This window comes from Dipodomys ordii, unplaced genomic scaffold (genome assembly GCF_000151885.1).
Source record: "Dipodomys ordii isolate 6190 unplaced genomic scaffold, Dord_2.0 Scaffold14, whole genome shotgun sequence".
NCBI classification, from domain to species: Eukaryota; Metazoa; Chordata; class Mammalia; order Rodentia; family Heteromyidae; genus Dipodomys; species Dipodomys ordii.
In genome coordinates, this window is record NW_012267230.1 from 6,398,382 (window position 1) to 6,454,584 (window position 56,203).

Genomic DNA, 56,203 nt, shown 5'->3' on the forward strand with positions numbered 1-56,203 from the left:
TTCTGGCTTATGTGGTGCTGAGGAATCAAACCCAGGGCCTCATGCATGCAAGGCAAGCCACCTTCCCAGCCCTCATCTCCAATTCTTATGAGATGGCTTGCAGTCAAAATCAAATGGGCATGATAAATAATACTGGACTCTAGGCATTCATACACGGTGAGACCAAAGAAAGATATTCTTAGGAGGGGAACACAAAGGCATAATGCCTATATGCATCTGATCAGATAAAATAATATTTATTGAAATGAACTCCGGGAAATGGAAATGAGGGATTTTCTTTCTTTTTTATTTTGGATTTTCTTTCTTTTTTTTCTTTTCTTTTGTCTTGTCTGTTTATCTGTCTTTGGGAGGGTTAGGGAGGACACAGAAATGGAGGGACAAAGGGTGAACAAATGCATCAGTGGTACTCACTAGACACTATGTTGAAAGTGAACTATACAACTTGTGAGAGGGGATGGGAAGGAAAAACCGAGAGAGAGAGCGAGGGAAGGGGCAGCATCCTTACATAACTGTAACCCCTCTGTATATCACCTTTATAACAACAATAAAAATGCACAAAGAAAGAAACAAATCCAACGGTGTGCCCTCATTTAGTTCTCTGCGACTGTGCTGCTCCCCATTTTCCAGAACTTCAATATATTCACCTATAGCTGAATCACTGTGACCTGAACTCCTATAGACGAAAGAACTCCCCATCCTCCTGCTTCAGCCTCCTACAGGCTAGGAGTACAGTTAGGTAGCAAGAATAATACACTGGGATGAAGAGAACTGGGTGAACGAGAGGTTTTGAGTGCTAATTGGGAGCATATGCTGTTAGTTTTGATAGGGAATAATAAAAGAGAAGAAGGAAAGGATGAGTCACATTTGGCTGCTTTAGCAAAATGCATGGTAGATCACAATTTATGTTATATAAAGAAAATGATGTGGAAGAGACTCTAGAACATTCCCAAGTCACAGAAGCAACATAAAGCAGGGACAGGATTTGAATCCGGGTTCTATTTGCTCATCTCCCCATAGCAAGTCATCTACCAAGAAAACTCACGACTCTGATGTTGGAATTAGTAGACTAGGGTAAGTATTCTATACCCACAATGATTATGTTTGAAGACCAAAGGAAAAAAAACTCTAATTAAACAAATAGTGACATGAAGCAGGGAAAAACAAAGGATTAATTGGGAATCATTAACTGAAAAAATCCATTGCCTTAAGTTAAAAATTAATTGAATGGACTTTTTATTTTATTTTTTTTTTTGCACATTGGACATGACCAAAGAAAGTCAGTGAACTTGAAATTACAGCAAAAGAGCCAAGAGTCAGAAGAACAGAGGGAACACATGGAAAAATAGTAAGGGAAACTCAGGTGAACAGTGAAACAGAAAGAACACAAAAAATGAGCAGACGTTTTCGAGAGTTTGGTGAAGAACATAAATTTACAGCTCTCAGAATATCAGAATCTTAGAATATCTTAGAATATCAGAAAGTCTCAAACAGGAGAAATACAAAAAAGAGAATCATAATAGTTAGGCATATCATAAACAAATTTGCTTAGGTCAAAAAAAATGAAGAGGAGCCGGGCGCTGGTGGCTCATGCCTGTAATCCTAGCTACTCAGGAGGCTGAGATCTAAGGATCGCGGTTCAAAGCCAGCCCAGGCAGGAGAGACTGTGAGACTTCTATCTCCAATAAACCACCAGAAGACCGGAAGTGGCACTGTAGCTCAAGTGGTAGAGCGCTCGCCTTGAGCTGAAGAGCTGAGGGACAGCGCCCAGGCCCAGAGTTCAAGCCCCACGACCGACAAAAAAAAGAAAAAAAGAAAAAAAATGAAGAGGAAATTGTGAAAGCAGACAGGTTAGAGCAGACATCTGAAAGACAAAGGGGGAGAGGAGTAAGTTTAGCAAGGTGACAGATTAGGTACTGCTCCGACTCTCTTTCCCTCACAACAACAATAATTTCTCAGCCACCCACAGACCACAGATCAAAAAATACTTTGTGGAAATCTTGGTATTCAAGAGGAGTTTATGAAACCCAGAGATCCTAAGATATTAGAGTTTTTTTTTTTTTGGGGTGTGTGTGTGTGTGTGTGTGTGTGTGTTGTGGGGCTTGAACTCAGGGCCTTGGTGCTGTTTTTTACTCAAGGCTAGTGTTCTACCACTTGAGCCACAGCTCCACTTTGACTTTTTTTGGTGTTTAATTGGAAAGAAGAGATAGGAGTTGCATGGAGTTTCTTGCCCCGGTTGGTTGTGGACCACTATCCTCAGATCTCAGCCTCCTGAGTAGTTAGGACTACAGGTGTGAGCCACCAGTGTCCTGTGGAAGGGTTGTTCTGAGAAAATGATCCTGTGCTCCAAGACCAGATTTCTTACCTATGACCCAGATTCCAGATCTAGAAAGAGCCAGATCCCCTTCTCCAAGAGGATCGGGCTGTCCCACCCATGAGTACTTTAGGAAACAAGGCTTACTCTTCTTGGTTTCAATCACAGACCCTCGAACTCACCTCCAGTCTATCTTACCCACAGGGCTGCATTAGTCATAGCTATACATAGACCCCCCCCCCCACCAAGAGAGGTTACCTGTCTCAATTCCTATGGCGGGGATGTCAACCTCAGCACCGTGGTAGATTCTGAAAGGCTCCTGGATTTCCTTCCCAGATTCAGAACAAAGCCTTCCTGTGCAGGGAATTGCTGGGAGACTGGCTTATTTGTGACTCGAAGACACATTCACAAAACTCAGTTGCACTGGAGATTATAAAGGCACCGCTGAAACTCAACTCCCAAACTATGGTTAGTCTGGGAGGAACATCCTGCTTATTTAGGGACAAGCTGAGAGAAATAGCCATCAAGAGTGTCCTCAGGGAAGAGTTGACAGCCTTGGTTGCACAAGGGAACTGGAACAGCCTTGAAGCTCAGCTTGACTCCCTGTCACCTGTGGGGAATGAGAAAGAGCTGCCTGGCCAGGGGCCCATAAGGAGACCTGGTACCACAGACAGGCCACTGCCTTAGGCATAGAAGCAACAACCCCTCGATTTGGTTCCAACCCCTGTCAGACTCAGATTGTGTCAATCCTCAGACAAAAATTCCTTCCCAGTGACCTAGAAGAAGGTGCATGCATCTGCAAATGAGGGAACAGACCTGCGCTCTGTGTGCCTCCAAGTGGGCCTTTATCCCACCCCCACCCCCTGCCCCTTCCATCCTGGCTTTGGTCTTAGGAATCAGATAGGACTCACCCCACTTGGAGCCCCTGGCCACAAGTTTATCAACTGTGATCCCCAGGTGGGTCTCAAAGCAGATCTAACGGATGACCTTAACCAGAAAAAAAAATCAGTTTGTACTAGTTCTGTCAAATCAGGCTAAGTAGACACCACCAACGACAATTAATGAGGCGCAAGCAAGCTAGCACTGAAGAATTGGAGACACATGAATCACCCGAAGGAGAATTTGAAGACTCATCTTCAGTGAGAAGTACGAAAACCCACCAGATGACATGGCCCGAAGCAAACAAGCTGTGAAAACTTCTTCTCTAGGACGGAAACAAAGATGCCTATTCTCATGGCTCCTGCTCAACAGAAGAGTGGAAATCCTAGCCAAAGTAAGAGACAGGTGGGGGAGGGGGTAGGGGGAGAGAGAGAGAACAATAAAAGGTGTCTAAAGTAAATTAGCTTTGCTTCCAGGTGACTTGATTGCTTTTATGGAAAACCTTAAAGACTTCAACACACATCCACACATACAGACAGACAGACAGACACACACACACATACACACACATACTCCTGTTAAAACTGATAAGACAAATTTAGTAAACTGTAGCTGCAGGATGCAAAACTAATCTATAAAAATCAGTAGCATTTCTATATACAATTAGCTACCAAAAAAAGAGAGATCCAGGAATGTATTCCCATACATAATAGTTAAAAACTAAAATCATACCAAAATGAATTCCAGGAAATGGAAACATGTTATTTTTTGTTGTTGTTGATGCTGTTGGAGTTTGTTTGTTTGTTTTTTTCTTTTTAGGGAAGTCAGTGGGGGGTGCGGAAAGGGAGGGAGTAGGGGTGAACAAATACAATCATGCTATTCAGTATACACTACGTAGAACACGAACCGTATAACTTGTGGGCAGTAACGGGAGGGCGGAACTGAGAGGAAATGAAGGAAGTAACATTGTCCAAAAAACAAACACACTCCTTACCTGACTTATGAAATGATAACCTTTCTGTACAACACTCTCATAACCATGAAATTATGCTAAAAATCAGATAAATTAGGAATACATTTAACTATAGAGGAGAAGAGATGTATAGCAAAAGCTATAAACCACTAATGAAAGACATGAAAGAAGACACAAGTGAATAGAAATGGTCACTTGATTCATGTATCCGAAGAATCAGTATAGTTAAACTTTTCATAATATACCCTTTTTTCCCCCTACCAATATTCTAGGATGCTTCTCTTTCTTTGCCCACTGCACAGGCTCTTCTAAGGCGACTCACCTCCCTGATTAACTATTTGTACTCCAGTCAGTGCATCCACCAGCTTGCATGCGTACCTGGTGAGTCGCAGATGGCTGCGGTGGTGGACACATGTGGGCCCCAGCACACAGTCTGAGTGGAGTGGACCCCTTAGGCTTTGAAAGTGGTAGAGACAGAGCTGAGTGAGAAGAGCTGCATGTGGCAGAGATCTCTGCTCCAGTCAGTCAAAGTCCATGATGGGAACAGAGAAAACCACAGCAACTCCTTCAAAGCCCCCGTCCCCCACCCTGCCCCCAGGAGACAAGAAAGAGACCCCTGAGTATGGCAGGATTTTACTACTGGTCACAGCTCCTTTCGGAAAGTCTCTGTGGTGTGAATCTAAATGGCACAGCCCATCTCACACCTGTGATCCTCATTACTCAGGAGGCTGAGATCTGAGGATCGAGGTTGAAGCCAGCCTGGGGAAGGAAAGTCTGTGAGACTCTTATCTCCAATCACTGAGAAAATAGTGCTGTGGCTCCAGTGGTAGAGCACAGAAGCTCAGGGATGTTGCTCAGGCCCTAAATTCAAGCCCCAGTGCCAGCACACACACACACACACACACACACACACACACAATGACACAAGCCAGAGGGATGCCAGCAGATTCAGAGCACAGCACAGTAGTTTCTAAACTGGGAACAGAAAGGCACCCGCATACATAACAAGGGACTGAGAGTGGACAAGATCCTGCGAGGGGGACACATGAGAAGTGGGTAGTTGTTGGGAACTGTGGAGTTCATTTACACTCTCTATAATTAGAATTTAAGTTGATATTCCTGTGAACCAGCCTGGGCTCCAAACTAGAAGAACCAGTTAAGATTTAGAGGGAGGGAGGAAGGGAGAGGGAGAGAAAGAATATATGAATAAATGTCTCCTGAGAGCAAATAAGTTACTTTTTCTTTTTGCCTTTGTCTTTTTTATCTTTTTTTGCATATATGTTTTAGGTATTTTTGTTCCTCTTGCTTTTTTATTTACTTGACACTTTTTCTTCTTTCCTTCTCCCCATTAGTATATGTGAGCCACAACAACCACTTTTCAACAATCGATCTTTAGGCTTTTCTTTTCCTCCCACACAGTTGTTTATTCTTTTTTTCCTCCATCTATAGTTTGACTTTGGCTTTCCTGCTATTGAGCTATGTGCCCTGGGGAGTTTCTTTCCTTATCTCCAGCCTCCTCATCTAGAACGTGGCAGAAGATTCTAAGATACCTCTTCTTCCGGTGAGCATTGAACTTGATGCTATATGTAAAAACACCAGTCACAAAGATGCCTATAATATAGCTCTATATGATGTTCTCTAACCTCAGGGCGGGTTGTAGCTAGCTACACAACACTTGCCTAGCATGCATGAGGCCTTGAGTTTGATTCTCAACAGTAAAAAACAAAACAAATAAAACAAAAAACTCGAGAAAAACAAAACAAAACAACAAAAACCAAATAAGTTGGGGCCTGTGGCTCACACCTATAAACCTAGCTGTTCAGGGGCCTGAGATCTGAGAATCCAGGTTTGAAGCCAGCCTGGGGAAGAAAAGTCTGTGAGACTCTTCAATTAACTACCAAAAAGTTGAAAGTGGAGCGGTGGCTTGAGTGATATAGTACCAGCTTTTGGTTTAAAAAAAAAAAGAGCTCAGGGACAGCACCCAGGCTCTGAGTTCAAACCCCAGGACTAACACATGAGCCCCCACCACATATATCACAAAACCAAAGCAAAACAACCCCCAAGCTTCTGTAGTACCTAGAGTCTTGGAGCCCCCCATAGACCACCAGAGACCTTGGACAATGCAAGCGGCAAAGAGTCGTTTATTAGCACGGACCTCATGCACACCGTTGTAGGGGTGTTAGCAAGAGGCCCTGAACAAAGGGTTACAGCACCTTTTATACATTTTAAGGTAGGGGCAGGGCCCCAGTAGACACTCACAGCAAATGCCTATGCCACGCGGGAAATTTTGTAACACTCTTTGTAAAATGATTGGCGCGGGGTGACTCAAGGGGGATGGTTGCTTTGGATGATAAGGGTTAGGGGGAATTCTCATAGGTGGTCATTATCTCGGGGTCCAGTTCCCGGAGGAGGATCCGGAATATGTGTTAGCCATTGTTCCAGACTCTGGGAATGTCTGGGGCTTGAGGTCAGCAGTTAGTTATCTATCACAGTGGTTACATTCTTTAGAGTTTGTTGACACAGACCTATCTTTATACTTTAACGTTAGCAAAAGCAAGTTACAGAAGCGAAGTCAGCAGTTAGTGACTGCAAAATGGTGAATATAATTCTCAGTTCTTCACCTCAAATCCCTGCTAAGCTCAAATGTTTATGCAGAGAGAAGCTAGTTCAACTTTGACCTAGTCCAAAGTATTTTTTTTCTTTTAAACTTAACAACTCAAACCCAAGTTGTTCATTTTGAGAGTAAATGAGTGAAGATTTAAAACAAGTGCCTGACACCTTGCCAGCCCTCAATCGCTGACATGAATAGTTTCAAATGGGAGAATGTCAGAGGGATCCTGACTCACACATGGGTGTGAAGCCCGGATAGACTAGGGAAAATGAGGTATGGGAAAACTTACAACAAATACAGAGGATATCCATTCATGCACTTCCCCTTAAGATTTAAGGGAACAAAGTCATTTAAGGGAAAATGAAACAGAATAACCTGAGGAAAATGAGGCCTGGTGAAGACAACTCAGAAATATGGTATTTAGAAACATAGGAGTGCCCGCTTGACTTTAAAGAAAGACAACAGGATACATTGCATCCTGAGGGATGTGTTCCTCACTCCGAGAATGAACACTTGTCTGACAGAATGTATGCATTCCCGAGGGGAAAGAAAACCATGCATCCCCAAACTTAAGCTACCTCTTCTTATCTCAAGGATAAGGATGTTTTGTGGCAGGGTGTATCCTTATCTGCAAACTCAGACAGTAACACCAGGTGTGACTCCAGCAAAGAAAGCACCTAACTATCTTTACCTAACTTTGAAGCCAGATCCCCCTGCCTTTACCCTATAAATACTCCAACAGCCCAAGGAGCGCTCTCTCTCTCTCCCCCTCCCTGTGAGACCAACCACCCACACTCTGCTAGAGTGTTCCCCTACCCTTCTGTGTGTTTGTCTGCTTTTCGTCTGTTCGTCTGTTTGCCTGCCTGCTTGCTTGTTTATTTAATAAAGCTCCGCCAAATTTTCTTATCATGGTGATTTGTCCAGAAATTCTCATTCTGAGATCAAAGTCAAGGACCCTAAGTGAAGAGTTCCTATTTGTAAAGGGGACCATGACTAAACCTCACCTCCATCTGGTGACAGGTGGGTGCAGGCCCAAGGCTCACGCTGACTTGTGGAGTGATTTCAAGGTTGCACAATGGAAGGAGGCTCGGGGAGAATCATTTGTCTTCTCAGAAATAGGGAGAAGAGGACAACCAGACCCACTTGGTCTGGGGCTTCTTCTAGAACAAACTCCAGAAGACAAGCTATGGAGCCTTACCCATTCAGGAAATGCCTGTCTTCAACCATCAAGTAGCCAAATAGGAGCACTTTCTTCTTGGAGAAGGATCAGGGGGGAATCCAGAAACACCATATACCCAGGGTGACCCCATGAGGACACATAACACTACCCCTGCCCCCCCACTTCCCCCCTACCTTCACCCTCCTCTTCTATTCCAAGCTGCTGGCTTCCAAGAAGCAAGGCAAAATAGGAGGGAATCTCTGACTCTCTAATCCATCCTCTCCCTCCCTCTTTCCCCATCCTCCCTTCCCTTCCCTTTCCCTTTCCCTGTTTCTCTTCCCCCTCTTCCTCCCCCTCCTCCTCCTCCTCTCCATCTCTCTCTTTTGGGGATGACTCAGGAATCTAGCTCCATTCATTCGAGATCACCTGCATCCCATTCCATTCCCTCTGGCTCCCCCTGCTGTTGGCTCTTTAGGCAAATCATCAAAACCTAAGTCTAACCTTTAAAAATAGAAAAAGAGAATTTGCCCAGCCCAAATGAAGGCTAGAAAGCTAAAGTGTATAAAGAAAAAGAAAAACAGCCACCACCACATTGCTTTGGTAGATGTGATTTTCCTAAAGGAATGTTTAAACATTCGGTTTATGGGTGGACAACATTTACCAGCAGGGCCATCCCGAGTTATTTGGGAGAAGGAGAGCGCGCAGCCACGCTGCGGGCTGCCCCGGTTGGATTCTGGGTGAGTCCCTAGCAGCATGAATTCCAGCTTTGAGGACCTATGTGTGAAGTTGAGGGCCCAGATACAGAGCGTGGCCTTGGCTGGTGCTACCAGAGGGTGAGCTGTTCTGAGACTGGTCTGTTCTGTCACCTCCAGAATCCAGACAATACACCCCTCTCTTTCAGCTAAACCCACTTTCCTTCAACCCAAGCTTACCAGAGACTTCTTATAGAGACATCTTCCCTGACACCCCAAGATCCTCTCAGACCCCCACAATCTTTCCTTTGTGGCATGTATCACATTCATTTCAATTTTCTTGTATTCTGTGATGAATAATATCCTTAATCTCTCTACTGGGTTAATTATGGTAGTAATTGTGTCACACCCTCACCATAAACCAAATGTTTATGTTGGAGGTGTGTGTGTGTGTGTGTGTGTGTGCACACGCGCCAGTGCTGGTCCGTGAACTCAGGACCTGAGTGCTATATCTTAGTTTTTTGGTTTTGTTTTTTTTTCAAGGTTGCTACTTGTACCACATCTCCACTTCCAGCCTTTTGGTGGTCAATTGTAGGTAAAAGTCTCCCAGACTTTCCTTCCCTGGGCTGGCTTTGGCCTGCAATCCTGAAATCTCAGCCTCTTGAGTAGCTAGGATTACAGGTGTGAGCTACCAGTGCCCAGCCATTTGTTGAAGTGTTGGATTCCAAGACCTCAGTGTAAGAATCAAACTAAAGCCGTTTTGTGACAGCTTCTAACAGTTAACTTGTGTCAATCCCTAATTCTTGTTCTGAGTTAATGTTGCAAAGGTTGCAAAAATGAGTTAAACAATAACATGTCTGTGCAAAAATTTTGGGAACTGTTAATTAAAGATTGCAGAACACCCCAGAACAGGATGGTTTCGAGACCCAGTCAGCAGAAGATTATCCACAGGAGATGTCAGCCTCGATGGTCAAGCAGACACCTGGTCCCTGATCAATTAGAATCGAACTTGTCCCTAAACCATAGCATTGCTGTAATTTTGTGGTTTTTGCCTTTATAAGCCCAGCTATATTGTTGCTCGGGGACCCCCTCCCTTCCTCTGCTGTTTGTGGGGGTACAGGACGAGAGGCCAGAGCCTTGGCTTGTTAAATAAACCTTGCATTTTGCAATTCGGGTTGCCTGGTCTCTCGGTGGTCAGGTGGTCATCGGAGGGTCTCTGGGACTTGGGTATAACACTCAGAATGTGGCTGCATTCACAGAGTGAGTCTTTAAAAAGGTGGTTGAGTTGAAGGTCCTGAGGGTGGGCCTTAACTCATTAGCACAAGACAGGTGTCCTTAAAGAAAAAAAGGAAAGAGCTGGTGTGAAGACAACAAGAGACAGCCATTTGCAGTGTAAAGGAGACTTGAGAATGGAACCAACCTGCCAACACCTTGACTACACAGACTTGAAGCCTCTGGAACTCCAAGGAAACAAACCTTTGTTGCTGGGGCCACCTGGTTGGTGATTCCGGGTCACTGCAGCCCCCCCTGGAACTCATACAGGTGGGGACTGGGTTGGTTTTGCTTAGTAGACCCAATACCAAGTAGCCACTCAATACTCGTTCGCTAGAAAGTGAGGGTTGGTGCTGGTGGTTGGGTAGTGTACTGGGTTGCTTTGGGTTTCTGTTAGCTTCTACCTGGCTCTTCTCAGACATCTTGAGCCTTGCCTTTTAGTTTCAAGGCCTGAGACCTGGCTCTAGGTCTTTGTGTCTTTTCAGCTTAATTCACAACCCACCAGCTTCTGAGGATGAAGTATGGGTCCAGGAATGGAGAGACAATCACAAAGTAGAGAGTGTGGTTTTGGAAGATTCTTTCTTTCAGATAACTTTTTCTTTTTTTAATTAGCATACTTTAATTGTACAAGAAAGTTTTGCTGCAGTATTTCCATGCATGCATAAATTGTGCTTTGATCAGAATAACTGAAAATTGATCTCCTGGCATTTCTTCCTTCCTCAATTCTCAGGAACATTACTACTAATAATTTAGTGTATTTCCTTCCTTTTGTTTTTCCAACACATCTTTTCCTTTATTTTTTCACAGTTCTGTGCAAATCATTTCATACTAGTTTTTGAGCATAAAAATAGCTTTTTTAAAAAAATTCTAAGACATGATAAACTTCCCTTACACATTTTTATAGCTGTATAATATGTAGGCTATTGAGTTAGTTCACTTGGTTAGTCTTTTTCTTATTGTGTTGACATTGATTTTTTAAAAAGAAATTTAAACAATGCTGCAGTGAATTTTTTTTCTAGTCCTGAGCTTGAACTCTGGGCCTGGGTGCTGCTTTTCAGCTCTTTTGCTCAAGGCTAGCACTCTGCCACTTGAACCACAGCACCATCTGGCTGTTTCTGTGATTAATTGGAGATTAGAGGCTCATGAACTTTCCTGCCTGGGCTGGCTTCGAACCCTGATCCTCAGATCTCAGCCTCCTGAGTAGCTAGGATTATAGGCATGAGCCACCAACATCTGGCTAATACAGTGAATGTTTTTGTGCGCCAGTTTTTACAGTTTGAATCATTTCTTTTTAGATGATTTTTCAGAGAGGGGATGTCTAAGCTAAAGAATATTGCCAATTTTACAGCCTGGATGGTATAACCCAGTGATTTCATTCCCAGGAGTCAAGCTTTGAATCGTCCAGTGCTAGTAAGGGGCACCAGGGCTATGGCGCCTTGTTTTTCTTAGAAACAGCTAAAAGCTCTTAATAGAACTCAAAGGAAGACACTGAGGACACCTCTAGACAGCATTTTCTAGACTGCAGTTGTCTGTGTGCCCTGGGTCCACCATGCTCTTCCAGAACTTTCCAGGGTCATCCTGTGACTCTGGAGATGTGAATTTGGAAGTGATGTCTGTGGGCTCCTCCTCTTAGACTCTTCAGGGCACGATGGAGCCTTCCTAGGGTTGTTCTTCATCTCCCCCATTCTTGGTTTCTCAGTTTACCCCTTTGGATCTTTCCAGAAACTGTCTTGGGCAGTTCTGAAATAAACTCCACCTAATGACCACAAAAGCAAAAACACTTAGAAACCATCATTTCCCAGAAAGACTTTTTCCTCCCTTCGGTCTTGACAGACTCACTACTTTGGCCCACTTAATTGGACAGTTTCCATGATTCTAGGGTTTTCCATAAGAGAAGACAAAAAAAAATCAAGACAGCCAGAGCCTGGAGCATGTGGTCCAACTACCTTTGCCCATCAACTCTCTGTCGCTTCTAACAGTCAGAACAAAATGAGCTATGGGGAAAACCTGGTGAAGAAACAGAAGACTTAAGCAACAATGGAGTGGGTAGGGTTGGTGTGGGTCTCCATCTCCCCAGGATCTGGCACAGAGCCTGGCCCTTTAGGAGGGCGTAGGTAGCATGTACCCAACTGTTTTCCTCAGGTTCTATGTCCCAGAATTCCAGATGTTTACCTTCCTGGGGTATTTGTATGGGGCAGTTGTCTTTTTCACATGCTCCTGGAGTTCCCTTGTCAGCGCCTCTGGTTCGTGTGAGCTATAGGCAGGAGTAAGGACAATAAACGCCTTCACCACCTGCAGAGAGAAAAGCCCAGAAAGGCTCAAACCTTTGGTAGCCATGCATTTATTTTCCTTTTAGCTAGCTCAGTGAGTAAGTGTTCACATCTATCTACCACTCTGTCATGAACATCTACCAGGTCCCTGGGTCTAATCGATGAAGTGGACAACATTAGTTTTTCTCTTGTCTGTCCAAGACCAACAACTGGAAACATTAGCCTCTTTCTCTCTCTCTTTCTCCCTCTCTCTGTCTCTCTCTTTCTCTCTGCACACACGCACACGCGCACATGCCAGTTGTGGGGCTTGAGCTCTGGGCTTGAGTGCTGACCCGGAGCCTTTGTGCTCAAGGCTAGTACTCTACCACTTAAGCCACATCTCCACTTTTGGCTTCTTTCGATAATTAATTGGACACAAGAATCTTGCAGACTTTCCTGCCTGGGGTTGATTTGAATTATGATCCTCATATCTCAGCCTCCTGAGTAGCTAGGATTATGGCTGTGAGCCACTGGTACCTGGCAAAACATTGGCTTTTTAATGGAATGTTTTAAGAGCCTGACCTATTTCCTACTCTATTCCCTATACCTGCTCTGTCACTTTTTTTTTGGTGGGGGAGGAAGTCAAAGTTGTTTGTCTTAACAAGCAAGCACATTGGAGAAAGGAGATTCACACACTTGGCCGACCATTTCCTTCTGTTTTTTCCAGATTGGGTATGGGTTCAGAGAGACAAGATTGAGGACAACACCGCCACTTCTGAGAGCAGCTGGGTCTTTCAAAGTAATGTTTGCAGTTAGCAAGCATCGTGTGGCTTTCTTCTGTCCTAGGCATCCTAGGGACATTCTGCACCTTTTCCTGCCTATGCTCCTTTTTCAGGCTGCCCCCTGCCTTGAAAGAAGAGTCCTAGACTCATTCTCAACAGAAGATACCTTCTGATAGATATCAAAAGTCGGCATGGAGGCACAAACCTACAATCCCAGCTTCTGAAGTGGGAAAAGGAGGATCACTGTTTGAGGCCAATTTGGATAAAGTTAGCAAGACTTGTATTTCAAAGGCAAGCCAGGGGTTGATTTGGTATTCAAACTCTGTGGGAGGTGGAGGTAGGAGAATCTTGTTTTGAGTCTAGTGAGTAGGAGACCCTATCTGAAAAAGCCAACTCAAGTTGAAAGGATTGGGGACATGGTTCAAGTGATAGAGCACTATGGGTCTAGTAATCTAGTAATCTGAGTTCAACCCCCAGTAGCACCAACACACAAGGGGCTTGTTTGGTTGTTGGTTCATGCTGACAGTAAAACTTGCCCACAAGATCTTGTTCAGGTGTAGTTCACTGTCCTTGTGTACTTTTTGGAAGTGGGAGGGTCACTATCTCACTGTGAGTTTGTGTTCACACGAATCTAGTTTTCAGGAAGCTCTTCCTTGACTGCGAAAATCCCCAGATGTTTATTGAGTACTCATTATGTGACAGGCTGTCTGCTTTAAGCAGAGAGCAGGTGGTCATGGCTCCAACTCTGGTTAATTCAGCTGCACTTTCCCCAGTGTGATTTCTCTAACACACAGATGAGCATCACACCACCTTGTTCTATCATAGTTCACTCAATTTTTACCACAGTAAAACCCCCTTCAGCAAGGGGCTGCTGGATAAGAGTTTAGTGCCCCTGGGTGCACCCTCATAATCTGGTCTGATTCAGCAGCTCTGACTTCAAGTCTATCAACCTACAATGTAGGCTGGTACAGCTAAGAACAGCCCAGGGACCAGATTCTGAGAATCTATGCATACAAAATGTATGTGGCCCTAACTTCCACAAGATAGCAACTTCATGTTTTTGGATTATGTTGTATGTACAGCCAGAGAAAAATGTAGAGGTCTCTCTAGTAGTAGAACTTCCTCTTGTGTCTCCTCCGCTGAAATATCTCCTATAAAAACTCAGCATATTACATTTGGTCCCTTTTTTCCCTGGCATTTCCAGGTCATTTCATGGGGAGGGGGGTGGATTTACATAGTTGGCAATTCCCTCAGGTTAAATATCCTCCCTCAGTTAGAACCCTGAGTGACCATGACTAGTGAGCTCCTTATATCTCCCCTGCAAGTTAGCAAGGACTTTGACTGGACAGAATATATGGCAGAGCATCTGCATTTGCATCTGTATCTTTATCTGCATCCATGTCTATATCTACATCTGTATCTGTACTTCATTTATATCTGCATCTGTGTCTGTATCTGCATCCGCATCCACATCTGCTTCTGTATCTATATCTGTATCTGTGTCTGTCACTGAGATCTCTTACCCATTGGGCAGCCTCATGAGGATCATTTAAAGTTTGTTATTTGTCCATTACGTGCCTCTAGAGAACATTCATATCTTGCAAGGCAGGCGAATAGAGTGTAACGAAAAGAAATGTGTGTTCATTGTGGCAGTCCAACTTGCTAGCACTGGAGAAGAGGGAGACATATGGGGATTCTGGAGCTTCCTATAGGATCTGTTGGTTGCTAATAGGCATAGTCCTGGGCTGGACTGGTTACCTCTCCCCGGATGGGGTCTGGGCTGCTGACCACAGCACACTCCAGGACAGCTGGGTGCTCGGCAAGGGCACTCTCTACCTCGACGGGCCCGATCCGGTAGCTGGAAAAGAAAACCAGATTCTTTCAGGTGTCTTTCTTCCCCCTCTCCTGTCCTCCTGAGAACTTCAAAGGGAAGAAGAGCTCGAGGTCTTGACCTTGAGGAGTTGATCACATCGTCACTCCTCCCCAAGAACCAAAAGTAGCCATCCTTGTCCATGAAGGCTCGGTCCCCCGTGATGTAAAAGTCTCCTTGTTCTGACGCAGCTGTCTTCTCAGGATTGTCCTGAAAGACACAGAAAGCCTGAGAAGGAACAGCTGGGAACAGCTGTGGGCTGGTCACTGTCTAGGGAGTGTCATACAGGAGACTGGAGAGGCCTTAACACGATGTCTTCTCTGTCTTTCCGGCTGAACAGGCAGCCACAGTCTTGTACATTTGTGCTTAATTAGAAAGGAAATGACAGAAGGAATCAGGGTGGCCACCTACGCCCATCCTTAGAAGGGCTCCTAGGAAGAAAGGCTGAATGGGAAAGTGGGGTCGTGTGGGGGGCATTGGCTCTGGATAAAAAGAAGGCACTGACCTCAGAAGGTAGAAATTGAGGGGTACTGAAAGGCCCATTGGTGGCAGGCGAGGAATAGAGGAAAAATGAAAACAAAACAAAACAAAAAACAATCCAAAGGTCAAACTGTGAGGCTAAACAATTTAAAGATGGGAAAAGAGCGAGAGAAGGGGTGACATTGTCCAAAAAGAAATGTATCGATTACCTGACTTTACATAACGGTAACTACTCTGTACCTTTCTAATAACAATGAAAGATAAATAAATTTAAAGGTGCCCCTATCCAGATGACTGCCAAGCCCATGCATGGGAAAGTGGGTATTTATGTTCCATTTACATGAAGTTGTTTTTGGAAGAAAGCAATCAGCAGATAGTGGGACAATTTGATCAATTTGTTTGGGGGGGGGTCTGTGGTAGTAGAGTTGGCTACCAGGAGGTACAGAGATCTCTTGGGGGTGGGGTGATAGCAATGTTCTCTCTTTTAATGGTGGTGTATACATTTGTCAAAAATTGTTGACCTATGCATTTAGCAGGGGTGCGATTTAGTGGGGGAAATCGTCTTTCCATTAAAAAAATACATTCAGAGGAACAAACAAAAGTAAAAAGAAAAGGTAAGTTCTTAGTGTCTGGTAGTATATCTAACACAGAATCTGTAAGCTATGTACCCAGAAAACTGACATGCCGCTCTTAGAATATTAACAAATATAAAAATAAATGGAAAAAAAGGATGACTAAGAAGGTTGATTCTGTCTGAGTTGATTTATAGATGCAGTAGAACTCCTATTGAAATGTGAAAACAAAAAGTTCTTGTGGAACTGGCCACAACGATTCCAAAAATGTATATGAACAAGAAACAAAAGACTAAGAACATGGATAATTGGAAAGAATGGAAAACTTGGGGGAGGCACCTGCTCTATAAAGCACAAAAAGTCTGTCTTTCTGATCTGTGTACAAAGAATGCTGCAGTCCACATCCATGCATTTGTTTGATAGTTCACTTCTCTAAGAGAAGACATGAAATCTTACATTGGCTATAAAGTTGGCATGGGTAGATTAATTTAATTGGCAGGTGAGGTTTCAGCTGTTTTGGAAATGCCCCGATGTGAATGTGAAACATGCCTACTTATTGTCAGGGGAGGGGGGTGGGGAACGGCATCAGTTTATCACATCTCCTGACCACCCATCTTCCACAGATGGCTCTATTAACTTTCCTACATCCCCTAATCTTTACACAGTGATCTGATAATTTTCTCTTGATACTGGTGATAGAAAGGGAGAAGGGTGAGGTCAGCACATGTTCTTGTCCAGAAAATAACTTCACAAATTAGTACGGGCTAGTTGAATAATCAGACCCCCAAGGAGGTCTGATACAAGTTCCATGAGTTATGCTATATACCTAGAATTATGTCAATTATTGCTTATCTTATTAGAAGGAAATACATTTATTTATTTATGTTTGGTGCTGGTCATGGGGCTTGAACTCAGGGCCTGGGCCTTGCTTTTAAGCTTTTTTTTTGTTCAAGGCTAGCACTCTACTTGAACCACAGTTCCACTTGCAGCTTTTTGGTGGTTAATTGGAGATAAGAGTCTCATGGGCTTTCCTGCTTTAACTGGCTTTGAACAGGAATTCTGAGATCTCAGTCTTCTGAGTAGTTAGGATTCTAGCACGAGCCACCAGCACCTGGCTAAATAAACTAAAAATTTTAACAGTATTCTTGCTTAGTGTGATTTCTGTGTTGTTGATGGTGGTGGTGGTGGGGTTCTCATAGGTTTTGTTACAGTGTTTGTGAATTTAAATAAAATAAAAGATTAGTTCTCCGCTAAAACACACCATTCCAAATCCAAATGGGCTGGTTTTTATCTGCTATTTCCCATAGTGTGGCAGACGATAGCTTAGAACACATATGATGCAGCATTTCTACAAATCAGCATTTCTTACTTGAGGAGTAAACCTGCATCACCTTAAATTCTGGTTTAATGAGACAGAGGTAGGGTGAAAGCATTAGTAACGGTTGCTAATCATTGACCGATAATAGCACCTTACCAATAATAGCACCAACCAACCTCATGCAGCCACTGCAAAGGCTACTCACATAGACTTTGCATGTCAAGACTTGGCATGTAGGAAGGCCTGTGAAACCAGCCACGCTCTGCCACTTACCACATAGTGATGGAAGAAACAGAATGGCCGGGTGGGTTTGATGCGCACAGCAACATTCCCCTCTTCTCCAGGAGGCAGGACATTGCCCTGATCGTCCACAATCTGATGAACAGATCACAGGATGACGTTGGAGCCACTAGCCATGCTGTGCTCACTCACAGTGGTACCCACAACACCCACAGCCTCCTACCTGCACATCATAAGGTGGAAATGCTTTCCCCATGGATCCGGTCTTGATCATCATGCCTTTTTGGTTGGCACAGATTACAACCTGGAGAAAAACAAGTACCAATTAGGAGAAGCCTCTTCCTTGTAGCTGCTTTTCTGGTCCACTCCTTTCCCTCACTTGCCATTGGATGCTTTTTTTTCTTTACTCCCCTCTCTTCCTTTCTAATGGCTTTCTTCTTTTTTTTCTTCCTCATTCTCTTCTTTTTCTTTTTTATTCTCTTCTTTTTCTACTTCCCCCTGTTCTTCCTCCCTCTCTCCTTTCCTCCTTTCATTTCCTTCCTTCCTTCCTTTCTTCTTCCTCCTTCTTTACCTTGCTTCTTCTCTGCTTCCTACAGTCAGTAAACATTTGTGAGCACACTAATGGAGACTTATACACTGTCAGCAGAACATATTACTAAGCCAAAAGACGTAGTTGATCCCCACATCTCTGCTCAGATAGCTATAAGGGACACTGCTTAAGATTTGGGGTTCTACTAGGAATAGATCTGTGTTGTTCTGGTAGAGGAAAACAGCCTCTTTAGCCAAGAGAGCTGCTTTGCTAGTCATAATGTGATTGTGAAATTGCTGAACTACTTCGTGTGTGTGTGGTGGTGGTGGTGGGGTCATAGGGCTTGAACTTCAGGGCTGGGCACTGTCCCAGAGTTTTGTGCTCAAGGCTAGCACTCTACCATGTGAGCCACAGCATCCCTCCTGGTTTTCTGGTAGTTAATTAGAGATAAGACTCTCATGAACTTTCCTACCCAGGCTAGCTTTGAACCATGATCCTCAGATCTCAGGATTACAGGTGTGAGCCTGGTGCCTGGCTGCTAAACTACTTTTAAGCCAAAAGGAAGAAAGACTGGTGGAGTTTCATGATCAGCATTTCCCCTTTGGGGCAGGGAGATCCTTCACCGGTGTCACTGGGAAGTCTGAAAGGCCAGAGACGCCAGCAGGGGATAGGGTAGGGTGGGCAATGACTCTCCCTGCAGGGCGGAGGGCTCAGGTGTAGTGTCCCTGGACACAGCACTCACAGTTTCTGACTGCCCATAGCCTTCATGCAGCTCCAGGCCGGTCTGGCTCTTCCACCGTTCCCTCACATCAGGGTTGAGGGCCTCTCCTCCGGTCACACAGTGCCTCAGGCTGGGGAACTGATACCTTTTCTCAGGTGAGAAGACAAGAGCACCTGAGATAGGGCCCCAACCCTGCTCACTCTGCACTGCGGCTGCCTGGGTCCAGACCCTCCAGACAGCAGCAGAGACTGCACTTCCTGCTTCCCAGTCTGCCCTGGGCTTCTCCTCTGACTTCGTAGGCATGATCCTTAGGGGCAGACCAGAGGGTTTGTTCAAAATCACCAGTCCTGTCTGAGTTTGAAATAAAATTGAACCTCATGTAGTAGGTTTTGGCCTGACCTGGTAAGTTCCAGGTCAATTGATCCAAAATAATTTATCTGGAAACTGACTGATTGATTATAAATTTGTGGAGATCGGATTGAAAAAGAAGATTTAAAAATTTGAGATAATTTGATTAGCCCTCTAAGAATTTCCATATAAGATGATGTTAAGTGAAATGAACCCCAAGATAGGGACACAAGCAGTTTTTTTCCTTTCTTGCTATTGTTTTTAATGTATTTAAAATGTATTATGTGATTTTTTTTGTTTGTTTCTCTTGTATGTTCTTTTCCAAAGGTATAACCTGTGTTTTCACTGTATTTGATTCTGGTGCCCTGTATCTTGTATATACATTTTTCTAATTTGGGGAGGGGAAGGGAAATAACAAAATGCCGAAATAAGGATACAGGTTGACCCATTGTAACAATGAGATGTACAAGACACTATGTTGAAAACAAACTTTACAACTTGGTGGGGGAAGGGAGGATCTAGGGAGGTGGGAAGGGAAGGGAAGGTAGGGGAAAAACAAAGGAGGGGGAAAAACAAAGGAGGAGGTAACAATGCTCCATAGGAAATACACTCACTACCTTACTCATGTAGCTGTAACTCCTCTGTACAGTATTTTTGCAATAAAAAATCATAAAAAAGAATTTCCAGTTCTAACAAATTGTCCAACAAAACTCCTAAAGATATTAAATAAGCAGTAAAACTGTGTTGTCTCGACAAGCTATTCAAATTATTTTGTTGAACTTTGGGGGTGACAAATTATTCAAAGTGTAAAAGAAAAAAAATCAGTGAGTGCAAATTTACTTTTAATCATTTTTTTCTGTACCTTGGGATCAAATTGGTTGGACTGAGTTACTGTATGGACAGGTACCATTGAACAAATTATTCAGAGATGGTTACAGGAAGGGGGGTGAATGGAATTTCTTCCTACAGAGTAATTTAATCCCTTGAGTCATGTAAGAAGTCCCTCTTTTAAAAAAGGCACTCCATGGTCAAAGACCGCTTAGAAAAGATGAGGCGTATGAGGACAACTTCCCTATGCTTTGGGAAAGGACAGAAAAAGGCCTAGTTTAGGGTCCATAGACTCCTGAGCCATGTTGACAATCATTCCAGTACCTGCGCAGCTAGCAGAAGACTTTGGCTCATAGAGATAAGTCATCCAATGTGACATCACCTTCTCATTCATCCCCAGAGGCAAGCACACAGAGATTGGCTGGCTCAGGTTAGCCTGAGGTAGGAGATGGCACATCTGTTGTGCCAGGCTTGTTAGTCCTAGGGGTGATGAATTCCCTTTTGTAACTGGCTAGTTGCAATCCCATGGTTTCTCATTTCACAATTTCATAGATGCAATCGTCACATTTTTGTGGGTCTAGCCCAGGGGTGTGTGGCAGGGAGAAAGCCCACTTCAGTGTTGACATTTCAGATGGCCTTAAGTCAAATCCATGCAATTAAAGTGAAGTGTGAATTCTTAGGGGCCTGAAAACCATCTTTGAGGAGTGTCTACAAGTATACGTACGCTTTTGCGTGCATGTATAGGAGACACCAGACAGACAGACATAAAGACGGAGAGAGCTGGGCAGAGAAAGAAAAGCATAAGAATAAGAGACAAACCAGGTGCCAATGGCTCATGCCTGTAATCCTAGCTACTCAAGAGGCTGAGATCTGAAGATCATGGTTTAACACCAACTCAGGCAGGAAAGTCCGTGAGATTCTTATGCCAATTAATCACCAAAAGAAGCCAGAAGTGGAGATACAGCTTAAGTGGTAGAGCACTAGCCTTGAGCAAAAGAAGGTCAGGGACAGAGCTTAGGCCCTGAGTTCAAGCCCCAGGACTGGTGTGTGTGCACGCATGTGCATGCATGTGTGCATGCTCGCGTGTGCACACACACAGACAGACAGCATAGGGATACAGAAGCAGAAAGGCAGAGAGATCAAGTTGTAGTTAGAGAGTGGGTCTGCATGTGGGATCCCAGAGCACACATTCACACACATGGGCCCTCAAAGCACAAAATGGATGAGTGGTACCTGGTCAGGTCTTCCTGCACCAGCAGCCGGAAGAGGGTAGGGACACAGCAGAGTGAGGTTATTGGGAACCTGGAGAGAGTCTACAGACAACAAAAGAACTTTACTTAGAGTCTTTGGGATGGAATTTCATGGAAATAGTGTGAACTGAGTCCATTTTCAAAGGAGGGAAATGGAAGACAATGCATGGATGGTATTCAGCCTCCAAGATGGCGTCCAGTGACCTCCATCTCCTGGTACATTAGTGCCCTTGTGGGGGTCCACTGCCTCACTGCACCATGGTTAGTTCCTGTATCATAGTGTGGGGTGGAGGTGATGCTCTTGTTTGTGAGATTAGGTTAGATGGAGACGATGATCTTGACTTTTCTCCCTCTCTTGCTCTACTCACTCTGGGAGGAGGCAAGTGGCCATATTGTGAGGACACTCAAGCTGTCCTCTTGATGAGTGTACCCATGAAGGACTGGAACTCTGGCCAAAAGTTGATGAACAATTGACTGTGAAAGCTACACCTCAGATTTGAGGCAGGAACTAGATTATGGGAAGCTCTGGTGCCTTTTGGGTTGGTAGAAGTATGGAGGAGCTAAGGATTACCAATCCATGCCTTTTCTCCTGCAACCTTGGAGCCTCTGCACCATTCATCTCATTCACACCCAACCTGGGAGAGGGGTTTTAGTCTCTTACATTCAGGATAAGTTTGGTATCCACTCGAGGAAGCTCATGAACAAAAACACAAGATCCATTGGACCAGGCAGAGAAGAAAGTCCAGGCTGCCTTCACCCAACCAGTGTCAGTTGTGTTCCAGAAGATCGATGATTCAGTCAAGGCTACCCAGTGCCTGCCCAAAAAAATGAGAGAAAAGAACACCTCTAACTTTAAGAAGGATCATATTACCTTCAACCCTGACCACATGGAGTATTCACTTAATACCTGCCTAAATGACACAAGACCTATCAACTCAACTACTCTCCAAGCTTTTGTTGTTGTTGGCCCTGGGGCTTGAACTTGGGGCCTTTAGCTTTTTCACTCAAGGGAAATAGAGAGAGAGCCAGAGAGTTATTGTGTCATGGGTTCTATTTCTGTTTGGGAAGATTTCTTTTTCCCCCTAAAGTTCAAGAGATAACGGCAGCGCTGGTTGTAGGACAATGACAATAGTAATGAAAAGATACTGGATGATGCACTTAAGAATGGTTTACATGGAGGAGGAACAGAGAAATGGAGAGAGGGAAGGTGGGTGAATGGTCACTGTAATCAAGGTCCACATGTGAAACTGGAAGCAGGTAACTCGACAGTGTAGGTAGGGTTGGAAAAGATGGGGGTGGGGGAAGGGAGGATGATGGGAGGGGTGACACTGATCAGGATGCATTGTACTCATTAATTGATATGTAGGATTGAAACCATTTTGTGTAATTATTCAAAGGTAATAAGTAAATAAAATTTATAGTAACAACAACAACAATGTATAAATGGTTACACATAGTGCTTAGCTTTGTGAGATTGGTTTTTGTCACTCAGCATGATTCTAGAATATCTATCTATCTATCTATCCCATAAGTTCATTCCTTCTCAGACATGGGGCTTGAACTTGGGGCCTGGATGCTGTGCTGCCCCTAATTTTTTTCATTCAAGGCTAGTGCTCTACCATTTTGAGACACAGCTCCATTTCCAGTTTTCTAGTGGTCAATTGGAAATAACAGTCTCATAGACTTTCCTGTCCTGTCTGGCTTTGAATTGTGATCCTCAGATCTCAGCCTCCTGAATAGCTAGGATTATAGGCATGTGAGCCACTAGTGCCCGGGTAGTTTATTCCTTCTTTACTGCTCCACTCCAGGTTTGTCTCTCTCCTAGATAAGTGTCCCCAGTACCTTCCACTGGCCACAAAACCCAGACCATAGCTGCTGTGGGAATGCTCCACCATCTTGGGGTTCCCTGTAGTTCCACTGGTGAAGTAAATGGACAGGGGATCTTGGCTCTTGGTCCTCACACAGTTGTGCTCTGAAGATGCCTTTCTGGAAAATGCAGAAACAAAACAAAACAAAAGCAACAACTAAGCTGGTAACAACTCTTAGTAGCAAAACCAGTGAATACTACCAGTAGTACTTTTTTTTTCTTTTGTTGGTCATGGGGCTTGAACTCTGGGCCTCAGCACTGTCCCTCAGCTCTTCAGCTCAAGGTGAGGGCTCTATCACTTGAGCGACAGCACCACTTCCGGTTTTCTGGTGGTTCATTGGAGATAAGAGTTTCACAGCCTTTCCTGCTTGAGCTGGCTTTGAACTGCGACCCTCAGACCTCAGAATCCTGAGTAGCTAGGATGACAGGCGTGAGCCACCGGCGCCTGGCCAACCAGTAGTATTTTAACAACAAAGCTCCTACAATTTCAACAAATAGCATGCCTAAGATGCCATTGGGAAGAGTTCCTACTATGAATTAAATACCTTCTATAGGTTATCTCACATAGCCTGGTTAATAGCCATAATAACAAGCTGGGTGCTGGTGACTCATGCCTATAATTCTTTCTTTTTTGGTCTGGTCGTGGGGCCTGAACTCTGGGCCTGGGCGCTGTCCCTCAGGTCTTTAGCTCAAGGCTAGCGCTCTACCACTTGAGCCACAGCACCACTTCCAGCTTTTTCTTTTTGCTTATGTGGTGCCGAGGAATCGAACTCAGGGCCTCAGGCATGCAAAGCAAGCGCTCTACCACTGAGCCACCTTCCCAGCCCCATCATGCCTATAATTCTTAGCTACTCAGGTGGCTGAGATCTAAGGATTGTGGTTTGAAGCCAGCCTAGACAGGAAAGTCTGTGAGATTCATCTCTCCAATGAGCTATTCAGAAAAAGGCAGAAGTAAAGTTATGGCTCACATGGTAGGGCACTAGCCTTGAACAAAAGAAGCTCAAGGCCAGGGCCCAGGCCCAGAGTTCAAGCCCCAGGACTGACAACAAAACAAAACATATAACAAATGCCATCATTATAGAGACCAGTGGGGCACCCAGAAGAGAGTGACACATCCCATCTTGAATGAATGAGTGACTGTGAGCATGGAGGAGTCTTGGGGACCCCAGGCCAGCCTAGCTCCCACAGTGAGTATTACTCTCCCATTACCATTTTCCCCCATGAGCAACCCAAAATTCATTGCATGGCTTGTTCCCTAAAGGGGAAAAGGCCCTGACTTCCTTCTTGTTATGATTGTCCTGGAGAACTTCAACTCACTGCAGGAGTTCCCTGAAGTTCATCCAGCCTGGATGGCTGTTGTCCGACACCAGTAGCTTGGTTTGGAGGGAGGGGCAGTCATGGCAGATGGCATCAACCTGTGGAACCAGGGCATCACTGGTGATGATGGACTTGGCCCTGGATGCCTGCAGTCGGTACTTGAGGTCCTTCTCTGTCAGCTGGGAGATACCTGGGATCATGATGAGGCCTGAGGTGAATGCAGAGAGGGCAGACATCGGATCTGAGCGTGAGCTGGAGAGAGCTGGACGGCTGGGTCTGAAAGATGCATTGCTCACGGAATTGAGAAAATACATGGGAAGAATGTACACACATTAGGCTCTGTTTCATTTCATCCTAACGCCCTGGGGTCTGGTTCTGTCTATTACATCACTGATGGGCCCCTGAGGTACAACCGGCCTTGTAAGTTCTGGGCACAAGGGATGAAGCGAAAATGGCATCCAGGATGCACTTCGCTTGGTCCTCTGAACCTCATGGAAATCACAAAGCTCCCTAACTAGGAACTCCAGCCCCGACTCACTGACCTGCCCGCATACAAGCCACGGTGACCAGCCACCACTCCGGAAGCCGTGGCAGTACCACCATCATTCTGTCCCCAGACTGTAGGCCGCACGCGCTCTCCAGGACATTGGCTGCCTTCCTGGATTGTTTGCCCAGCTCTTCAAAGCTCCACTTGATCTCCTTTCCCGTGCCACCTACCCACCAGAAAGCTGGGTTCGAGGGACGGTGCCCAGCCTAGACAGAGGGGTAGGCAGAAAAGAAATAGAAGCCACTTGTGGAGGATTTTTTGCTTGCTGATTTTTAAAATACTGTTTCTCACAATAGTTAATATGCTAGTGTTTGAAAATGAGATTGATAAAGAAAGCTGTTCATTAAGAAGATTTGAGTCATGCCTTGACTCTTCACCTGTCTTGCCTAAGCGACTAGTAATTTGATTAGTTTCCTGCATACCCTCCTTCAGGTCCCTTAAACAAACGTAAGTCTATTTTTACATGTCACTGTTTGTATGTTGTTTGTCTAATCCAGCAGCTCATGTAGCCACAAAGTTAAAACAATGACATAAAATGGTTTTTGGCTGGGTTGCTGGTAGCTCACGCCTGTCATCCTAGATACTCAGGAGGCTGAGATCTGAGGATCACAGTTCAAAGCCAGCCCTGGCAGACAAGTCTGTGAGACACTTACCTCCCAACTAACCACCAAAAAGCTGGAAGTGGGACTGTGGCTCAAGTGGTAGAGCTCCAAACTTGAGCAAAACAGCTAAGGGCCAGCACTGAGGCCCTGAGTTCAAGCCCTAGAATTGGCATACACAGCCCTTAGAGAAATTTGGTTACTTACTGATTAAGTTCTGAGTTAGGCCACATCCATATAACTTATAAATGGGGTCACAATCAAATCATAACTGCTTGAAAATAAGGCTTTGCAAAGGCTCCATTGTGTTCCCTCTGTGGCCACCAGCTTCAGTGGGAAGGAATGAGGGGTACTGTTTCCCAAGGCTGTGGGGTATCTGGGAACTGGGCACTGGAACCAAAGATGTTAACATGTCACCAAGCTCTTTGTACTTACTGAGATCCTACCAGTTATGCTAATTAAACACTTTCTAGGTGACTGCAGCCTCTGAGTAGTTTCCAGAGTTCTAAAAACAGCAGCAGCAGCAACAACAAAATTAACAAAATTACTCATAACTTTTACTGGGTTGTTGCTGTCATTGTTGCTCTTACGAAGCAGAAAAAAAAGGGTGATAATCTTTAACCCATCATTTTTTGCTGATGAGGAGAAGTTTTCTGAAAAATGTTCCTTAGGCTTACTGTGGTGGTTCATGCCCCTAATTCCATCACTTGGGAGGCTTAGTCTACACAGGGAGACTCCAAGGCTCAGCTCAGTGGAACATCTTGCTGGCACTAACTTTTCCTTTGGAGCTGGTCTAGTACATATGAGTCCTTGGCTTCCATTCTTACTGCTGCAAAACAAAAGAAAAAAAAAAGAAAAGAAAAAGAAAAGGTCCCCTTGTATGGCAAAAAGAACTTAGGTTTTGTGAATAGTTGAAGAATGAAGCATCCTGACTCTACAGCTCACACACTTCCTCCCATCTCTCACAGTTTCACATGGCAGACAGATGTTGGATTACCTAGCATCTGAGATCTAGGACACTTGGGACCAATGTACATTGTCAAGGCTGCTTTAAGACTTCTTCCTCCTCACATGAACTTCATTGGCTTTGTAGGTTATTACTGTAGCTACTGGCAATAGTGGACAACTTTTTAAACAACTTTATCATCAGTTTGACATAATTAAGTGCATTTGAAATAGGACTTCGCATTCCCTTATTATCAACAAAAGAGGACTATCATGTCAAATGGATACAACACACACATGCATGCACGCACGCACAGGGCAGGCATAGTTAAAGTGGGGAGGGGAAAACACACAGAGACATAGAAAACTCAGACTTAGTTTGTTCAGGGCCAACCTGTTTATCCACTGTGACCTGTGAAGCTTTGCTTGGGGCTCTGCTCCCTCCTTGTTTAGAAATAAAATACATGAGAGCCACTAAAGTAGTGCAGACAGGATAGCAGCAAAAAACAATTTTTCCCCCCTGCATTTAAGGGGATGGGTTGGGAGGGAATGAAGAGAAGGCTTCATATTTTGTGGTGAGGTTGGGGCTCAGGATAAGAGATACCTCACAATCCCGCAAAATATGCATGCCGCCTAACACTAGATCCTAGCCACGCCTCCACCAGTCTTTAATGCTAACATGCAAAGTTCCCCGGTAAAAATGCTCAAATAAGTTGTGTTTTTTTTTTCTGATATCAGTCATAGGGCTTCAACTCAGGGCCTAGGTGTGCAGTCCCTGAGGTTTTTTTCTCTCTCTCAAGCTAGCACTCTACTACACAAACCACAGCTCCACTTCCAGTTTATTGGTGGTTAATTGGAAATAAGAGTCTCATGAACTTTACTGCCCAGGCTGGCTTCAAACTGTGATCCTCAGATCTCAAGCCTTCTGAGTGGCCAGGATTTACAGGTGTGAGCCACCAGCACCCAGCCAAATAAGTTGTCTATAGTCTCGAGTCTCTCTGTGACGCCCACGTAGGCAGGCTCAACTTTACCTTTTCCAGCTGACTCCACACATCCAGCACATCGTGTGCAAAGTTGAAGTACTCAGGCACAGGCTGCCTCCCAAGGTTGATGGCCTCCCAGGTGGCCGTAATCTCAGGAGCAGGTGGAGGTGGGGGCTGCCCATGAACCCCACAGACACCCCAGGGGCTCCTCAGTGCCCGCAGGGCCAGGCCTTTCAACCACAGCTTCATGGTGTTCACTGCCTGTTGCCTGTCACCAAAGAGAGAAGAGAGGCTGCTGTCTTGAAGGCTGGGTTTTGGGGGATTGGGAAGTACCCCCAAAGTGACCAGAGTCCCTATGGACTCAGCTCTGCCTGGTGTCTCCTGAGGTCCAGCTCTCCCAACTCTCCCTGCCAAGGTACCCATCCTTGAAAGATAATCCCTCCAGCATCACTAATTTTCTTGTTACATTTTAAAGAATTAAAAAATACATTTCAGGGGTCGGAAGGAGGACATAGATGGTAGAATACCAGCCAGTGAATAAAAGTGTCAGTTATGAGTTTGAGTCCTGTTGTCAGTCAAAACAAAACAAAAACAAAGAAAAGAAAAGAAAAAAATTGAATATGATTGCTATAGGGCAGGGGTTGTGGAAGAAACTGGAAGGGAGGAAAAGAGAGAATAATGAGAAATGAATATGGTACAAATATCTATCTATCTATCTATCTATCTATCTATCTATCTATCTATCTATCTATCTATCTATCTATCTGTCATCTACCTACCATAATGAAACCTGCTAAAATGATTAAAAAGTAGGAGGAGAAAAGTCAGGTTAAAGAAAGAGTAATATAGAAAGAGTGAATGTAGCCAAAGTACATTATATGCATATGTATAAATATCATGGTGAAACCCATAACTTACGCTATAACTTTTTTTTTTAAAGGAAAGGGGGTTGAATTTGAAGGGGAACAAGGCAAAGATGTGGGATTGAATGCACCTGCTGCAGGGGGCAGGCCTGTCTCATGCCATTGTCACAGGCATACAATAAATCTCAGTGAAGAAAATCCATGTCAGTTGACAGTAGACTTAGTTATGTAAGCATTTTCAGTAGACTGGATTATTTTTTTTTCTGAGAATCTTGTCATTTCAATTTGATTTTATGATCTCATGTGAGTAGAAGGCATGTTAATCATTTCAAGAAAAGTAAAGTAAAATACTTATTTGAAACTTTAACTAACTCATGGGAATTGTCTATATTTCTGGGGGTGGGGAGGTATGCCATTTTGGCACTTGTAGTGATGTGTCGTGATAGGATCAGGGTAATTAAATATCTGCCACCTCCAACACATCACTTGTGTCTGTTTGCAACACTCAAAATTCTGTCTGCTAAATGATTTTGATCAATTCTGAACTGTCCTGGTGAATCAGGGATGAAGTCCTTGGGTATCCCTGACCTGTGCAATCAAAATGTGAGCTATATATGCAGCTTAGATTTTTCTCACATCTTCATGCAGAAAAGAAAAAACAAACAAGAAGCAATGACTGACTTTAATGATAACAACACATCTTATTTAACCAGTATGCAAATAGCACTATCATGTCTATATGGATTCCGAACTAGGCACTGTTTTTTTTTTTTTTTTTTTGCACTAAGTCCTTGAAACAAGATGAGTCTTTTAGGATCCTGTGTCAAGTTGGACCTATTGCTGATTTGGTATCTTGCTGCTCAGAGTTGTGACCTAGGGACGGGAAGCAGAATTTGTGCAGAACATGAGACGCTTTACATGATCCTACATGTCTATCAAGTTCAAGAGTAGTGATCTAAGAGCTGCCCCTAAGTAGAGCTCCCTTGGCCAAATTCTTTATAACAGTAACAATATCAACAATAATAAATGCGATGGTGATAATAAAGTCTTGCCACAAGAAAAAAAAAAAACAACCCAAAACATCACAACTCCTCTGAAGGGTTACTGGGTAACAACATGTGGAAAGCACTGTAGCAACATGATTTCATTAAAGCTATATGACTTCTCCATGTCGTCAATGCTATTTTCTCCAGTTTGCTAATAGACGCAGGAAGGCCTATGGCAGGGGGAAGTGGCATCTCCCACGCATGTCTAGGCCCTGGCTGTGGCTGTGATCTCCCTCTCCCAATTCCTCTCTCTCCTCCTCATCGCCCACAAACTCTGCTGGAGCCTTTTCCTTGCCCTCCCACGCCTGGATCTCTTGACATCCGTTAACTAGATTCCCCAGCAGTTTTTCTCTTTGTCTCCCAGGGCCATTTCATGCCCTCCTAATCAGCGGCACCTGCCACTGAAAGATTTCCCCCCCCCCTCCCTTCCCCTTACCTTGTTCTTAAAGCCAGGGAATGTAAAAAGGCATCTGTCTTCTGCTTCAGCACAAGAGTTGTCTAGGTTTTCTCAGGACACTGAGGAGGGGAAGCTGTTGATTCCAGCTCTCAGAGGGAACTTTGGCCCCAATCACTGCCAAAACAGATCATTGCCAGAGGCCATCGTAACCTTTCCACTGGTCAGGGAACTCTTGCGTGAGCAAGAGTGCCTGCCTGCCAAGATATCCTTCCTCCTTCTTTTCTTCTCCCTTCTTTTTTCTTCTCTCTTCTTTTTTCTTCTTTCCTTTTTCCTTCCTCTTTGTCTTCCTTCCTTCCTTCCTTCCTCTTCCTTCCTTCCTTCCTTCCTTCATTTTTCTTTTCTCTCTTTTTCTTTCTTCTTTCCTTTCTTTCTCCCTTCTCCTTCCTTCCTTCATCTCTCTCTTCCTTTCTCTTTCTTTCTTTCTTCCTTCTTCCTTCCTTCTTTCCTTTATTTTTCTTTTCTCTTTTTCTTTCTTCTTTTCTTTCTTTCTCCCTTCTCCCTTCTCCTTCCTTCCTTCCTTCCTCTCTCTCTTTCTCTTTCTTTCTTCCTTCTTTCCTTTATTTTTCTTTTCTCTCTTTTTCTTTCTTCTTTCCTTTCTTTCTCCCTTCTCCTTCCGTCCTTCCTTCCTTCATCTCTCTCTTCCTTTCTCTTTCTTTCTTCCTTCTTCCTTCTTTCTTTTCTTTATTTTTCTTTTCTCTCTTTTTCTTTCTTCTTTCCTTTCTTTCTCTTCTCCCTTCTCCTTCCTTCCTTCCTTCCTTCCTTCCTTCCTTCCTTCCTTCCTTCCTTCCTTCCTCTCTCCCTCCCTTCTTTTTTCCCTCTATCCCTCCCTCCCTCCCTCCTTCCCTCCCTCCTGTCCTTCTTTTCATGCTGACCCTGGAACTTGAACTCAGGGCATGGGTACTGTCCCTGAGCTTTTTCATTCAAGGCTGGGCTCTATCACATGAGTCACAGCTCTTCTGTTTTCTTTTTCTGGTTAATTGGAGATAAGAGTCTCATGCACTTTCCTGCCCAGGTTGACTTTCCTCAGATCTCAACCTTCTGAATAGCTAGAGTTGCAGGTGTGAGCCGCTGGGCCAGGCTTTTCTTTAGCTCACAGAACTTGTAGGATTAAACCCCAGTTCTTGTGCTAGACACAGCAGCTCCCACTGGATGGAAGTGTTTCCTGGAAATGTGGATGAAAGAGAATGGGTGCTTTATTCTGACCTAACAGGAGGAATTTTATAGTGAAACAAATGTAAGGCAGATCTTGTCCATTGCCTGCTCAAATTTCTTCTACTATATAAAGTTACAAAGTGAACAAATGGTTGTTGGTGAGCCAAGAGTGACCTTGGAAAGTCACAAGGTATCCTTGCGGAGATGGAATTGTTCTACATGTAAATGGTGTTTCTGGAGGTGTCACTCTGTAAATGTGCTGAAAATAATTATAACCATAGCCATTGTACCCTGTCTAAATAGCAGTTGAAACAGAAATTCTTTCTACAGCTTCCCATTGCTGAGTCAAGGCCAAAGTCAGGACAATAGCATGAAAGATGGCACACAGCATTTCTGTCATCTCTGTTCTCCTCCCACTTTCCAGCTCATTCTGTTCCAGCCACACTGGTCTCCTGGTTGTTTCCTCTGGGGTTTGGTTTCACAGGATGTTGTTGGGAAATGATTGCAGTAAAAGACATGCTGGTGAATAGCTTTTGTCAATGTATTTGTAAGTGTTGACTATTGCCATGAGCAATCTTCAAGCTGGTGAGGCTTTTTTTTTTTTTTTTTGGTTGGTTGTAGTGTTTGGACTTGGGGCCTGGGCACTGTCCCTGAGCCCTTTGTGCTCAAGGCTAGCACTCTACCACTTTGAGCCACAGCACCACTTCTGGTTTTCTGATGGTTAATTGGAGCTCATAGAGTTTCCTGCCTGGGCTGGCTTTGAACTGTGATTCTCAGATCTCTGCCTCCTGAGTAGCTAGGATTACAGGCCTGAGCCACCAGGGCCGAAAGCTTATAAAGTTTTAACCTGCCTGCTTCCTTGAGAGAGGTCATCTCCAGGGCTTTAGTGCTTCCTGACCTATGGCACTCAGAGCATTGAGAACAGTACTTTGCTTTGGGAGAGTTGGGTATTTGTTGAATCTATGCCAAGTAAATATTTATTCAATGTTCTCTATCTGTCAGGCACTGTGCTGGGTACAAAGTGATTCCTGGTACAAAGTGTGTGTGTGTGTGTGTGTGTGTGTGTGTGTGTAGATGTGTTCTTTGCTTTTGGAATACCTCCCCCCTCTCCCCGAGTTGATATAAAAAATCTGGTGACATTCCCAATTTGCGGGGACCTGTGGGAACTTCATTTTCCTGATTCCTAAGATTGAAGCAGTCTTGACAGATGAGAGGGGTACTGGGTGCTCTTTTAAAAAATATATTTTGGGGGGCTGGGAAGGTAGCTCAGTGGTAGAGCACTTGCCTTGCATGCATGAGGCCCTGGGTTCAACTCCTCAGCACCACATAAGCAGAAAAAAGCTGGAAGTGGCGCTGTGGCTCAAGTAGTAGAGCTGAAGAGCTGAGGGACAGCACCCAGGCCTAGAGTTCAGGCCACATGACTGAATATATATATATATATATATATATATATATATGTGTGTGTGTGTGTGTGTGTGTGTGTGTGTGTGTGTGTGTGTGTGTATGATTTTATGTGGTATCAAGGAATCGAACCCAGGGCCTCCTGCGTGATAGCCATGCATTCTCCCACAGAACCACCTTCCCAGCCCCAGCCATAGGTCAGGAATGGCTGCCAGCCTCATGCTGAGGATCTACCCCTCCCTGTGTCCAACTCCCCTGGGCCTCTTGTCTCCAGTTCCCGCTCAGGTTATTAGGACCTACATCATGGGGGCAGCTCGCTCCTTCTTCCCCATCAAGGTTGGCTGCAGAGTTTTCTGCTGAGCCATTGATTCTGCTGAATCTCCGGTCGTATGGAAAGACACAATCTCTGTTCTCAAGTGGATGGATGCACTTTCCTCAAGCAATCTGATGTGAATATTACTAATTATTCACGTTTGGTAAAAGGTGGGAGGCAAAGAGCTGAGGGATGCAAACTCTGGTCATAATAATCATGATACTAACATTAGTAGCTGTTCATTCGTTCACTCAACCAATATTTATTGGACACCTATTATCTGCTCGGCAAAGGAAATGAGAAGAAATTTACAAGGTGATTAATGTCTAAGAGGGGGATGGGGTTGTTATTCCTTTGAACAAAGTAGTCAGGAAAAGGCTGATGGAGGAAAAGATGATGTGTGAGCAAAGACCTGAAGGATCCAGGAAGATGAACATTGATTACACGTGGCAGCTTCCTGGCAGAAACTGCAAGTGCAAAGGCCCTGAGGTAGGTGTATGATTGCTTTATTTGAGGTCTGGCAGAGGCCAATGTGTGAGCAAAGAGAGTCCTCAATGGTAGAGTGCTTGCTTAGCATGTGTTAGGCCCTGTGTTTGATTCCCAGAATGGTGGGGAAAGAAAGAGAGAAAGAGAAGGTGGGAGGAGGAGAGAAAGAAAGAGAAGAAGAGAGAGAGAGAGGAAAAGGAAGGAAGGGGGAGAGAGAAGGAAGGAAGGAAGGAGAGGAGGGAGGGAAGGAGGGAAGAAGGAAGAAAGGAAGGACAGGAGGAAGGGAGGGAGGAAGGAAGGAAGGAAGGAAGGAGGGAGGGTAGGAAGGAAGGAAGAGAAATGGCACTAAGCAACAGCAGTACTACTGCCTTCCAGTTTCTCCATTTCTCCCTCTGCACCTACCACCTTGTCTAGCCCTTACACACCCATGAGAGAGTTATGTGTCTTTGTACAGGAGATGAAACTGTGCCCCAGAACAAAGTAATTGACAGCTCAAGGTCACACGGGTCAGGACAGAGCTGGGCTCCAGACTCTGAGCCACAGGCACCCTGTGCCCCACACTACATTTTGCTTCTGTCCTCACTCCTCCGCTCTGTCAACTCTGCTCCTGGTGCCCACTGGCAAGGCCTCTTGGGAGGGGCCCCCTCTTACTCAACAATGGCCCATTCTTCTGTAGGACCCCCCAGGCCCTCCAGAGCCCCAGAACTCAGAACATTGCTGTGGTGGCTGCAGTGGCCTCTGTGTGCCTAGGAAAGGGGCTGTGTGTCTGCCACTTTCAGTGTCATTGGAAAACCCAGGAGAAGCCCAGAGGCTGCTGTTCAGGTCACTACAGTGGTGCAGTTTTCTGTCTCACCAGCTCGGTCCTCCAGGTAAATTCCAGGTCTGCCCTCGCAGCCTTTCCTCTATAAAGCACCATTAACTGAAGATGGCTACTTACATTAGCACTAACCACAGGGCCTTGAGGAAAAAAAATGGCGCTCAAACTAACCCTGCCCAAACCAGTGAAATTACAACCTACTAGGTTTGGGATCAAGAATCAGTCTTAATTTTTACCAAACTCCTACAAGAGATTTGATTCCCAAATCAGATCTGCAGACTATTATAGGAACTACAGATAATCATGCTTATGTTTAAAACGTTAACAGGTAGGCTTGGGGCTACTCACTTTTGTAGGCTTAGTGCTCGTGACAGAGGCAGGAGAGTCATGGGTTTGAGGACAGCCCAGGTGACATAGTAAGATCTGGTCTTTACATATATGTAAGGTAGAAACAACAATACAGAAGAGGAAGCAGACATTCGTGGCAAAGCAGAATGTTCTGAGCAGACTGGGCAAAGCCAAGGAGTCAGAGAAGATCCCTCTGATGACCAGCAGAGATGAAGACATAGAGAAAACAACGAAGTAGGCAGAGGCAAAGGAAGGGAAGGAGCCCAGGATGGGCTGTCCAGAGCTTATGAGGGGAGAGAGAGAGAAGGAGGGGAGGAGGGTGAGATAGGATGGGTATTAGGAAGTTTAGGGTTTGCAAGATGGGAGACTTTTTGGTAAGAGGAGAAACAGGATGGAATTTGTGTTTGCAAAGAGGATCTCTAGTGCCGTGGGGGAAGAGTGGACACAGAGGGAACTGCCAGGAGTTCACAGATTTGGATGGCAGTCTTGGTGAGATATGGGTAGAGAGGACTCAGCCCAAACTGGGCTGATGATATGGCAACTTGTCAGCTACTGTTATGGCCGAAGTTTCCCATCAAAGCTACTTTCCGCCTGGCCCCAGTGGCTCATGCCTGTAATCCTAGCTACTCAGGAGGCTGAGATCTGAGGATTGTGGTTCAAAGCCAGCCCAGGCAGGAAAGACTGTGAGACTCCTATCTCCAATAAACCACCAGAAAACCGCAAGTGGTGCTGTAGCTCAAGTGGTAGAGCTCTCGCTTTGAGCTAAAGAGCTGAGGGACAGCGCCCAGGGCCTGCTAGCCAGAGGAGCAAGCGTGGAGATGAGGTGATTCCCTTCCAGGTGACAAAGAGAGAGGGCTGGTGGGTGTACCAAGGCTAAGACAGCATTGGGATCAAGACAGCCAGGAGGCTGGACACTAGTGACTCATGCCTGTAATCTCAGGAGGCTGAGATCTGAGGATCACAGTTCAAAGTCGGCCTAGGCAAGGAAGTCCATGAGCTTCTTACCTTCAATCAACTGCCAAAAGGCCAGAAGTGAAGCTGTGGCTCAAGTGGTACAGTGCTTAGCTCAGGACAGTGCCCAGGCTTTGAATTTAAGTTCTAGGGACCAGCACAAAGAAAGGGAGGGAAGGAGGGAAGGAGAGAAGGAGATCATCTGCTTAACAGAAAGCCTTGCAGGTACAAGATCCAAACCTGGGCAGATTAACAGGGGTCCTGAGACCTCACAGATGGATTGAGAATCCTTTGGTGAGGCCTTGTCAAAGATCCCTGAAGGGAGACCGTGGGATAAGCCCTTCCCCACCTGCTCCCCCCTTGCTATGTTGAGCATTGAGCCAGGGCTCTGTCTTCTCTGCTGCCCTCTGCAGGACAGCCATGGCACTGTGCCAGATGCCCTCACTGGGGCTGCTGTTGCTGGCTGCTAGGGTTTGCCTGGTCCACAGTCACCGGGAGATGGATGCCAGAGACACCAACATCAACTTTTCCAAGCCTTTGCACATCGTACAAGAGGGCAACCTGATGGTGCTGACCCCAGCCGGCCTGACCCAGGCGCTGAACCAGACCCGCTTTCTCATGGTGCTTTTCTGTGAGTGTCTGGTTTTGGGGGGGGATAGGAGTGGGAGAAGGGGAGAGGGTGGGAGAAGAACACCCCCCTCCTTCCTCGACTGCTAAACACATGAGAACATGTGATGCATGTTAAAAGTGTATTAATGTTGATGGGGTGTTGCTCCCAAATTCTAGGAATCTCAGGTTTAGCTTGGTGCCAGGTGCTGGCGGGGCTGGCACACTGTCTCGGCTTTGTAGGGTGTCATGAAATGTCTCCCCGATTCAGGCTCAAGGGGCTGATCTTTCCTTGCAATTCTGATATTCCTCCCTTTGGTTGTGTGTGTGTGTGTATGTGTGTGTGTGTGTGTGTTTCCCGAGCTGTGGTATCCTATAAGTATGGAAGTTGTTTTGGATTTTTCAAGGAGCCCGGGCTCTCGAATGATGTAAGGATCTGGGACGAGAGATGGAGCCAACTGATTTGTCCTCTTCCCCACTTTCTTGAGTGGTTGCTAGAGATTGAACTCTAAGGCTGAGCGACATCCCCAGCCCTGGTTTTATATTCCTTAATTGCCCTGGATAACATGCCATTTGAAAGTGCAGGCGTGCTGTGTCTCCACACTGGCTGAGATTGGAAAAGACACTCAATTAAACTCATCACTCGGCAGTCATTGATTCCTGCCAGCACCCAGTTGAATTCAAAAGGAGTTCTCAAACACTGGCAGGCCTCCTAAAGTGACCTTCAGAGAAACAAATGCCTTGACTGTTATAAGAGCAGAATTTTTACAAGAGTAGTAGCAATTATGAAGTGTTATTTGTTCACCTAAACCAGGCATTAAACAAAGTGATTGTATGCACTCAGAGAAGAACAGAGGGAAGAGACTCTCTAATCTCTGTCCTGGCAATGACTCTCATCGACATAAGACCATGAGCAAGTGGGTCATTTTATTGTGCCTCAGTTTCCCTATGTATGAAATTGATATCGTCATAATAAAATCTACCCCTATGGCGAAAAATCACGCCTAGATCCTAGAAAGTGTGAACTCCTACAAGACAATAAACAGTATGGAATTAACTGGCAAATCTCATTTCACTCCGTGAAGTGGCCGCTATCAGTTCTATAAGGAAAAAAGCACAGCTTAGAAAGATTAAGTTGCATATTGTCAGTGTTACTGAGCCCAAAGGGCCTTTTTTTGAATACGTCTCTTCAACAGCCCCATTTCACGACTCATTGGGTTACATCCTGGTGTAACCCAGGATGTAATCTTGTGCTCACTCCTTCTGAGCACAAAGCAAGCCAGGAACTCAGCAGTCCACCTTGGGCAGGACAGAGAGAGGCCCTGGCTAGTTCTGTTTTCATGTCTGTTCTTTCCAGACAATTCCATGTCAAAGCAATCCAGGAGTTTGGCCAAGGAACTGGGCAAAGCTGTGGACATCCTGGGCAAAGGCAAAAATGGGATTGGCTTCGGCAAGGTTGACATCTCTGTGGAGAAGGAGCTGAAGCAGGAGTTTAACATCAAGAAGACTCCAGACTTGAAGCTGTTCTTTGAGGGCAACAGGTCAGAGCCCATCGCCTGCAAAGGTAATGGGGCTGGGGTGCTGCGATGATTTTGTGCGCAGGTGAAGTAAAGTGCTGAGATGATTTTTGTGCGCAGTTGGCAGCCCAAGGTGTGAGGCTTTGATGTGTCAGCTCTTTCTAGCTTATGACGCCCCCCTTCCACTCCTGCTTTCCCTTAAAATCCTGGAGCAACCCGCTCTTTCCTCTGTACCCAACGGGCAGCCAGAGTGAGGAGGCAGGAAATGGCCCGAGGTGGTGTTCACAGAAGTGGCAAACATCACTTCTAGTTGTAGAGTCGTATTGTGAGTGCAAACACTCTCAGTTGCATCCATGAGGAAACTAGGTTTCCATAGCTATTTGGTGCCTCTACCTCAGATTGTGTATCAGCAAAGAGGGCCCAGGAAAAACAAGAGACAGAGTGTGGGTGCAGGGCTGGTAAACTAACACACCAGAGACTAAGTTCCTAATTCCTCTCTTTACTCTGTGGTGTTCTACTTTAGATTGATTTTGACAGGATCCCTAGGTTCAGGGAGTATTTGTAAGGAAAAAAAAAGAGCCCAGAAAATGATGGGTCAAAAGAGGCTTGGAATGGAGTGTCTATCAGATGCTATTATTTATTTGTGGATTCGTTGGTAGTGGGAGATCACACTCACACTTTCTAGGAAGACACTGTTTTTTTTTTCTATAAGAGAGTTTGAACTCAGGGACTCACATTCTTCCTTGAATCTTTTTTTTATTCAAGCCTGGTGCTCTACCACTTGAGCCATACCTCCACTTCTAGCTTTTTTGCTGATTAAGTGGAGATGAGTCTTTTGGATTTGTCTGCCTGGGCTGGCTTTAAATCATGATTCTCAGATCTCAGCCACTTGAATAGCTAGGATTATAGGCTTGAGCTACCAGCCCCTGTCCTGGCACTGAACTTTTGAGCCATGCTCCCTAGCCCCTTTTGGGGGGGTTACTTATATATTTTGGATAAGGTCTCATTTTTTTCTAAGCTGGCCTAGTACTGCAGTCATCTTACTTAGGCTTCCTTTGTGTAGGTTAGATTATAGGAATGACCCACCATGCCCAGATGGCAGGGCGGTAGTCTCATTAACTTCTTTTGCTCATGCAGACCCCAAATCATAATCCTGACTTCTACCTTCTAAGGCGCTGGGATTGCAAATGTGTACTACTGTGCCCAGATCTTATTTAATTTATTCATGGACTCATTCATTTAGGCAACATTTCCCACCCCACCCCCCTTTGACAACCTGTAATGCATCAACTTTTATCTTTTTTTTTTTTTTGGGTCTGGTCATGGGGCCTGAACTCTGGGCCTGGGCGCTGTGTCTCAGCTCTTCAGCTCAAGGCTAGTGCTCTACCACTTGAGCCACAGTGCCACTTCCGGCTTTTTTCTTTTTGTTTATTTGGTGCTGAGGAATCAAACCCAGGGCCTCATGAATGCAAGGCAAGTGCTCTACCACTGAGCCACCTTCCCAGCCCCTCAAATTTTATCTTGACATTGAAGATGCTTGAAGAATTTTGAGCTTTGGAACGGCATGCAAGCACATTTTTTTAAACAAAAGAGTTATACATGTGAATGGATAAATGGACACAGAGTGGAGTGGTGGAGAGGATGGATGGATGGATGGATGGATGGATGGATGGATGGATGGATGGACAGACAGATGCATGTAATGAAGCTGATCAACAGGCAGCCCTGTGATGCTTGTAGAAGACTCAGGCAAATGAGACTGCCTTTCGTTGGGTCTGACACATCTGTGTGGTGAGCACAAGAAAGGCCTAGGAGCTCAGCAGGCCAAAGAATCTTCCTGCAGGGGTGCAATAGGGAGGGGAAGAGACTGTGTTTCTAGCCAGACCAAGGTAGGTAGGCAGGGGAGGAGAAGGAGTCTCAGACCTGGATTGCAAGATGCACTGTAGTTCCTGGAATGGCCACCAGGGGGCCAGGAGAAACACAGGATGGGCTGGTAGGGCAGACAGAGTTCAGTTACCTAACAGCTGGCAAGGGCAGTGGAAGGGAGGAACGGGGTGGGACTGGCAAAAGGAGAAAGGGGAGTGAGAAAAGGAGGGTGGGGGGAAAGTCTGAGGACTGAGTCTCAACAATGGGATCTACGGATCCCAAGTAAGAAGCTCCTGGTGGTGTGCTGTCTTCAGGGAAAAACAAAACCAAAACACAACACAAAAACAAAAACCGAGAGGCTATTTCTGCTCATGGACTGGCCAGCAGCTGGCTGTGCTTCCCTCCTGAAGGACATGAGACACTGAGTCCACAGAGCACCAACAAGGTCACCACGTGGCACAATCATGTGAGGTCGTCACATGATTCCCCCCAGACTCCTTCGTGATCCAAGTCAGTGTCCGAGGCCTCCTCTGCCATCTGGGAGGTTTCATCCTCACCTCCTCTAGAAAGTCTGTCCAGGACTGTCCGGGGTAGAGAGTCCCATCCTCTTTCTGTGTTTCCAGAGTGCTCCCCTCCCACCCCCGCCCAGCCCCTCTCCTTGCAGGAAGAGCAACACAACAACAAGAGCCAAAGCCGCCTCCATTACTGGGCCTAGCAAAGAGGCAGCAGAACCTAAATCCTCACTACTGCCTGGGGAACAATGGCTTCCTCTTGTCCAACCTCAGTTTCCTCATCTGATAGCTAGAGCTACCTCCTGGGGCTGCAGTGAACATAAAACAAGGTTTGTAAGGAACACACACACACACACACACACACACACACACACACACACACACACACACACACCCCTTCTGGAACTGACTAGGTCCTTCTTATATGGAACTGATGCACAGAAATATGGAATAATTTCCTCAAAGCACCTCAGCTAGCAAGCGGTAGAGTCACCACAAAGCTTTGGGCAAAGAGCTACATGATAGATACCTTAGGCCTTAAAAGCCAGGAATTCTGTCATAACCACCCAATCAGTGGGTACACTGTAAAAGCAGCCGTATGGCAACGAATGGGTGTGGCCGTGTTCCAATAAAACTTTATTTATACAAATCAAACAGTGGGCCAGATTTAGTTTGTTGAGCCCTGGCTCTCCATTGTGTCATTCACTACATGCATGGCAGATGGGGCTTTGTATAATGATCAGACTTGGTTCCCTGGCCCTAGATCAGTGCTTGGAATTTAGAATTTAAAAAATGTTTTTGAGTTGGAATGGAAGAAACTTAGGACACCTGAAGTTTAGGACATGCATGAGGTACAGAGACTTGAACAAGTCTTGCAGAACTGGGTGTCCTATTTTTCATTTTCTAGACAGGATGAGTAATGGCAGCTCTGCCTGTTTGACAGGGGACGGAGCTGGGCACACGTCTTGCAATATGGCTGTTATAAAACTCCTCTTCAGAGACAGGTGGAAGTTCGTCCTTGCTGGACCAAAGTTCAGACCCACCGTCCTCTAATCTCCAAGGATTGGTGGTGGTAGACGGCCTTGGCCACCTCCCCAGAGAAGGAGACTCAGATTTGTCTCGAGGTATTAATGAGATCACAATTTGTGCCTGGAAACAGGCAGCCTGGAGCCAGGCCCAGTCAATCATTGACACAGCGATCACACCTCAGCTGTCACCTTGCCGCCTGGATCAGAGCCCAGCACCACGGTGGCCAGCAAGGGCAGTTCTCTCAAGGCAGGCAGTCAACGTGGTCAAACTCACAGCTACCTTGGTTCAACTGGATCCTAAGGTGGAAAAACTGTGCAAAGATGGGCTGAGATCAAGTTCCTGATGGCTCATTTGCTTTCGTCTTTCATCCTGGATATAGATCCACAAAAAAGTGTAGCAATTTCACAAAGTGCTAAATGTAGTGAGAAAAGCAGTTCATATATCACCATCTCCAGGAAGGTCTGGCAGGCCCTTAGCACATTGCTTTTCAACACATGTTTGAGCAATGATTTGGTGATCATCTTCCTCAATACAAAGAGAGCTGTGAAGTGGTGGGAAGGTATGTGCTTCTACTGCACATTATACTTCTAGGACTAAAGGACAGCGCTTGATTACCTAACAGGCATGCAGGATGTATTGGTCAAGCATGTGAAGAAGGGAAGGAAGGGAGGAAAGAGCAGTCTAAGAGGGGCTTCCCAAGCTATCCAACAACCAATGTCGATTTATCTCATAAGAAAGTTCCCATCTCTCCCATTCACAGTCATCAAGAGAAAAAAAAAGCATAATTGATGTCACTGACCATTATGTGAAATGGCTCTTCCTAGAAAAAACATGTCTCATTCCTAGGTAACCTTGTGTATATTCTGACACACCATTGCATCTCTCCAGGGAAGGGGATGCATGCCCTCAGTTTAGAAGTAAAGACTTTTGTGTAACTGCGAAATGGAGATCAGGATTTTATGATTCTTAGAGGATTGGTGTGTGTGTGTGGGGGGGGGAATTTAGGGTCACAGAGACATAACAGGGATTTCCTCTCAGGTTACAGAATGATATCTGGTCTTTTAATTGATCATTTAACAAGATCACATCTGTTTGTTGTCACCTTGGAGGGTGCCTAAGGAAAGAAGGTTGGGACTGCTTCTGCCTCCTAAACTGAATCCTCAGATCGGCTTGCTGATTGGTTGGGAGCAAATTAAATATTGGTGTCTTTGTTCCTCCAATGGGAAGAATAATCATATCTTATACTATGCCATTGATGTGCAGATTTCATGGAAATGCAGCTCTCAGTACAGCATCTTTCTTGACCTTGGTTCAGTGATGAACTGCTGTGAGCATTCATAGTTTAGACGGGTGGGGGAAATGGTGACCTTGGTCTTGACCTTGGTCTTTCAAGGCTGGTTACCGATACAAGACAGGGTTGGCTGCTAGTTCAGGAGGAAACCTTGGTTAGGTATATTGAACTCTCTCTCAAACTCTCTCTGGCTCTTTCTCTTTCTCTCTCCAGGAGTAGTTGAATCTGCAGCTTTGGTAGTTTGGTTGAGAAGACAAATTAGCCAGAAAGCATTTTTGTTCAACAGCAGCCAGCAGGTGGCAGACTTCGTGAAATCGAGGCCCCTGGTCATCGTGGGTTTCTTCCAGGTACGGGGGTGTGGGAGGGGTGTGTGTGTGGAGGAGGTGGAGGTAGGGATGGGGATGGGGGAGGGGCTGTGGGGGGGCTGGAGGTGGGAGATGATTTTTCCAGTTGAGGAGTGCTCTGTCTAAAAGTGAGTGGGGTTGTTCGGAGCCCCATTTTCCCTATCCAGTCAGCTGGTTTTACTTGAGGTCAAAAAAACAACGGAGCCATGAGAGTTGAACTGTTAAGAGATGGTAGAATGGTAGGTAGGAAAGGAAGAATGAAGAGATAGATGTATTTATTGAATTGGTCTTGGGGATTTTCATTTAGAACATCATAGAATGGAGGAATGTCTTCATTTTCGAGTTTGGGAACCACAGCTTTCTATGAATCTGAATAGCAGCTGCCAGCCTGCTTTGGCCAAGCCAAGCTCCATCCTGAAGACTTTCCAAGCATCTTTAGAAAGGAAAACCTTTAGGGCTTTATAAGCATGCACCCATTTGAAGACTACCCCAGCCCTCATCACAGGTGGAGCGAGGGCAGATGTTGGTGAAAGTGTATGGAGAACCTAAATATGAATATGAAATGACCTGGGGTAACAGTCTAGTGATTTCATTGTTTTTTTAATATTTAGAATTTATAGTTTTTATATTTAGAAAGACAAAATTCATTTGCTTTTTAGAAAAATGAGCTTCTCATAAATTTTAACTAATTTAAATGGATGACCACCCCCTCTCCAGTAGGTCAGAATTTTAACATCTTATGTGGAAAGAAAATGGGGAGAAAATGTGCTTCTTTTCTTCCCCCTCCTCATCCCCACTTTTATCCTCCTAGACTAATTTTGGCCCCAATTTTCTCTCAAGCTAATGAACAAAAGCAGAAATTCTAGCTGTATCTTGAATGGCAAGTTCATATTTGGTTTTCTATCTGTTCAAATCCATTGCATCTTCTGAAAGTAATTAAGGATTAAGGAATTAATGTTAAAACTCTCAATCCTTGGGTTAGGACAGGCTTTAATTATATATGAATCTCATCTATTTTATTGATGATTCTCAAAAAAACCTTTATTTTTAATAATTGGAAAAGATGAAGATAGCTCTTTCCACTGGTCTCTGAGAATTTGCCTGTGTGGACTTTATCCATAGGTAGAGAAGCATTTAGAATAGGAAGTAGAATCCATATGTTTTTGGGAGACAGCAGAAGCAACCCCCAGGATTTGGAAAAAGGAAGGTTACAGATTGTCTACCATTTCTATCTTCTTAATTCAACCAGATAAGCTTAAATAAAAGCTAGGCACCAGTAGTTCATGCCTGTAATCCTAGCTACTTAGGAGGTTGAGATCTGAGGATCACAGTTCAAAGCCAGCATGGGTAAGAAAGTCTGTGAGACTCTTATTTTTGATTAACTATCAGAAAATCGGAAGTGAAGCTGTGGCTCAAAGTGATAGAACCCTAGCCTTGAGTGAAAGAGCTCAGGGACAGTGCCCAGGCTCTGTATTGAAGACCCACAACTGACCAAAGAAACAAGCAAAAGAAACCAAAACAAACTTAAATAAGCTTTTTTACCAAAGCCTTACCCAACATGCTTTTCCCAACAGGACTTAGAGGAAGAAGTAGCAGAATTGTTCTACGATGTGATCAAGGATTTCCCAGAGCTGACGTTTGGGGTGATAGCGATCCGGAATGCCTTTGGACGTTTTCATGTTGTCTTGGACAGCGTCCTGGTGTTCAAAAAGGTAGGACAGTCCTGTAGCTGGTGGAGGATGAGGAAGGGTGGTGTGCTCTGGTTCAAAGTTAGTAGGAAGAGGTATGAGCTCTGAACAAACTTTGGCTCTTAACTACTCACGTGCCACTCAACTCGTGTGAAATCTGTTTCCTGGTGGGTTTTTATTGCTTATTTTTTGGTCCGGTCGTGGGGCCTGAACTTTGGGCCTGGATGAGTTTTCTTTTGCTCAGTGTGCACTTGAGTCACACCTCTGCTTCCAGCTTTTGTAGTACTTAATTAGAGATAAGAGTCTCATGGACTTCCTGCCCAGGGCTGGCTTTGAACTAGGATCCTCAGATCTCAGCCTCCTGAGTAGTTAGGATTACAGGCACCAGCCACCAGCACCCTGCAGGAATGTAGTGTAGGAGGTGGGTTGGAAGGGAAGCCAGGGGAAATGGGAAGGCTGTGGAAGAACATTGCAAGAGCCCAGATGAGAGATGTGTGGACCAGTGTGGGATGGTTGAGGGTCGGGGAGAAGATGGGCTAGAAATGAAAAGATAACTTCTTCTCTTCCTTACAGATTTCGCCATAAGAATCCTTTCATTCTCTTGGGCAATCCACATCCCTCTGAGAAGCAGTTACCTAGCAAGATTTAAGGATAGCAAGAATATTTACTAGGGGAAATGTCTCAGAAAGGAAGCAAAGAGGTTGAGAAGACTTAGAGAGCCATTAGACCATGATGATGTGTTGGGAGGAAGGGAGATGGATGGATGGGACTTCAGTCCATCAGTGTTGCCTATCAGAGAGGTTCTGAATCTCCCTGAATCTTCCTTGATGCCCTCAGCCATTGGGTGACAGACATGTGACACAACCTCATCATAAATATGTCAGTGTGTTTTAGAGCACAGCAGTTGGGGGATGTTGGTCAATTAAGAGATGACCATGGCATTCGAAATCTGAGATTTCACAGTTACCACATATCCATAATTACCCATATGATCATTTGCTCAGTGTTTATAATGACCGGGTACCTGGACTATGTTTTACATCTGTCAGCGTCCTTACTGTTTTACTTTCCTCCAGGGAAAAATTGTGCTATTTATTTTTATTGTACATGCTATTTATTGTATGTGCTGCTTATGCTTATTGTATGTATTGCTGAAGCTTCCCTTCAATGCCTTTCTTTCTTTTTGTCCAAGGGAAATTTGGTGAAACGCCGAGAGCTTATCAATGACAGTACCAACAAATATGACCTCAATCAAGTCATCAAGCAGCACCTTACTGATTTTGTGATTGAATACAATGCTGAGGTGAGCAGGCCCGGGGTTCTCGGGAGGACAGCTGGGGCGGTGGCATGTGCGCTCTCAGGATGACCTGTTTTCCTTGTAATTGCAGAACCGGGATCTAATTTACGAATTACGCATCTTAAGCCACATGTTGCTGTTTGTCTCCAGAAAGTCTGAGTCATTTGAGATCATAACTCAGCATTATAGACTGGCATCAAAGGAATTCCAAAATAAGGTTTGTGGAGTGTGCCATCACTCTTGCTCTTGGGGGATCCTGGTTGGGGGGGGCACAAGTCCTGCAGACCCGAAGGCCATTTATCCTGCTCTGCTTATTTGCATGTATATAATACGATATATGATATGCACAGTAATATGTTATAGTATAATATAATATAACATAATATATAATATAGCATGTATAAAATAACATAATAGTATAATCTAATGCATTATACTTTATACTACATAAGCATTAGACGTACATATAATATATACAACTATAACATATATGTCATATAATACATTACATGTTATATAATTATATATTACTTATATACACATAGTATATATTACATATATAACATAAAAGTATATTTTGTAATGCATTATGTTATATGTTACATATAACATTATGTAACATATAGCTATATGTAATTTAAATTAAAAAATTATTTTTAGGTAGTTGTACAAAGGGATTTCCACTTGAGAGCAATGCCTCTGGATCAGTGACATCCTATCATTCTTCTCTGCAGGTGTATTTATATAGCTATTTTTCTGATCTGCACATCAATGCTATTATAGTATTTGCTAGTTTTCTTTTAAATCCATGTGCTGCCTTCCTCTCTTCCTTTTGTGGCCAAGCCTTTAACTTTTCATTCATGTACCTTTTTAACAAGTTTACTATGGAAATGTAATGGCTGGCTGTGTTTCTGCAGGCCCCCTTTCTCTAAGAGGGGGAAATGGCAGGATGGTAGCAGAGGTGAGGGTCAAGAAGGACCACACTTGTCTGTGGTCAAGGAACATGAGCAGCCTGAAGCACAGATGTCTCCACTGGCATCCTGGACCCTCATACCACACAGAGTTGAATTCAAGTTTTTTCTTCTTCTTCTTCTTCTTCTTCTCCTCCTTCTCCTCCTCCTCCTCCTCCTCCTCCTCCTTTTTTGTCAGTCATGGGCCTGAACTCTGGGCCTGGGCACTGCTCTTCAGCTCAAGGCTAGTGCCTACCCCTTAAGTCCTAGTGCCACTTCTGGATTTTTCTGCTTATGTGGTGCTGAGGAATTGAACCCAGGGCCTCATGCATGCGAGGCAAGCACTCTACCACTGAGCCACCTTCCCAGCCTCAAGTTTGTCTTCCTTTTACAAACTATATGGAGAGCTTCTTGACCTCAAGGCTCCAGACTGCTCATGCACAAAACAGAGCATTGTTGTAAGAACTAGAAAATCTAAATCCTGCCATCCTGGAGACGGAGTTAAGATTGATTGTTAATTCAGACCAGTCTGGGCTATGTAGTAGTAGTAGTAATAGGAAGAAGAATATCTTCACATACAGCAATGAGCAAAAGCAAATTCATAAGGTTTATGGATATCACTGACATTATCATCATTAGAAACAAATCTGTTTTTTTTCCTAAGCCAATATGTAGTGTTTTTTTCCTGTGCCTATATGTAGTGTCCTGACACCACTGGCACTATCAGGCTATTCACTTCTTATTCTCTTTATTTTTATTTATCAATTCATTTATTTATTTGTGTGTGTATGTGTATGTATGTGTGTGTGTGTGTATGTGTGTGTGTGTGTACATGTGCGTGTGTGTGCCAGTAATGGTGCTCACACTTGGGGCCTGGGTTCTACCCCTTAGTTTTTTCACTCAAAGATAACACTCTATGGCTTGAGCCACAGCTCCACTTCTGGCTTTTTGGTGATTAATTAGAGATGAGTCTTCAGGACTTTCCTGCCTTGGCTGGCTTTGAACCTCACTCCTCAGATCTCCGCCTCCTGAGTAGTTAGGATTACAGGTGTGAGCCACCAGAGTCTGACCCCTCTTTATTTCTCTAAGAACTATGACAGCCAAGTACTAATGGCTGCTGCCCACCTAGGACTTTGGGCAGGAAACCTTCATTAAGTCAGGAGTGCTCCCTAGACCCTATGCTTCACATCTTGTTAGTTACAACTCCTCTGAAAGACAAGGTCCTGAAAGACAAGATTTTATTTTTTTTTGACTTGGCAGATCCTTTTTATCCTTGTGGATTCAGATGAACCCAAAAACAAATTTGTCTTTGAGTACTTCCGGATCACAGAAGTCGACACTCCATCTGTCCAAATCCTAAACTTAAGCTCTGATGCCAGGTACAAAATGCCTACAGATGATATAACCTATGAAAACCTCAAGAAATTTGGCCGCAGTTTCCTGAATAAAAATGCCAAGGTAAGCTTGTTCTTAGTTAAGTTTTATACAGAACTTCAAGATTATTCCTTGTATTTTTTTTTAAACTAGCTTTGGTCAGATGTAGCATATAGCTCATGGCTTAATGTGGGGAAATTCCTTCTAGTTCTTCATCTTGATTCTGTCCAGCTTTTTGGCTTCTCCTGAGTCTATCCTATCCACATTATGTCTTTAGTTGTAATAATGGCTTTTTGGGGGGGGGTCCGGTTGTGGGGCCTGAACTCTGGGCCTGGGCGCTGTCCCTCAGCTCTTCAGCTCAAGGCTTGTGTTCTACCACTTGAGCCACAGCGCCACTTCTGGCTTTTTTCTTTTTGCTTATGTGGTGCTGAGGAATCGAACCCAGGGCCTCATGCACGCAAGGCAAGAGCTTTACCACTGAGCCACCTTCCCAGCCCAATAATGGCTTTTTTGTGTGTGCTGGTACTGAGGCTTGAACTCAGAACTGAGTGTTATCCCTTAACTCCCCTCTCCCCGGGTTGATACTCTATTACTTGAGCCACAACTCTACTTCTGGCCTTTTCTGATTTATTGGAAATAAAGGACTAGAACTGCAGACATTCTGCAGAGCTAATTAATCTGGATAGCGTCCCTAACCCCTCCCCTCCCCCTATGTCTCTAACCTAAAAGACATACTTGGCCCAAGGGTAGATATTTGGATTGGGGAGGTGAAAGGTTAATGCCCATGGAACAATCAGAATTTGCCTCCAAGGCCTTAGGGACAACTAATGGTGACAAACAGACTTTGTTGCAAAGAGGAGGGAAAGCCCCAGGCAAGCTAGTCACCTCTGTTGGTTCAGCACTGCTCTCCTGAGCAGGGGACCCATATTATTTATATTCCAAACTGGGAAAAAAGCAGGGCTGTTCTTTATAGTATTATTCACCCAGACTCTATGGTGACCTCTGGAGTGTTTCCATTCCCTTCTGTCTGGCCCCTCCTCCCCATCTCCCAGGACGCTGTGGCCTTGTCAAATGGAAGGTGTTCTCCGATGCACCTGTCCTCCTCTGCCATTCTGCTGGGGGTCTAGCTGGGCTGGGAGGAGGGATGGCTGATAAATGTAAAAGCTGGGAAGTTACAACAGAGGCCCAAATTGCAAGGGCTCCATAAATGTGCACCTTAAGGTGGATTGGACATGCTATGCCCCCACAGGAAGCCAGACCTGCCTGATTCCAAAGAAAGCCCCTTTGTGTAGAAAATATGGTGAGGATTGGTAGCGTTGCGAAGAGAGAACTGGGAATCTGCTCCAGGGCCCTTTGGGGACTGATGGGAACCACCAAGGCTGTGGGGAGCTAGGGGGCCAATGGCAGGAAAGGAGTGGATGTAGGAGATAGTGAGGAGGCAGTGGGAGGAGAGAAAAAAACATGTTCTGAGACTTTCAACTCTTGCTTTGAACAGAAGAGCTGAGTTCATTCTCTCACTTATCCATCGGCAAAGCATTTATTGAGGTCCTATTATGTACTGGGTAGTGGATTCTCAATGATTGAAGTCCTTTATGACATTCCATCTCATGGGATTGAGTCACTCTGAATGAGATGGACAGAAAAGCAACTCTACATGATAAACGAACAGGACCTCAGCTGCCCTGGGTAGGGGCTGGAGAGCATCAAAGACATTTTCTCTTGAGATCATTCTCAAGGGTAAATTTGGGTTAACAGGGCCAGGAAGGGCGAGTGGCCTTTCAGGTGTAGGTCTCTGTCTCTAGAATAATGGGACATGTGGTGTTGTTTCTCTGATGAGATATGGTTGGGCCTTGTGGGGTTTGCTTCCTAGAAACACGAACCCAGTGAAAACATCCCGAAATATTGGAACCAGGGTCCGGTGAAGCAGCTAGTGGGGAAGAACTTCAACATCGTTGTCTTCGACAAGGAGAGGGACGTGTTCGTGATGTTCTGTGAGCATCGGGTCCCAGGGGCGGTGGAGAGCACAGGATCCCCAAGCTGACTTTGGGTTCAAGTGTCATTCCTGAGTTCTTAAGCAATGCCATCTCCCCAATCCACCATGTACCACTGTAACAATGGTCCCAGGGGAAAGGGGAGGTGGAACCTACAATCCCAAGAGGTTGGATCACAATGCTATTTTCCAGTACCCCGCTTCCTCTGGCCAAGTGAGTTCTTAGAATACAATGGCATGCTGCCCAGATAATCCAGGTCTGTGGCAATTTATAAACATAGTAATGTTGGAGAGCTCATATGGCTTGGCTGGCTGTTCCTTATTGGACGCATTGCCTATCTTCTGTCATTTAATCATCTTGATGCTGTCTCCTCCCTTCTATGGACCATTCATTACACAGAATCTCCTGGAGCAGAAGGTTCTAGTATGACACAGCTCATAAGTGCTGGAGGGAGGGTTTCAACCTACTCTTGTGTCTAGAGTTCCTTTAGCCTTGGTCTTTTTACATAACTTATCCAGTGGCCCAGTTGATGTGTAGACCTTCCCATTTACCACATTTACACTCGTCAAACAACAACTATTTATCATCATCATTACTACTACTATGACTATTACTATTAGAATTATTTCTAGAGCTCACCTAAGGGCCATTACCCTTTCCTACAGTTTCTGCTTGGCCGATGAAGAGCCAGTGAGAATAGAGAAGATGACTCTGAAATAATTTCAACTGTCATCTTTTATTTTGTCAGGGAGAGTTACTGAATGGTCACTGACCAATGAGTCAGGCAGGTGCTTGGCAAAATGTTTGTGGTTAGTCAGTGCCTGGGGACGGTGGTTTTCTTCGTGACACAGGTTGAGGGAGTCCAGCCTCAGGGAGGTTCATCACCTTACCCAAAGTCACACCGTAAGGAGGAAGGACAAAGGTCCAGCAGGAGGGCTGTGCTGCCACTGGACTGATTGTGTCTGATTTTATAATCATGCCCCATAGTCTTGTCCACAGAGCTGGGTGTTTGAGGTCTGTGTAGTTAAATCAGGGTAATTTACTGCCTTTCAATGACAGTCCAGGGTGGCCTTTCTCTACTTCCTGATACCTGGAGTTCTGAGAAGGCAAAGTACCTTCATTTTCTTGGAAGCAAGCCTGTCAGGCTGGCTCTCGGGGGCAGTAGCCATTATGCCCCCTTCCTGTTCCCACCCAGGGCATGTGGAGCTCCAGGGGTGCTGCTGGCAGAGAGCCTGGCCATGGAGACACTTAGATCAGAAATAAGGAAATGATGATGTAGTGTGGGGGCTTTGGGGACCATTCCTCCAACACAGCCAGAAACCTGGAGCTTTAAAAGAAGGATGGAGGTTTGTTGTTGGTTTTTTTTCCCCAATGCACTCTCCCCTCCCCACCCCATGCAGAGATTAAAGGACTTTCCATGAGTAAGTCCAGAGGCTTGAACTCAGGGCCTCTCCTGTTCTTGCCTGGCTTTTTCATTCAAAGCTGGTGCTCTACCATTTGAGCCACCCCTGCACTTTTTGCTGGTTATAAGTGGAGAGGAGAATCTCATGGACTTTTCTACCCAGGCTGTCTTCAAGCCATGATCCTCAGATCTCAAGTCTCTTAATAGCTAGGATGATAAGCATGATCACCATACCCAGCTGTAGTAAATCTTTCTAAGTTGAAGTGACACGGCTTCAAAATCCTCTAACTATAGGATGATCTTGGCTAAGTAGCTTAGCCTCTGTCTGAAAAATCTCTGTGTTGTACCACACACACACACTTTGTGGCAGAAGGTACAATATAAATATTTTCCTTGTTTTTCTCCTCCAACTGGAGTGGAACACTAGAAAAGAAGGAATTTTGAAAACATAACAAAGAAGAAAACGTTAACACATGTGAAGTGTTGATATCTTGGGTGGAGAAGGTACTAGGGTCATTTTTCCCCCTTCAGTTTATTTAATAATGATTAAGACCTGAGCTGTAAAAATAATGTGCTATATGAGAAAAAAATTCAATTTGCATAGCATCCCCACCGTAAAAAGAACACAGTGATGGCATAGTTATAGGGCTTGAACTCAGCACATGGGCACTATCCCTGAGCTCTTTTGCTAAAGGCTAGAGTTCTACTACTGTGAGCCACAGTTCTGCTTCCAGAGATAAGAGTCTCGTGGACTTTCCTGCCAAGACTGGATTCAAACCACAATCCTCAGATCTTAGCTTCCTGAATAGCTAGGATTACAAGGCCTGGCTAGCAACCTTTCTTTTCTTTTCTAGATGCGCCCTGGTCTACGAAGTGCAGAGCTCTGTTCCCGCTGCTGGAGACGTTGGGCGTCAAGTATCAAAACCACACCACAATCACCATTGCCAAGATCGACATCACAGCCAATGATATCCAACTCTCCAACCCGGACCGGTACCCATTCTTCAGGCTCTTCCCCACCAACTCTGAACAGGTGAAAGGCCCTGGGGGACCTCCCACCCAACATAGTGGGAAATGCTGCCCTGTTTATCATCAGGGGGTTGACTTCCCTTTCTCTCCAGCTCTGCCTTCTACCATACCAGCTCCTTTCTCAGCTCCAGTCCCCAGGAAGCTGTCATGTTCAAGTTTACTTTCAAGTAGCTGCAGTTCCAAGACATATAACTCAAAACAAATTACTCATTGACTTCATCATTATACCAAATGGGGATGTGGACTGTAGTCTCCCAGACTGCACAGAATATTGAGGATGGGGTGGTATCCCATGAGACACATAATGATGACGATCTTCACTGATCCATCACCAGGACTGACAATGCTCTGCACACTGCCCTGGCCTATGGGGAACAGTGCCAATCAAAAAAGCTTGAGCACAGGTCCCTACTCCTGAGAAGAGTGTTGGGACCATCTCTAAAGGCAGTGGGAATTGAGGAGAGGATAACACTGAATTCAGATTCAAGGAAGGTCCATGATCTGTAGGTAGGACACATGGTATGAATGAAGAGATGGGCAGGAAGGTAACCTGAACACCTGTCATGATGATGCCCTTCTGGTGCAGAGGCTGAAAGTGGGGAAATTGTGGCAAATGTGTCTGGGTGGAGAGTGTGAGACTAAGAGTCAACGAATGATCTGAGTTACCTGAAAAAGAATACAGTCAACCAGTGACAGGGAATGGCTTCTTGACCTTCTTAAAGACTAAAAGAGTGCCGGGAACCAGCGGTTCATGCTTGTAATCCTAGCTACTCAGGAGGCTGAGGCCTAAGGATCATGGTTTGAAGTAAGCTTGGGCAGGAAAGTCCATGAGACTCTTATCTCCAATTAGCCACTAAAAAGCCAGAAGTGGAGCTGTGGCTCATGTTGTCAAGCACTAACTAGTCTTGAAAAAAAAGTTCACAGACAGCACCCTGGCCTTGAATTCAAGCTCTAGGACTAACACACACACACACACACACACACACACACACACACACACACACACACACATATCTGTGCTGTGACACCTACCATGGAGAAATACTAGCTCTCTTTGAGAGACTCATGTGAATGAAGGCACCCATTCAACCTCATGTAGACTGTTAGGAATTTGAACCAGGGTGACTCAGGAGCAATTCATACACAACTGGCTGAAGAAGTGGTACCCATGCTTTCACTCTTGCTTTGTTCTCTTCCCAGGCTGTTCTGTATCAAGGAGAGCATACTCTGGAAGGATTTTCTGACTTCCTGGAAAGCCAAGTCAAGGTTCAGACTGAGGATGAGGTACAGGGAAAACAGCAATTTTCTCCCACTCTCAAAATTATTAAGAACTCCACAGGGGAAAAAAGTGTGTCCAGAGTTCCATGTTCTTGTGCTCTCTGGAGATGGCTGAGACAACCCCCCCCCAGTTTAAGGGAACTTTCTGGGCTTCCTTTCAAGGGTGTTGATGGCGTGGGAGTAGCAATGGGAGACTTTAGAAATGCTAGGAAGAATGAAACGTGCGAGGTAACAAAACTCCCAAGGCTGCTACCCAGAGTCCACTTTCCAGAAACTGTAAACAAACCCAGACACCTCTGCCTTTATTCTCCAGGAACCACAAGCTCTTTGTCTCATGAGACCATCTTTTGGAAGGTTCCATTTGTATGAATTCTCTTTCGGTTGTAAAGGTCAAAGACACTATTCCACTGTGTCAGCAAGGATGGAAACTCATTCCATGTAGCTGGTAGGATGTCTGGCATGTATACTCCCTGGAGGCCCAAGATGACCCTACAGCTCCAAACTACGACTTAGCATTTGCAGAAAATATCCTGGACAAGGATCTCAGTAACTGAGCCTGTAGTTGGGGATTTAACAGACACTCTTGTGGACTTAGAGTAGAAGAATGGGCCCATAGCAGTGTCATAGTTAGGCACTATTGTACCACCTTGCTTCAACTATGAAGACTGTCTCTCTAGATACATCTAGAAAAAGAGCCTGACAGTGCACAATTAGGACACCTAATTATGTGATATGTTTCCCCTCTTGCTCTCTCTTCCCTTTACCCTTTTCCTGAATAGCTATTACCCTTTGAACAAAATGAAGAGCTGGAAGAGGAGGTGATAGTTGAGGACCAGGAGGAGGAAGAGTTACCTGAGCAGACGTTGCCTGAGCAGAAGGTCCCTGAGCTGAAGAACATGACCAAGCTGGAAATATCAGCAGGACAACAGAAAACAGCTAAGGAGGAGGAGAAGGAGGTAGCTAAGCCAAAGGGACCTCCAAGACAGGAGAAGAAACCGAAAGTCAAGGAAGAACTTTAGCTTCTTCAAAGCCAGGAGAGAAGGGGGCCCATCTCCTAGGCCCTTTCATTCCCTGCATGGATTTATTCCAATAATACTATATATTGTTGTGGTGGGGCGAGTGGGGGTAGGCTAATAAACCCCGTGAATGTCTCCTGCCTTGTTTTCCTCCCATGAGCTCCTTTTCCTGCTTGGTGTTGCCTTAAGAGAGCTGTTTGGCCTGGAATTCAGCCAAGGCTGCTGTGGAGGTCATGATGGCGACCTTGAATGAGTGTTTACTCTCTGTAGGGTCTTCCTCTAGTTCTGTAACATTACTGGTGGCTGCATTTTGGTTTTTATTTTGCTTTGTTTTTGTTCCCATGTACGGGTAGGGAAATCAAGGTACAGTGAGGTTAAACTGTGATCACCCAGCTGGAGCTGTTGAGCTACATCCTTTGCAATCTTGGTTTGAGGGACTGCGAGCTTCATGCACTGTCTCCTTCTACGTTGTGGTGATCCAGGTTTGGCTAAACCTTTCAGATCAGGTTGAATGGATTGGCTTATGCTGCATATTGGCATAGAAAGACATCCATCCCCAAAGCTGTCCCCAGCATGCTACACTGCAGTAAGTCAATGAAGACACGTGGCCAAAGTGATCTCCCAGGACTGAGCCACAAGCCAAGTTGGCCACATGTCTTCATTGTCACCTCTCAAGCTCCTCACCTTCGCCACACCTGCACAGTCCTTTTTGTTCTATAAGGTACTGGTCATGGGTTCCAGGGACTAGCCATAGGGGATAGGTATACTTGGGGGGGGGTCCCTTATGGTAACACTACTGATTTATCAACTGTGTTTCAAGCAGGTGCTCCTGGGACTTGGGACAAAGGGCTTTTAAATAAATTTTTTGGACTATTCCCTGTGCTACACATCACATAAGGCCAACATTGTGCTTTCTCAGATGTCGAGTTCCCCCACCCTGCCTTCCCTGGGGCCCTGGAACTCACGGGAGCTCAATGGCTCAGCAAGGGGCCAGGAGTTAGTATTCAAGACACGTGTGCAAGGCTCACCTGCTTCCACCTCAAGGTGGGAGGTAGGGTTGGGGGGGGGTGCTGAGAATCACATGGAACAAAACCATTGTCCAGGGAACAGCTAGGCCTCCTACAAAATCTCCAGGGGAAGGGGTGTGAGTGGGGAAGGCAGCCCCGGGAGACAGGCCGAGTGATAGCCCTCGATAGGGAGGGTCTTCTGCAACTTTCCAACAAATCTGATTCCCCCCCCAATAACCCCATCCCTTAGTTCTATCCCTACCCTCCCCACTTCCCCCCAAACCTTGGAATGTTCTATACCTCAAGTACATTGGAGGGGCAAATCTGAGCAAGACTTTGGGTCTTCAATCTGGAGTTAGCCCTAGCGGAGCAGTGTGTGATCTTGAGGAAGTTCCTCAACCTCTCTGAACTTGTGTTCTCCCTTGTTGCCATGGTTTCCCTGTTTTGACACAGTGGAGGCGGAAACGCAGATGTGGTATGTGAAAGCTCTCCTGTCAAGTCTCCTGCCTTTGTTAGGAGTGAAGACAGAAGGTCTTTTCAAGTGACTGAGTGTCCTTTAAAAAAAAAAGGACCAACAAAACTAAATATTGATTGGGCACTGCCATGAAGCTAGATAAGGAAAGTCTCAAAATGTCTTTGGGAACAGGAGCGCCTTTGAAAGTCATGATGAACAGCTCCAGCCAGCCTGGATATTCTTTTTTTTTTTTTTCATGGGACCTGAGCTCTGGGCCTGGGCGCTGTCCCTCAGCTCTTCAGCTCAAGGCTAGCACTCTACCACTTGAGCCACAGCACCACTTCTGGCTTTTTCTGTTTATGTGGTGCTGAGGAAT

General features: G+C 45.0%; 2 protein-coding genes across 3 annotated transcripts; one reads left to right on the plus strand and one right to left on the minus strand.

Moving 5' to 3' along the window:
* Nucleotides 1–11,069: 11,069 nt before the first annotated feature.
* On the minus strand, nt 11,070–29,797 carry Acsm5 (acyl-CoA synthetase medium-chain family member 5). 2 transcript variants are annotated; one of them, XM_013011789.1, is made up of 14 exons: nt 29,688–29,797; nt 27,391–27,610; nt 24,811–25,021; nt 24,269–24,476; nt 22,927–23,070; nt 21,746–21,899; nt 21,068–21,147; nt 18,680–18,803; nt 17,632–17,712; nt 17,442–17,543; nt 14,881–15,008; nt 14,687–14,786; nt 12,070–12,189; nt 11,070–11,653 (listed from the first exon to the last, which is right to left on the minus strand). In XM_013011789.1, exons 2-14 carry the CDS (start codon nt 27,589–27,591, stop codon nt 11,570–11,572), a joined length of 1,737 nt encoding a protein of 578 aa, XP_012867243.1. In that variant the 5' UTR covers nt 27,592–27,610; nt 29,688–29,797; the 3' UTR covers nt 11,070–11,569. The 2 variants fall into 2 exon arrangements, with proteins under 2 accessions (XP_012867243.1, XP_012867244.1); XM_013011790.1 differs by lacking the exons at nt 11,070–11,653; nt 14,881–15,008 and having other exon boundaries at nt 12,074–12,189.
* A 5,877-nt stretch (nt 29,798–35,674) lies between these two features.
* Pdilt (protein disulfide isomerase-like, testis expressed) lies at nt 35,675–54,486 on the plus strand. Its single transcript, XM_013011581.1, has 11 exons — nt 35,675–35,807; nt 37,140–37,346; nt 42,211–42,344; nt 43,916–44,053; nt 45,222–45,332; nt 45,418–45,543; nt 47,537–47,734; nt 49,521–49,641; nt 51,898–52,076; nt 53,273–53,356; nt 54,130–54,486. Exons 1-11 carry the CDS (start codon nt 35,675–35,677, stop codon nt 54,367–54,369), a joined length of 1,671 nt encoding a protein of 556 aa, XP_012867035.1. The 3' UTR covers nt 54,370–54,486.
* Nucleotides 54,487–56,203: the final 1,717 nt, after the last annotated feature.

Bases quoted from the DNA above. Each gene is read 5' to 3' on its own strand.
- Acsm5 (XM_013011789.1), bottom strand. From the start codon at position 27,591: ATGAAGCTGTGGTTGAAAGGCCTGGCCCTGCGGGCACTGAGGAGCCCC. The intron at 21,148-21,745 runs GTAAGAGACTAA...TGTTGTCTGTAG, and splicing joins ATACCAAACTTATCCTGAAT to ACTCTCTCCAGGTTCCCAAT. The intron at 14,787-14,880 runs GTCAAGACCTCG...TTTCTTTTCCAG, and splicing joins GATGTGATCAACTCCTCAAG to CTACCGGATCGGGCCCGTCG.
- Pdilt (XM_013011581.1), top strand. From the start codon at position 35,675: ATGGATGCCAGAGACACCAACATCAACTTTTCCAAGCCTTTGCACATC. The intron at 44,054-45,221 runs GTAGGACAGTCC...TTTTTGTCCAAG, and splicing joins GCGTCCTGGTGTTCAAAAAG to GGAAATTTGGTGAAACGCCG. The intron at 52,077-53,272 runs GTGAAAGGCCCT...TTCTCTTCCCAG, and splicing joins TCCCCACCAACTCTGAACAG to GCTGTTCTGTATCAAGGAGA.